The sequence below is a fragment of the Malania oleifera genome, chromosome 5 (assembly GCF_029873635.1).
Source record: "Malania oleifera isolate guangnan ecotype guangnan chromosome 5, ASM2987363v1, whole genome shotgun sequence".
NCBI lineage: Eukaryota > Viridiplantae > Streptophyta > Magnoliopsida > Santalales > Ximeniaceae > Malania > Malania oleifera.
Genome location: NC_080421.1, coordinates 84,222,976 through 84,295,064, shown reverse-complemented (window position 1 = coordinate 84,295,064; position 72,089 = coordinate 84,222,976). Strand labels below are relative to the sequence as shown.

At 35.3% G+C, this 72,089-nt stretch overlaps 4 protein-coding genes and 1 long non-coding RNA gene across 6 annotated transcripts in view; 3 read left to right on the top strand and 2 right to left on the bottom strand.

Moving 5' to 3' along the window:
• Window positions 1–9,876, top strand: part of LOC131155629 (small ribosomal subunit protein uS13z/uS13y/uS13x) — a 10,607-nt gene extending 731 nt beyond the window's left edge. The window contains exons 3-4 of one of the 2 annotated variants that reach the window (XM_058108885.1): window positions 9,237–9,425; window positions 9,518–9,876. In XM_058108885.1, coding sequence (XP_057964868.1) covers window positions 9,237–9,425; window positions 9,518–9,623 — 295 coding nt within the window. In that variant the 3' untranslated portion in view covers window positions 9,624–9,876. Of the gene's footprint in view, window positions 1–9,236 lie in introns of both variants that reach the window. The other variant, XM_058108884.1, reaches the window with a different exon arrangement.
• A 4,271-nt stretch (window positions 9,877–14,147) lies between these two features.
• LOC131155628 (transcription repressor OFP12-like) lies at window positions 14,148–15,393 on the bottom strand. The gene has a single exon (XM_058108883.1). The coding sequence runs from the start codon at window positions 15,091–15,093 to the stop codon at window positions 14,470–14,472; it is 624 nt and encodes a 207-aa protein (XP_057964866.1). The 5' UTR covers window positions 15,094–15,393; the 3' UTR covers window positions 14,148–14,469.
• Window positions 15,394–36,785: 21,392 nt separating this feature from the next.
• LOC131155784 (E3 ubiquitin-protein ligase CIP8-like) lies at window positions 36,786–38,042 on the top strand. The gene has a single exon (XM_058109187.1). The coding sequence runs from the start codon at window positions 36,964–36,966 to the stop codon at window positions 37,849–37,851; it is 888 nt and encodes a 295-aa protein (XP_057965170.1). The 5' UTR covers window positions 36,786–36,963; the 3' UTR covers window positions 37,852–38,042.
• Window positions 38,043–40,641: 2,599 nt separating this feature from the next.
• LOC131155785 (uncharacterized) lies at window positions 40,642–41,254 on the top strand. The gene is made up of 2 exons (XR_009136900.1): window positions 40,642–40,813; window positions 40,924–41,254. It is a non-coding gene; the product is annotated as an uncharacterized LOC131155785 (long non-coding RNA).
• A 30,167-nt stretch (window positions 41,255–71,421) lies between these two features.
• LOC131155055 (uncharacterized) overlaps window positions 71,422–72,089 on the bottom strand; it is a 1,020-nt gene continuing 352 nt past the window's right edge. Inside the window, exon 1 of the mRNA XM_058107963.1 lies at window positions 71,422–72,089. This exon is cut by the window's right edge and continues 352 nt beyond it. Within this exon, the coding sequence (XP_057963946.1) occupies window positions 71,533–72,045 (513 nt within the window). The 5' untranslated portion in view covers window positions 72,046–72,089 and the 3' untranslated portion in view covers window positions 71,422–71,532.

Here is a 72,089-nt window from a genome sequence, read left to right as displayed (position 1 = left end):
ATTAGTTATCATTTATCAAACAGAATGTTGGGTTTTTGCCTTTTGGTTTGATTTATTTTTGATTTTTTTCACTGCATTTTCATTATTTATCAAACAGAGTATTGGGGTTTTTCCTTTTGGTTTGTTAACGGCATCTTTGATATCGATGCATAAATTAAATTGGAAAGAGTTTTTCTGGGAAGCCTTATAGCACCAGCTGCATATGTAGCCTTCTGTCTTTATTTTTTATTTTTTATTTTGTGCTGTTATATTTGGGTAGGACCAGGTTGTTTGCATAGTAAACCTGTCACTTGATCCCCCATGTTTGGCTTATATGGAATTCCTTTTCTCTTCATGAGCACTTTTGAAATTGAAACCATTCTTTGTGTGCTGTTTGGGTTGGGTGGGTTAGGTTGGGGGATTCTATGAATGCCGGTAATGCAACTCAGGTCCATGTCATGTAATGGTATATAAAACACGAGATAGCATGTGATTATGAACGGAATAGTGATAATATTATTGTTTTTCTAGATATAGTACAATAAAGCATAAATTTTGTAGAGTTGTTTGTATTTAATTTAGAATAAATATTGAAGAGGATTATGAGAATTTTTTTATGGTTGGGCACTAGTGATGGTAAGAGGATCATCTTGTTAGTTGGGATTTAGTTTGGAGACTTGTCCAAAAACATCTCTCAAGTTGGGAATGATTATGGTGGTTCTTGATGGAAGTTCCTATGACACGATGTTGTTAAAATAAGTTGATAATTGTAGGGATGGTGTGGCATTAGAGATAGCAGCAATCCTTTTCATGTGAGTCCTTAAAAGTTTGTTTCTTTTTGAGTTTGGTAGCACTAACGATATTCAATTTTGGGAAGATGTGAGGCTCGTTGAGAATTCTCTGAAAGCTTTGATGCCTCGTCTTTTTAGGCTTTCTATCAATCATAATGCTCCAATAGCTCTTATCCTTTGTAGCAAGCTCTCTATTTTAAGATTTCCATTTTTTTTTTTTAGAATCTGAATAAAGGAAAGGTCATTGATCTAGCTGATTTCTGGAGAGTTTTGAATCCCCCCCTTCCCCTTGAGGTGTACTTTCACATATTTGGTTAGGGGATAATTCTAATTTCTTTTTAATTTTTTTTTCTGTGATTATGAAATCTTCAACTTCATATTCTTTTTCTCTAAATGATCTAATTTTGAATGCTGAGATTTCTTGTAAGATGAAGGCGTTTACTTATTGCAGAGTAGGAAATTAGCCTAGATATGTTTATGATGTGTTTAGAGTCTAACAAGACAGATGAACATCCTTTTCTATGTTGCTGAGTGGATAGACTGTTATGGGTAATCCAACAAGTAAAAGACTTAATGTTGGTGCAGTCGTGGGGGTTCTGGGAGAAGTAAGAATGTAGAATTTTTTAAGATGTGCTCTACATGCTGTTTCTTTTTACATTGTGGATTTGATGGGAATGCAAGGATCTTGAATGATAATGTCTTTGTATTTGTTATGGGTTATAGTTGTTTTCTTGGCTTTTTTTGGACATTTTTCTTTGGGGATGGTTTGGGGTATTTCTTTGTTTGATTTGCAAAGGCATTGCAGGCCTGTCCTTTCTAAATTGTCTTTAGTTTCTGATTAGAGGATGCCTTTTCTTTTTTATCTCTTTCTTATTAGCGAATTTCTTTTATTATAAAAATATACACATCTATACCATTCTTATTGATGTTTTGCATAAACTATTTTTTCAAAAAAGGATGAGGGGTGCTGTTTTGGTGTTTATTTATTGAATTTGTCTTTCATGACAGTTAGTGACAGATAGCAGTTTTTTTCATTGTTAGGCTTTATGATGTTTTTAATTTTTGTGTTTATTTTTTTAGTTAGTAAGCAAATATTTATATAAAAAATAGAAACAGTGTTCATGTTTATCTTGTGACAACTAAGTAGGACTTGTATATTTGATGCAGAATTTTAAATGGGAAACTAATTTGTTTAAGCCATTTGTTATTTTCTCACGACTCCATTAATTACAATAATGTAACCTTGTTTCTAAATTTTCCAAATTTATGAAGAAAAGTTGGAGAACTCTTTTTTATTGTTTTCTAGTTTCCCTATATAAATCTTGGAAATCTGGGAAACAAAAATTGACATTTTTGTTATTATATATAAATCTGAAAATGGAAAAGAAAACTGTTTTCTAACTAAGCATTCCCTTAATATCTTGCTTCAGAAATCAGAATCTTTGTTTTAAAAGGTGTTATTAGGAGGGTGCGCCTCCATGTTTTTTCTGCCCAAAACGCACCAAGGCACAATTTTAAAGCCGAAAATCCCCAATAGTGTGTCTTTTTGCACTGGGCATACACTTCAACCCAAAAAGCATGCCTTTTATGCCTTCACCAGAGATGCATACGTATTATAGATTGTGTACAGAATAAATATTAGGGTTCTTGCTCGTTCGTTCTTTGAGATTCTTCAAATCAAGAAGCCTCCATTAACAAACAATCCTCGCTCATGACTTTTGACCATGTTTTGGATGATCAATTGACACCAATTCTTCCTACTCTAGCAACTTTATCTTCTTATGTGATCTTTGTCCATGTCAAGGACCTGGCAAATCCTCAACACTTGAATTTCTTCGTACCTTCTCCAAATCTTAGTGTCTTCTCTCATCTTTGTGACTTCTATGTCATTCCGTGAGCAGTGACGACTGTTTGCAGACATCTCATCCACTGCATGACCTCTCTCCGGTTGCATTTAGAGATTGTTTGCGGGATTTGAGAAGCAAGCAGAGAGAGAGAGAGAGAGAGAAGTGAAGAGATGAGAAGAGTCAAGAGATGCTGAGAGACGAGAGAGTAGGGAGACAAAAGACTTGAGAGATGTGGGATTGGGATCTGCTGTGGAATTTACTTATTATTATATACATGTAAGTGACACATGGCTATTTTTAACCAAGAAAAGCACACATATTAGGATCTGAACATCAAATTTTGACTTTAGCCCCACTTTAAGTTATTTAGGGTTTAAAATACATAATAAAATTTATAAAGTTTAATGTTTATAATTTGTTTATGTATATTTTTAATAAAATATTAAATTCCTAAAATGCTTATGCCTCAACATCTTGAGGCTTGTGCCTTGCCTTACCAGGGATAAAAAACCTTGCCTTATGCCTTCGCCTTTTAAAACACTATTCATAATCAAGTAAGATCTTTCCCTTAGGAAGAAAGTGTATACTGTTCAATTTATCCTTTTAGTGTCTTGCGCATCTATATACATGTGTACACATTTATATTCTACCAGTGAATTAAAACATAGGTGTTTGGCATTTGTTGAACATTGCGTTACAAGTTGCGAAGCACTAAATTTCTGGAAGGGTAGTGTGTTTGTGCGTTGGACATTTGGTCTCGTTGAACACTTCTTTATGTGTATTTGACTCGTCAAAAACATGTCGATAATTTTAAAGTATATTTTTAATGTTAGAAATCTCTTTGACTTGTATTGAACACTCCTTTCACACTTTTAAACATGCTTTGGACACATGATAACATGTTGGAATATGACTTTCTTTCATTTATTCATAAAAAAAAATTATAATTATGAGATAACATCCAAAAGTATAAGTTTCCAATTAAAATTACAATTAACTTGTAAAGACTACAACGAAATAAGTGATGTGGTTAATTTTGGGAAAAAGGAGAAAATAAGATAATACATGTCTATTTAAATTTTTTTTTTGGTTATATAAATATTTATACTTAATATTTTTCATATGCAATGTATCTAAACATAATGTTATCGAAAGTTTAATTGTGTCTATGTAGTGTTGCATCAACATTTCTGTCCTTGCTTCTTAGCTTGTATGGTTAGTGATAGCCCCTTTTGAATCATGCACAAGGCTGGGTAATATTGATGGTTTGTTCGGTATCATTTCTATTTTCTCTTTTCTATTTTCTATTTTATTGTTTTTGTATAGTGAAGAAACAAATTGTGAAAATGCCCTTGTTTATATTGCTAGTTGTCTATTTTTGTAATTGGCTTTCAATTGTTTGCAAAAAAAAAAAAAAAAAGGGAAACTAGATTTTGAGGTTTTTGGCAACCTATTTCCCTATATTTTAATATCCAGAACTAGCTTTTTTTTTTTGGATTAAATCATTCATTTTATGCAAAAGTTTGTATTAAAATTGAAATAGAATGATCTTGAGATATAATAAAATAAATATTTATAAAAATTAATTCTATTTGAAAAATATTTTAAACATTTTTCAATGGTCACTACAAGAAGATTTTCCTTGTAAAGCAAGTTTTGAAATATAATAATAAAGTGAAATACAATAACAATAACAACAAAACCAAACCTTAAGTCCCACTAGCTGGGTCGGCTACATGAATCATTTTCCATCAATTTATGCGATCATGAACTTTTTTTTTTTGTGACAAATTCAGGGCTATTAAATCTTTGCTATCTCATTTCAAGTTATTTTAGGTCTACCCTTACCCCTTCTACTGCTCTCCACAGTAACTAACTCACTTTTCCTCATTGGTGCACTATGTGACCTACGTTGCAAGTGCTCCAACCATCTGAGTTGTCCATCCATTATCTTATCGTCTATAGGAGTTACACCTAACTTACCGAGAATATGTTCATTCCTTAATTTATCTTTCAGTGTTATACCACTCATCCATCTAAGCATTATCATCTTGACAACTTTTACTTTTTGGATATTTTGTTTTTTGGTTGCCCAACATTATGATCTATATAGCATAGCGAATCTTATAACCGTCCTATAAAAATTCCCTTTTAATTTTAAGGATATTCTACGATCGCAAAGCACACTTGAAGCACTTCTTCATTTTACCCAACCTACTTTAACTCTATACATTACACCATCTTCAATTTCTCCTTCAGCTTGCATAGTAGATCCTAGGTATCAAAATCTACAAGTACTATTTGTTTCTTCATCATCAAATTTAACCTTGTCTCTAGTATTCCTCCTACCATTTTTTTGAAATACATTTTATATATTCTATCTTATTTATGCTTATCTTAAAGCCTTTAGATTCAAATGTTTCTCTCCATAATTCTAACTTAGCTTCTACTTTGTCCTAGTTTCATCAATCAATACAATATCATATGCGAACAACATACACCATGGAAGCTCATTTTGAATACTCTTAGTTAGCTGGTCCATCACTAAAGTAAAAAGATAAGGGCTCAAAGCAGATCCCTGATGTATACCAATGGTGATTGGAAATTCTCTAGTTTCTCTTTCTATAATCCTTACACTAGTCATTACTCCATTGTACATATCCTTAATGACATCAGTACACCCTACTAAATACACTTTTTCCTCCCCTAAAACCCACCATAGAACTTCCCTAGTTTTCATATCACATGCTTTCTCTAAGTCAATAAATACCATATGCAAGTCTCTTTTCTTTTCACCTAAACTTTTCCATTAATCTGCTTAAAAGATATATAGCTTCTGTGGTAAATCTCTCAGGCATAAAACCAAATTGATTTTTTGAAACCTTCGTTTCTAGCCTTAATATTTGTTCAACTACCCCTTTTCCACAGTTTTTTCGTATGATTCCTAAGTTTAATTCCACGATAGTTATTACAATTTTGAATTTCTCCTTTATTTTTATATATAGATATTAAAGTGTTTTTCCTCCATTCATATGACATTTTTTTAGTTTTTATAATTGTAGTAAATATATTCGTTAACAATATAATTCTGTTATCACCTAAGCATTTCTAAACTTCAATTGGGATGTTATCCGTTCCTATAGTCTTTCCATTTTTCATCTTTTTTAGTGCAAACTTAACTTTAACTCTAATTTTGCGAATAAATTTCATATTTTTAGTTTTTTCCTCATTTGTCAATTCTAAGTTTAAGCCTTCTATTTGATTTTCATTAAACAACTTATTAAAGTAACTTCGCCTTCTATCTTTTATGTCTTTGTCCTTAATCAAGACAATATCATCCTTACTTTTTATACATTTTACATTTTCTAAGTCTTTACTCTTCCTTTCTCTAGCTTTAGCAAGTTTAAATATATTTCTTTTTCCTTTTTTTGTATCTTATCTATCAAACGAACTATTAAATAATCTGTGTTTAACTTCACTAACGGCTTTTTTTGCATCTTTTCTTGTCTCTTTATACTTTTCAAAGTGATCCATGTTTCTACATTTTTGTTATGTTTTATACCAATTTTTTTTTATCTTTACAGTTTTTTGGACATCTTTATTCCATTTCCAACTTTCTTTACTATTCGAGAATCTTCCCTTTGATTTATCTAAAATCTCTTTTGATATTTTTTAATTGACCTAGCTAATCTACTCCAAAGAGTATTTGTATCTATCCCATCCTCTATAGTCCAATCCGCATATTTGATCATTTTTTTTTTTAAATTTTATTATATTTTCTCCCTTTAGGTTTCACCACCTAGTTCTCTTACACTAGTTTATTTTATTCTTTTTTTTCCATTTTTTAATACATATACCTAAGACTAAGACTTTATGTTGTGTAGTTAGGCTTTCATGTGGAATAACTTTACAATCCTTGCATGATAAACGATCTGCCCTTCTAATTAAAAAAAAAAATCGATTTGTTTTCTATTTTGTCCACTTTTAAAAGTTATTATGTGTTCTTCTATCTTCTTAATGTAAGTATTTATTGTAATAAAATCATATGATGTAGCAAAGTCTAAGATCATCTCCCCACATTCATTTGTCTCCATATCTATATCTTATATGTATCTCTCATAACCTTTATTATTCCTTCTAACATGTCCATTCAGAAACAACCATTTATTTAATCAAACTTTTAATTTGTTTTAGTTTGAGAAATACTTATTGTTATTGTTTTTTAGTCTTTGTTTATAGTTTTTGTTTTCATAATTTTTGACAGTAATAGCAAACGGTCCCTGTGTTATTTTGTGATTGGTATTGTCGATCTATTTTGTTTCCCTTGGTCAAATTCCTCACTGATTAAACTGCATCGATTTGCATAGAGTAAATTCTTCCCAAAAATGGGAGATTTAGCCATGTTTGATTAGCCATTTGTATCAAATTTTGTTGCTTCACCACTATAATGGAGCAAGCAACCTGTGTTTGATGTGGGTATTATTCTTGGAAAATTGCCATCATCTATCAATGATTTCAAGATTGTTTTCTACACAATATGGTCTGAAAAACATATTTATGGAGAAGGAAGCAACTGTTCTATTGAATTTGAGCCAAATAAAGGAAGCTAGCTGAAGAACAATTTGTTTCTATTGAAGAATTAATCGTTAATAACGTATTCTCAAATCTACTATTCAATATGATGGTTTGCTTCCCTTTTTAGTACCTGGCGGACGTGTGTCTATGCACTCATTATGATGATCCCTTTCACTATGCTTGCTTGAGTTCGAATTTTTCATGGTTCTTTGTTGGTGTAATTGGATGCCCATTGCAAAGAATGCAAGAAGGTTCAACATTCTTCAACAAGATACAGTGGTGCAGCTGTACGTGGAGATTGATTGTGGAAAATTTGAACTTATTATCTACTTTACTCTCAAAATTCAGGGACCTTTTTTTTTCCTTTTTTTTTTTTTCAAAATATAAACGAAGTGGAGGAGAATGATGTGGCCTAGCCCGAAAGGGCAAAAGAAGTCAGTCGATCCATTTACCTTGATTCTTGAACAGAATTTATATTCTAGAAGTTTGTTGACTAGTGTAGTATAATTGTTGTCAAATTGAGGTTCGAATGATGAATTGAAATTCTAATTTCGAGAATCAAATCAAATCATAAGATTCATTAAATTTTCCAAAATCAATTTTAAATGACATGCTTATATTGATACACAAATAAAATGCAAAATAATAAAATACATTTAAATTTTGATAATTAAGAAAAATCTTATTTTATGTGCACACTTTCCCTAAACAAATGAAAAGTAATAGGAGTTAGGAAATGTCAATAACATAATGAACTTTCTGCTATTTAAGGAATCAAGAAAATATAATAAAAAATTGAACTATTGAAGTTCTATCAATTAAAAAAAATATTTCATGTCCATTCTTTCTCAGATTTAAAAATAATAAAAATTAACCTAAAAATATGTTAATAATTGATCAAACTGCTAAACGAACTAGCTTTTTATTGTGAGTATTCCTCCCCTTCTTCTCAATGGCTGAGCACTATACTCTTTCTAGAGTGAAGAATGGTTTTGTGAAGGCAACATAAGACCTAAAATTCTATTTTCTCTTTTTGAGCACAAAATTGATGTTGACAAGGAATGGAAGGTAATCATGTAAAAACAGAAGCAATAAAAAAAGAAAGAAATATTGTTTTGGAGTTTTTAAATTGGTTGGGTTTGTTATGATATGATAGGTCCAAAATCATGTGAATTGATAGATGCAGATCAATTCAATAGATTCATGATGTGAAACGATAGATTCGGCTAGGATTCAGTTGTTTTTAGATTTGCTACTAAGATTCGAATCGATTTGGTGTGGAATTGATATGAATCGTATGACTGGCATTGTGAATCATAGGACTCTAGTTATGTGTTGTATAATTATGGTATCTTTTAGAATATTTTAATAATGTTAGATCTTGTAATATTTTGCTCGAGGAACAAGCCAGCTCCTTTCTTAGGAAGCAACTAGTGTCATGCTGCAAGTATCCACTCACAGGGCGTGTGTATTAGGTAGGAGGAGCTTTCTGGAATTTTGATTTTAAATGAGTGATTCCTCTGTTCTAGTCTAGCACAAGGCTAAATTCTTTTGCCCCAGTCAAACACCTTGGGGCTGAACAAACATTAGTTCTCTTCATTTGCTTTAGGCTTCTTCGGTTCCATATCAGGTATTTCCATGTAGCTTAAAATGCCTTCTAAATGTATGCAGCATTCTCTAATTGGGAAACAAAAAGAATTTAAGGAACCTGAGTGAAACCAGGTATATATGCAACACCCCTACTGGTTTTGCATATTAATTTCCACTTTTGATCGAAATAGCTAAGTATGTGCCATTTTTTGGTAGTCTGCTCTGTGTGCAGAAAAGCTGCAAAAGTAGCCCCCACCCTTTCTTCCCTTAGGTTTTTTTTTAATATCTTCTGTTTTAAGTTGCCACCCACTTGTTTAGTTTTGAATTGCGTAATTCAATGTGCTTTTAGGGTGATTTGGTGAATATTGTTATGGTGCTAGACTTGTGGTTTAAATTGTTGCAAATCTGTGTTTCCTGGGATTTTGATGTTTTTGGTGTGATGTGTCACTTGTAGAGCTGGTGAGCTATCAGCTGCTGAGCTTGACAACCTCATGGTGATAGTTGCAAATCCCCGTCAGTTCAAAATCCCAGACTGGTTTCTGAACAGGAAGAAGGATTACAAAGATGGGAAGTATTCCCAAGTGGTTTCCAATGCGTTGGACATGAAACTGAGGGACGATCTTGAACGATTAAAGAAGATCAGGTTTGTCTTAATTTATGTTTTTGTCATGATCCATATTTGTATATTAATACAGGGAAGGGGATGTCTCATGTTACTTTTTGACAATGGTACAGGAACCACCGAGGTCTCCGTCACTACTGGGGTCTTCGGGTGCGTGGGCAGCACACCAAGACCACTGGTCGTAGAGGAAAGACTGTTGGTGTCTCCAAGAAGCGTTAATCTTGGAACTGTTGTCTTCTCTGCCTGTTGTTTCTGGCTTGCATTATTTTGAAGTCTGTATGCAGGAACTTAAAACATCAAGTGCAGTTGCTTTCTTGGAATGCCTATTTGGTTCAGATGCTTGGTTATTGTTCCTCAATACCATATATTTTTGCACTTAGCTATTGTTTAGGCCTTTAAAAAAATGACTTGAGAGTTAGTTGTTTTTCCTGAACGCAGTCTCTCTTTTTCCCCTGAAATGCACTTTTATTAACTGTTGAGGTTTTTGACCCATGATAATGTGGGAGGCACGCCATGAGGGTAAAAAATTTGCTTTCGGCTTGGGGTGGTTTCTGTTTTGTCTGTCTTCCTTGGGACTTGCATTTTCCAATTGCTCTGGGCTGGGGGATTGTTCTTCAGAATCTAAGGGGAGACGATTGAAGGGTGGAGGACATAACTGGCCCAGAGATGTACTTCCACGAGGAGTACATTTACGAACGTAACAAGAAGGGCAGGAGAATTTTTGATTTGCAACATAAAAATCGGGAGGGAGAGAATCTTTTATTAATATACTTGGTATGGTAAAGCTCAGCGGATGCAAAAAGCTTTGTGAATCGTCAAAATGCGTTTGTGGATGACATTACTGAGCCAAAACCCAAAAACAAAATGCAATTTTTCACCCATGGTTTTGATGCCCGCCCAAAGAAGAAAGGGAAAAAGAGAAACATCAGAGGAGCATCGGCTGGTCGCCACACCTTTATTTAGTAATCTAAGCGGTATGCATCACATCCATCGAGTCCTGCCTTCAAACCCAAAAAAAAAAAAAAGGGGGGGGGGGGGGGGGGGCGGCCAAAGGAAAAAATCTAGCTCTGGTGTAGACAAATCGTCGTGTGCAAATGCAATGGCATCTACTTGTAGGCATCAGCAATTCATAAAATAAGTTGCCGAATCTTGTTCGTGAGTTGTGACTTTCAATTCTGAAACTAAAGGTTAGAAAATGGAGGGAAAAAAATAGAAAAGAAGAAAGGTAAAGGGCAGAAAAAAGAAAACAGAAGACAAAATCAAGATTCCCTGATATTGTCTGCGTGTGCCACTGTTTATTTATTGGTCCAAATTTGGCCCTATTCAGAAAAATATATGCATATAATAGATATTTTGTCTCTGTGCCACTGCCAAGATTCTAAACTCTTTCTCTTCCTTCAATAACCGATAGAAAGTTGTATCTACACATGCATCACTCCATTCTATAATAATAATAATAATAAAAAAGACTCATTTAGTTTTGAAAAATAAAATTTGTTAAAAACATATTTTCCACAAGACGATCACTTTATTAAAATAAAATTTAAAAATAATTAAATAGTTTTGAAATCTGTCAGAATGAAGCTGTAGCCATCCATTAATTAAGAACGCCCAATAGATAATAATTAGTTCTATAATTAAACCAATGTGCTGTGTAGTGTTAATTAAGCATAGATCCAAAATAGAAGCCATTGGAACTGCAAAATGAGACGGAAGATATGAAAAGCCATTAGCAATGGAAGGAAGCTGTTACGAAAATGGAATCAGGATAATATTATTGTCAAGTGTAGTAGTTGCTGTAACATATATATTGTAAATCTGCTATCTGATAGCCTATTATCTTCTTGTTACGTTATTTAAATTTGAATTTATAACTGCAATACTCTGTACCGTCCTTAGGACATCTTCGAATCAATGAAAATAACTTCCGCAGTTTTCTATTGTGTAATGGAGAATTAATTTTTCTTATATTTTTTGCAGGGAAAACACAAGAAACATTGTTTTATAAAGATGTCTTTTGTTTTCATCTAACTTTAGCTTCAGAACATAGTAGTTGGTTGGAATCGTTTGATATCTCTACATGAATTATTCAATGTTTGGGAGTTCAAGAATTTCAAACTCAAATTTGAATTTGTGTAAATTTAGATAAAATATAATATAAAGTTATATAAAATTTAGAAATTTACATAAATCCAAATCTAACATGAGAAATAATATTGCAAATATAATCTTAGGTCTTATTTTCAGATGGCGTTTCTTGTGCTTCAATGAGTTTGAATATGTTTTTCATATTATAAATGTTCCAAATATGACTACATGTTAAAGAATTATTGGGTACATCTGCATATAATTGACGCATTCGGTTCGTGGAATAACATAAGTTGGGAATGCGTCGAATGCAATAAAAAGTTGATTGAAAAATTTGAAAAAAAAATGAAGTGATAAGTTTAATTTTGCTCTATTTAATTACTTTTCCTTGTGGCGAATTTCTAATCACTCACAATGCACAAACAAGATTCATTTTGTCTTTTTTTTTTTTTTTTTTTCTTTGAGTAAATCTAAATTGCAGGCAATTTGATTAGGGGATTTACAATTTGCATAAGTTACATTTGAAATTTAAAAAATATAATAAAAAAAAATTTAAAAAATGAAAAATTTTCATATTTGGGTTTCATCCCAAGGGTAGTAAAAAAATAGAAAAAATAAAACAAAATTGCAATAAACTAATTACCAAAAAATTCATTTTTACATGACAGTAACCTTTGATCTTTCTTATCTTAATTTTAATTATAAAATAAAATTTTGTTCATCATTGAAAATATAATCATAAAAAAAATTAAGTCTTCTATTTACATATATAATAACGGACAAGTGACTATAAACTTTACTACCTATTCAATCACTTTTAAAACCCTATAGGCCAAATATTTTAGAGTATCAACTAATTATTAGATGCCCAATATTGTATCAGGCGCGTGGTTTCAATACTGATGGGGCACATGCCTTCATAACTACAACATGTATATATATATATATCTCATTTTTGTCCTTACCTTTGTTATATATATATGTGTGGTTTACTCTGCAATGATGGTGAGATTTTTTTTTTTTTTTTTTTTTTGTGCCACATTAAACAACGACACCAAACTCATGGGATAAAAGCTACTCACCCATTGACGCATTTATGATAATTCACCGGCATAATGTCTCAAGGGGGAATCAAACCTGTGACCTTAAGATCTTCAAAGTCACAATTTCACCCTTATTACTTGAGCTGACTCTGGACTTAAAAATTGAGGTATGTTGGTCGATATTTCTTTTCTTTTTACTTTCTTTTTTTCCCCCCTCTCTTTTACCACTCAGCCAAAGCATCATGGCAATTTAAATATTTGTGATCAATCTATAGAACTATTTAATATGAAAAATAGTTTTTTTCAATAACACAACACTTTATATATGTGTACTAAAATATGAACACTCAAATATGATGTGTTTGTCTCATGATACACTTTTATTAAAGACGATAAAACAGAATATATTAAACTTGAATGATATCCTATATTAGCACAAATGTGTATTAGGTCTGCTTAATTTCATTCATCATTTTTTAGGTTAAGTGACAATAAATGTTAAGGCTCGTTTAGTTACGCAAAAAAATAGTTCTTGTTTTGCATTTTTAGTTTTCAAAAGAATTATACAAATTTAATCTAACTATTTTTTTTTTGTTTTCCAATATTTGTATTGAAAAGATAGAAAATAAGAGGTTTGTTTAATTAATTGTATAAAATAGTTTTTTTTAGATTTAAAAATAATTTAAAAAAAGATAACTTATTTTTTAATTTTCCAAAAAATCAATAAAATAGTATTTGGGATGATGAGGTTTAAAACTTGGATTTGGAAAAAAAAAAATGAATACAATTTTATACTATATTTTATCATAATCTAAAGATATTTAGGATCAGATTAAACTCTTGAAAACAGAATAAGAAATCAAAAGTCTAGAAAATAATAAAAATATGTTTTCCATTTTTTCTATACACATTTAAAAAATAAAAGAAAAGTTGACATATTTATAATTATTTAGAAAATTTAAAATAAAAATAAAACTATCTCATTCAAAATGATTTTCACATTACTAAACCTGCATTAATATCTTGTTATATTTACATGACATATATTAAGCATGCAAAACATCAATATGATTCACAAGTACACAACACAAGAGCTGCGAGTATCAGCTTGGGACACATATCAAAAAGAGGCAGCACATCTCTCTTTCCTAATCATCTTCACCTTATCTTAGGAAATGAACTATGAACTTTTAGTACAAAAATGTCTGTCGTCAGATTGTTTTAGTATTACTGGTTTTTTTTTTTTTTTTTCTCTTAAACATCAAGAGAATATCAAAATCGATGCTTTCTCCATACAAATATATTAAAAGATAGTGATAGTGCTATATATATTATGAGCAAGTGAGTCAACTCTCTTGCATGACCAAATATTAATAGGGTCTCTTAACTATATCCGACGGGTAGAGTTTAGCCAAAATAGTCAAAACTGATTTTTATTGAAAGAATTTAATTAACACAATGTTAAGTACATTCTCACTTGGACTACTTAGATTTCACTCGATATTAACTGAGACCAGATTCAATCAAACTCATAATCTAGTCATTTAGTCGGGACACTGCTGCAATGGATTATGGATCCCACACCCATGTGTTTAGCTGACAATATACCACCTTCAGTGCAACATTGCACTTCTCTTCTTTACTCATATTACATTGTTCTATAAATAGAATTAAATTTCACATAAAAGAGCAAATTGAAAACATAATTGGAATTGGAATAGCATCAAGGTGAGGTCCAAAACATGACAATGCGAACGGATAAGATCATATGGTAAAAGACAAATAAAGGGCAGCCAATTGCTTCCTAATTGGGTTCCCCCGCCAGTAAGTTATGTGTATGTATATATTGCTCAATAATTGGAACTCGAAAGAAGAAGACTACATACTCATTTCCCGACAGTCCCCACCTCACAGGTAACCACAATATCGCAACATCAGAACAGCTGCCGCGAGATCTTACACCCGCCGCCGGCGAAATCCCGTTCTTGGTCGGCGCCGCCTTCCGGCGCTGACATGAGGCTGACGAGAAGATCTGCAAACGCACCAATGATGAACTTGTGGGCGGTCTTAGGGTTGAGAGCGAGATAGCACAACAGAAGCTCATGAAGATAATCCCAATTAGCTTTAACGTCCATCAGCCCCCGTGCATCCACCATCTCCTGCATGGATCTGCGGAAGTCCATGTACGGATCCGGCGAGTACGTGGGGATGGCGACGCTTCCGCCGACGAGGGTGTCGGGCTCCGGCCGCGACGACTCGATTATGGAGTTGGACCGGCCGGGGGAGGAGAAGAAGAAGCGCTGTGAGGCGAAGATGGCGGCGAAGTCTGGGGTGGTGTCGGGGACGTCGTAGTCGGTCGAGGAGGCCGGGTCGTCGGCGCTGTTTTCGTAGAGAGAATTGAAGTTCTTGATTAGAATAGATGCGGTGGCGGAGGTGGAGGCGGCATCGGTGGTGGCGGCGGGTAATGGACGGCGGTAATCGTCTTCTGGGGTTTCAAGAGGGGTTCTGATCTTGGAGAAGCAGAGATGGAGGTTTTTTCCTAGACTAGTGCTCGGCATTTTTTGATTTTTCTCGATCTTGGCTCTTGTTATTTCACCTGCGACTAGGACAAATGTGAAGAAAAGTGGATGCAGGCTTTATATTGGAGTAGTGTCTGGAGAGAGAGGGAGAGACATGGGGAAAGTGCGTGGGGTTGGGTGTTGTTTGGAGTTTGTAGTTTGTATTTTGGATTCAACGGCGACTGCACAGCCATGAAAGGCTGTGGAAAGTGTGACCATTTGAGTAACAGAGAGAAAACTACTTAACTTCCATTGTTTTTGTTTTTATTTTATTTGCAGAATAATAATAAAAAAATAGTTTCACTCTCTGGTCTCTATCAGTGAACAAGCACCCTGGATCGATCCTGCGGATGAGATTCACTGGCGTAATATTGTTTATGATCTTCCCATCAAAACCCTAAAGAAGTATGTTTAGGATATAAGCAAATCTGCACATGGAAGCAGGTGGGAACATATATAGTTTTCGGGAAAATAAAAAATATATAAATACACAAGTCGCAATAGAAAAACGGGGATGGTGCATGGGTCTCCCTACCCAATATGATCATATATAAGAAAGTGATAAATTGAATATATATGATTATTTTATTATCTTATCATTTCATCAGATGACTTAATAATTAGGGCTTGTCCCCATCTGTTAATTTCCAGCTAGTGGTGCGCATGGGTTGGTACGTTCGTGGTAGGTTTCACAGCTAGAAACTCCATCCTTTGAACGTGTTAATCTGTGAAGATTATTTATATAATTGGTTATGAAAATTATTGGGAGCAATAACCTAAAATTGAATTATACTGAACTCGTGGGTTACAGGTTGATTTCAGCTTCTACCATAGAACCTGTATATGCACAAGCACACTACATATAGGTTCTACTTTGAATAAGCTTCATGTACCTTCTACCCCTTCATTAATTGAAGCGCATCAAAACTTAATTTGTGCATTATTTTGGTTTAATTGACCGAGTTTTGAGACCCATTAATTGAGCTACTTGTAGCCTTCTCTGAATTGACCACGTTGTAGGGCCCACTAACAGAGCTGCTCACAACCTTCTTTGAACTGACCTAGCAGTGGGGCTCACTTACTAAGCTGCTTGTGGACCCCACATACCAAGCTGCTCAAAACCTTCTTAAATCGAGTTGACCAAAGCCAACTTAGCCTAAAAGAAACTCTTTTGTAGATCTCATCCATTTAACACATCAATTATTTTAACTACCTAATAAGGGAATCATATGCTCACAGTGGGGACTCAACTGTCCACTCTCACGAAGAAGCTTAAGCTCTCAGAAAAGGAAAGTGAACCACATCCGAAAGGAAGGGGACCACGTCTCCAAGGCAGTTATGAGGGAATAGGATGAAAGATGAAAGGGGGAGGTAAGCTCACCAAGAGGGGATCCAAGTATACTCTTTTTATTCTCACACATCTCTCTCTCTCTCTCTCTCTCTCTCTCTCTCTCTCTCTCTCACACACACACACACACACACACACACACACACACACGCACACACACATTGATCCGAGAACAATTTGACTAATTTAGACATTAGAGAGGTCCCCCGGAGTTCACCAAGACCTCTCAAGAGCCCTTCTTTGATTTTGTAGATCAAGAGTGAGAAGGATTCCTAACCAACCTCTAATTTAATCTACCTCTAGAGTGGCAATATATTTAATTTCAAGCATTAACAGAATTGGCGACTCCACTTGAGACATATGTAGTCATCCTTGCAACCTTAGATATGTTGTCAGCGAAGTCGAAGAAAGTTGCTCTAGAGAAGCAAACTAACCCTCTAGTCGAATCATTCAAAGTTAGGGGGCAGATGGTCTTCTAAAACCTACACCATATGAACTAGTGACTCATGGCCAGTTAAGCTCATTATAAAGGTGGATCGAAGGGATCCTTGAGGAGATTTTATAGAAACAACAAGCACCACCATCAATAAATCACATAACCATTATAGCTCCTGGACAAGAAGAACTTTCAGCCTACTCAATTCATAAAGCAACTACTATTCCAATGGAAAAAGCCTCTTGATGAAATGAGCATGGCGATAGGTCACTATTCAACCATCAATGAAAAGTTCAAAGAGTTGAATGAATGTTTCAAGAAGATGGTCAAGGAGATGAGAGAAGGGAAAGAAAAATTAGAGTTATTAGGTGTGGAGAAAATAGATCCATCTTCCACTATGATTTTGGATGCCCCGCTACTTGCAAAGTTCAAGATGCTGCAAGTAGAGTCATATGATGGAACCAAAGACCCTGTTGAACAGCTCAAAATACCTTTAGGTTGCTTATGCTCCTTTAGGGTGTCCCAGATCCAATTATGTATAGAACCTTTGTAACAACCTTTAAGGGTTATACACAATCATGGTACTGGAGCCTTAAGTCTCATATAATCAGTAATTTCGTTGAGTTTAGTAAGAACTTTGTAGCACACTTTGTTAGTAGCTAGCAAGAAGATGACGATAACCTTCCCTAGTCTTATGAATCCTGTCCAAGGAGATGCAAAAACCTTGAAAGACTTTATAAAACGCTTCATTGCAGCAACATTGGAGGTAAGAAACTTGGATTTCAAAGTTACCATTGCAGCACTCATCAATGAATTAAGCTAGTTTGATTCCTACAATCATTGGGAAAACAAGCACTAGCAGACATAGGAGAACTCATCATGAAGGCTCAAAAATACATAAATGTAGAAGAGATGATGTGTAACACCCCGACCCCGAGGGGTCTAAGATATTAACTTTTTACTACTAATTTACAGTGGAAGTAAATAAACTCAATTTTTATTAAACCAGAGCGCTAATCATCCATATTACAATCATTTATTTCAAAAGAAGAAAAATTACACAAACATAAATATCTAAAACCATACTAATATTTCTAATCAATCTTTATTTTTCTAATCCCCACCCGCATGCTTGCTAAACTTGATTTCCGACATGTCCTTCAGAGTTATCTGAAATAAAATACGTTTGGGGTGAGACGACGCTCAGTAAGTAAATAAGATTATTATTAGTGTGTGGCCAAAATGAGATTTTAAAGACTTTCGTAAAACAATATTCAATACTATAACTTCAATACAGCTTTTAAAATAAATATAAATTTAAAAATTTCTGCATAAAACTTTTGTCATCAATTTCAACAGTAAATTTTTATAATCATATACTATAACTGTTAAATTAAACTTTTAATTTTAAAACTGTAAAAATATTTAATGATAAACATACATATACTTTTCCTCATACGTTTTCCTTAGATCGTCATTTAAGGACCAGAATGATCCTTTTCACTTAAACTTACACTTTTCCTTCAAATCATCAGTAACTTTGTACACGTAATTAAATATGTATAAACATATATTATATATATAAAAAAAATCACCCTTAGGCCTTTTTGCCGTAAGTCATGTTTACCCCCATGATTGGGTTGTGCGGTCCGAAAACTGGACTTAGCTGGCTGGCCGACCAAACTAAATCAACGTACGTAAACTTTAAGTGAGATTTTCCTTATTAAGTCCTGGTCCGGAACCAGGTGTGCACTCATGAGAAATCCACTAACATAAATAACCACTCTGTAAACAGTGTGGGTGCACTCTGATCCGTATAAACTTTAAGCTGCGGTACCGAGCATCTGTAACTTTGAACTTTCGTTGCCATAAGGGGTTTTAAAATCATCTTATTATAATTTATGCAATTTAAAATAATATCGTAAAAATCTCATCTTTACTCATATTTTCATAAAAAAATGCAACGTAGAAATAAACTCATGCCACACAATTTTTGTGTTAAAAATATATATAATTTTATTTTTGAATAGAAAGAAATGCTGAAAATTTACCCGAGAGGATTAGAACATTTCTTAACCCAAAAATAGATGCAAGTATGTTAAAGATAGAACTGGTATAATCAAATATGCGTAAAAATAAACTCATGGAATTTTGTGGAATTAATTAACATAATTGAAATTTACTTATAAAATAAACTCGGGTATGAATTTTAAATAAAAAAAAAACTAACATAATCAAAATTTACTTACCTTCTTCTTTTACCGTGTGCTACGAACACAAAAACTATCTTTAAGTAATGAGATCGGAAAGAGTGGGTGAGTGAGAACTTACTCAAAATTCTCTCTCCACCACAAATTCTTTCACTCACTAATCCTTCTCTTCCTTGGAAAATTGTTGTGAAAAATGAAGGTTAAGAGCTCCCTATTTATAGGAAAATTTTGGGGAAGAAATGAAATTTATAAAAGTGTGGGGAGATGGGTGAAATTATAATTTTTAAAAATTAAAGAATGGGCAAGGGATGGGTAAGGTATGGGTTGAGTATGGGATGGGGATGGAGGCCGTGTGGGAGTGCTTGCCACCATTCCCATTAAATAAATTTTTAATTAATCACTTAACTAATTAATTAATCAATTAGTTAATTAATTATTTTATTATTTTATTATTTTTCTTAATCATTATTATCATTGTTATTAATTTTGAACCATTTTTAGTATTTATTTATTTTATTATTTATTTTTGAATAAGAATTAAATTTAAATTTTGAAAACTCATGTGGGCCCCACACGGTCTTGTGGGCCCCACACAACTTCGAGACCCAAATGGATCCTATGTAACTCGAATAACTCTCATACGATTTTAAGCATCCTACATAACTTTGAAACTCGTGTAAACCTCCATACGGTTTCGGGACTCATGTGGACCCCACACAGTATTGTGGGCCCCGCATATGATACTTATATTATTATTATTATTTTATCATATATTTCTACAAATTATGTGAGTCAAAACATTATTTTATGTACTTATTTACGTATATAAACAGTGTCTACTTTGTTTTATCCTATGAAATTCCATTTTGACCAGGCTGACCTCCAGGGAGCGACTGAGCAGCAATGGTCTCTGAGCACTCGCTTAGACAAGGTCTTTCTTAGGCATCAAACATGGAATCAAGGATCTTGACAGAGAAACACTTTCTTTTTTAATACTAACTATTATTATTATTATTATTATTATTATTATTATTATTATTATTCATTTTTTTTTCTTGGGTTATTACATCCTCCTCTCCTTATAAAAATTTCGTCCTCGAAATTTGTAAAGATTTAAATGAGTACCTTGTATAATGTTGTGCTTTTACCCGATCCTGCTATCGTCGAAAAGATGTGGATATTTCTGGCGTATTTCTGCTTCTAGTTCCCATGATGCTTCCTCAATGTTGTGGTTGTGCCAGAGCAGTTTTACCAGTGAAATCTTCTTTGTGCGCAACTCCTGATCTTTCTTGTCTAAAATCTGGATTGGTACTTCTTCATATGATAGAGTGTCACTAACTTCTAACAACTCATAACTTATCACATGGGAAGGGTCTGGGACGTACTTCTTTAACATTGAGACATGGAATACATCATGAATTCTCGATAGTGCAGGAGGTAAGGCAATTCTGTAAGCGACTGGACCAATCTTCTCCAATACCTCGAATGGTCCAATATACCTGGGGCTTAGTTTGCCCTTCTTCCCAAACCTCATGATTCTTTTCATTGGAGCTACTTTTAAAAATATTTTATCCCCCACTTCAAACTCCAACTCACGCCGATGGGTATTCACATAGCTCCTTTGCCGACTTTGAGCGATTTTTATTTTGTCTTGGATGAGCTTAATTTTCTCAGAGGTTCTTTGTATAATCTCGGGACCTAAAATTCGTCGTTCGCCAACCTCATCCCAATATAATGGGGATCGACACTTTCGGCCATATAACGCTTCATACGGTGCCATCTCTATGCTGGACTAATAACTGTTGTTATAGGCGAACTCAACTAACGGTAGATACTGAATCCAACTTCCTTTGAAATCCAGTACACAAGCTCTCAACATATCCTCCAATATCTGAATGGTTCTCTCTAACTGTCCATCAGTTTGAGGATGAAATGCTGTGCTGAAGGTAAGTCGTGATCCCAAGGCTCTTTGCAAACTCTTCCAAAATTGTGATGTGAATCGTGGCTCTCGATTTGATACGATAGAAACGGGCACGCCATGTAGTCTAACCATCTCTTGAACATATAATTCTGCAAGCTTGGTCATAGAGTAGTTAACTTTGATTGGAATAAAGTGAGCGGTCTTTGTTAGACGATCAACAACCACCCAAATGGCGTTCTGTCCATGGAGTGCTGGAGGTAGCCTAGTTACAAAATCCATGGAGATGTGCTCCCATTTCCATTCAGGAATGTGGAGTGGTTGCAGTGGTCCTTCTGGTCTTTGGTGCTCAGCCTTTACTTGCTGACAAGTAAGACATTGTTCCACAAATTGTGCAATCTCCCTCTTCATGTTATTCCACCAAAAAGACTCTCTCAAGTCCCTATACATCTTTGTGCTTCCCGGATGCACTGTATAAAGAGATCGATGAGCTTCTTCCAAGACTGTTCTTTTGATATCTTTGTCATTGGGCACACACAATCTAGTTTGGAATCTCAAAACTCCATCGTCAGAGATGTTAAAGTCTCCCTTCCGTCCACTCTGTACCTTACCCATAATCTTCACTAGCTCTGCATCTTCCATCTGTGCAGCCTTAATCTTTTCTGGTAAGGTCTGTTGGATTACCAAATTAGTAATAAGAGCTTGATGATTTCCTGCCACTATTTCCACACCAAATCTTTCTAGGTCCATCATAATTTGATGTTGGGTCACCATTGCCGAGACTGACGCATTCATTGACTTTCGACTTAATGCATCTGCTACCACGTTGGCTTTTCCTGGGTGATAGTTGATGGCGCAATCATAATCTTTGATTAATTCTAACCATCTTCTCTGTCTCATGTTTAATTCCTTTTGTGTGAAAAAGTATTTGAGACTTTTATGGTCTGTGAAAATCTCACACCTTTCACCATAGAGATAGTGTCTCCAGATCTTTAATGCGAATACCACAGTTGCTAGCTCCAAATCGTGTGTGGGATAATTCTTCTCGTAGTCCTTAAGTTGTCGAGAAGCATATGCAATGACCTTCCCCTGTTGCATTAATACACACCCGAGCCCTTTCCGAGATGCATCACTGTAGATCACAAAACCATCTTCTCCTGATGGAATTGTCAGCACCGGGGCAGTGATGAGTCGTTGCTTTAATTCTTGAAAGCTTTGCTCACATTCATCAGTCCATTCATACTTCACATTCTTTCTTGTCAATCTCGTCAGAGGACCAGATATTTTAGAAAACCCTTCCACAAATCGACGATAATATCCTGCCAGACCTAAGAAACTCCTGATCTCATGAACATTCTTCGGTCTCACCCAATCCACTATTGCCTCTATTTTACTTGAGTCCACAGAAATGCCATGCTTAGATATCACGTGCCCTAAGAATGCAACTCTTTCTAGCCAGAACTCACATTTCGTAAGTTTGGCATAGAGTTTCTTTTCTCTTAGCATTTTGAGTACTAGCCTCAAATGGTTCTCATGTTCCTGGGGGCTTTTTGAATAAATCAAAATATCATCAATGAAGACCACCACAAATTGATCTAGGTATTCATGAAAAACCCTATTCATAAGGTCCATAAAGGCAGCAGGAGCATTGGTCAGTCCAAATGGCATGACCAAGAATTCATAGTGACCATATCTCGTTCGGAATGCGGTCTTTGGAACATCTTCTAATTTGATTTTCACTTGATGGTACCCTGATCGGAGGTCAATTTTAGAGAAGACTTGTGTTCCTTGGAGTTGATCAAACAAGTCATCTATGCGAGGTATTGGGTACTTGTTCTTAATGGTCACTTTATTTATTTCCCGATAATCAATACACATTCTCATCGATCCATCTTTCTTTTTAACAAACAGTACTGGTGCTCCCCATGGTGACACGCTGGGTCTGATGAATCCTTTGTCTAGCAACTCTTGTAATTGTTCCTTCAGTTCTTTCAATTCTACTGGTGCCATTCTGTATGGAGCTTTAGATATTGGTGTCGTCCCTGGTAGTAGATCGATAACAAACTCGATTTCGCGGTCAGGAGGTAGCCCAGGTAAATCCTCAGGGAATACATCCGAGAATTCCCTTACTATTGGGATATCCTCGAGCTTCAATTCTTCCTTTGGTGCCTCCACCACGCATGCTAGGTACCCTTGACATCCATTCAAGAGTAATCTCTTTGCCTGGATTGCCGACAATATTTGCGGTGAAGGGTATACACGAGTTCCATTGAACTTGTATTCTTGTTCTCCAGGAGGTCTAAACACCACCTCCTTATTATAGCAATTTATACTAGCATAACTAGAAGTTACCCAGTCTATCCCAAGAATTACGTCAAACCCGTGCATATTAAATACTACCAAGTTAACCAGTAGTATTCTTTCCTCAATACAAATTGGGTAGCCTTTAAGTATTTTTCTACATACTACCGACGTTCCCATTGGTGTACCCACAGATAACTCAGTCTCTAATGGCTGAGTCTCTACCCCGCATATTTTAACATAAGCTGTAGATATAAAGGAGTGTGTGGCTCCAGAATCAAATAATACTACTGCTTTCTTGGAGAATATAGGAATAATACCTGTCACCACATCACTAGTATTTTCGGCATCTCCTGGAGTGAGGGCATAGACACGTGCCTGAGTGGTGTTCTGTTGATTGTTGCTTCGATGTGCCTGGTTGCCTCCTCTTTGTTGATTTTGTGGGCATTCTCGTTGCATGTAACCAGGTTCACCGCACCGATAACATACCCCTAGTCCGGCTCGACACTCTCCCCCATGTAATTTTTTGCATTTTGGACAAGGGGTGCCTTGTGCATTGTTTGGGTTTCTCGCTGTTTGCCCTCGCCCCACATTGCTGCTGCTACTGTTGCTGTTGTTGTTGTTGCTCCTTTTCCAAGGTCCTTGATTTCTACCAGGGTGAGACCCTTGTGGCATGGGCCTCTTTCTCTGCTCGGATATCTCCGCACTCCTTTGTAGACTTTCTTCTGCCTTCGTTGCTTTGTTCACCAATTGGGAGAAGTCTTCGAGCTCGAATACTGTTACCATCTCATAAATCCTTGAGGTCAATCCTTCTTCAAATTTTAGAGCTTTCTTTGATTCGTCTGGAACCAAATAAGATGCAAAATGAGATAATTCAATGAACTTTACTGCATATTGTTGTACATTCATATTTCCTTGTTTCAACTCCAAAAATTCCCTGACCTTAGCATCTCTGGTGGTTTTGGGGAAAAATCGTTCAAAGAAGACTTCCTTAAAACGCTCCGATGTAAGGACGGTTGGATTTGGTCCTTCCTCCAAGAGTAACTTTTTCGAGTTCCACCAACGTTTGGCTTCACCAATCATTTTATAGGCTGCATATAGCACCTTCTGTTCATACGTACAATGAAGGACTCGTAGTATTTCTTCCATTGCTTGCATCCAATCTTTTGCAGCAATTTGCAGCAATTGGATCGACTTTTCCCTCAAAAGTCGGAGGGTGCATTCGATTGAACTGTTCAACCGTACAACCTTCATGGGTTGGTGGACCATTCCGATCCTTGGAGTTCCGCAGAAGTTCCTTTATGACTTGTGCCACGTCACGCAACACTGTAGTAGCATTGATGTCTTCTCCATTGCGAGTACTCGTATTATTCTCGTTTCCTTCAACACTTACGTTGTTGTTCCTTGGGTCCATTCTGAGGGAAAGGACTAGAGTTATCATAACTTCATTTTTAAAATTTTATCAAATTTATAGGCAAAAGAAAAACATCCTAATTTACCCGTTCTTACCCACATCATGGTTATGCCTATGCTCTGGTAAATTATTTCTTAAAGTCTACAGAACCTATAACCTATTGCTCTGATACCAAATGTAACACCCCGACCCCGAGGGGCCTGAGATATTAACTTTTTACTACTAATTTACAGCGGAAGCAAATAAACTCAATTTTTATTAAACCAGAGCGCTAATCATCCATATTACAATCATTTATTTCAAAAGAAGAAAAATTACACAAACATAAATATCTAAAACCATACTAATATTTTTAATCAATCTTTATTTTTCTAATCCCCATCCGCATGCTTGCTAAGTAGAAATAAACTCATGCCACATAATTTTTGTGTTAAAAATATATATAATTTTATTTTTGAATAGAAAGAAATGCTGAAAATTTACCCGAGAGGATTAGAACATTTCTTAACCCAAAAATAGATGCAAGTATGTTAAAGATAGAACTGGTATAATCAAATACGCGTAAAAATAAACTCATGGAATTTTGTGGAATTAATTAACATAATTGAAATTTACTTATAAAATAAACTCGGGTATGAATTTTAAATAAAAAAAAAACTAACATAATCAAAATTTACTTACCTTCTTCTTTTACCGTGTGCTACGAACACAAAAACTATCTTTAAGTAATGAGATTGGAAAGAGTGGGTGAGTGAGAACTTACTCAAAATTCTCTCTCCACCACAAATTCTTTCACTCACTAATCCTTCTCTTCCTTGGAAAATTGTTGTGAAAAATGAAGGTTGAGAGCTCCCTATTTATAGGAAAATTTTGGGGAAGAAATGAAATTTATAAAAGTGTGGGGAGATGGGTGAAATTATAATTTTTAAAAATTAAAGAATGGGCAAGGGATGGGCAAGGTATGGATTGAGTATGAGATGGGGATGGAGGCCGTGTGGGAGTGCTTGCCACCATTCCCATTAAATAAATTTTTAATTAATCACTTACCTAATTAATTAATCAATTAGTTAATTAATTATTTTATTATTTTTCTTAATCATTATTATCATTATTATTATCATTGTTATTAATTTTGAACCATTTTTAGTATTTATTTATTTTATTATTTATTTTTGAATAAGAATTAAATTTAAATTTTAAAAACTCATGTGGGCCCCACACGGTCTTGTGGGCCCCACACAACTTCGAGACCCAAATGGATCCTACGTAACTCGAATAACTCTCATATGATTTTAAGCATCCTACATAGCTTTGAGACTCGTGTAAACCTCCATACGGTTTCGGGACTCATGTGGACCCCACACAGTATTGTGGGCCCCGCATATGATACTTATATTATTATTATTTCATCATATATTTCTACAAATTATGTCAGTCAAAACATTATTTTATGTACTTATTTACGTATATAAACAGTGTCTACCCTGTTTTATCCTATGAAATTCCATTTTGACCAGACCGACTTCCAAGGAGCGACTGAGCCGCAATGGTCTTTGAGCACTCGCTTAGACAAGGTCTTTCTTAGGCATCAAACATGGAATCAAGGATCCTAACAGAGAAACACTTTCTTTTTTAATACTAACTATTATTATTATTATTCATTTTTTTTTCTTGGGTTATTACATGATGTCAATGAGAAAATGAAGGGGTGGTACAAAAAGGAGGAAGTTAGATAATTAAAATGTTGAGAAAAGTAGTTCAAAGAGGACAAAAGATGTTTGAAAGGAGAAATGCAAGAAGGACCAAACCTACCACAAATGTGAAGTCAAATTTCACTCTGAATATGCCCTAAACCTAAGTGTTGATGTAGAACAAAGATAAATATTTTATTCAATTGTTGGCTCCGATGAAAGCTCCTCTAGAATGATGAGATCAATCAAAACTCTATAGTTCCCACAGAGACCATGGGCACGATACTAAGGATTACATCCATTTTAAAAGATTTCTAGAAAACCTAGGGTAAAGAGGTTACCTAGAAAGCTATGTAAAGAAAGAAGGATAAGAAGCTCAGGATTGAGGATATAGAAAGGTAGTGCAAACGATAGAGAAAATCTTAGTGTTAACTTTTTGGTCAGATCCCTGTTTTGATTATAACAAACCACAGTATCTCATCTGTGTGCTTTGAGTATTTGAGCATGTTTACTTTTCTAAGCACGGATGACAGATGAGAAATAGTTGTCGAGAAGCACTCAAACAAGCACATCACTCAGTGCAAACCATGGAATTGTTGAGGAGGAGAGCATGAAGCCCTTGTCAGTTTCAAGTTGTATTTTTATATTTCATTTTATCTTTTGGGTCGTAAATAATGATGCAAGGTCTTAATTAATTAATAATATCTGCATGCATGGTAGGACTGGTAATCTCATTTCATTAATGCGGTAGACAGACTGTAGGTTATCAAATACCCTAGACAGAGTTTCGAGTCTACTGACCACTAGTGTTCACTAAATTAAAAAGCCTAGACCTTATAAAGTTCCTATGTCCTTGCCAAGCACTTTTATGGAAAATCCCCTTAAACTTTCACAAATCATATCTAATGAAAAACAGGGTAAAATTATAACTCTTAATCATAACTTAGGCTTAAGTGTGAATGGTTTCCGAGCGATCGAACTTGCGCGTTGAAACGCGCTCGATTGACTGAACGGGGACAAGTCAACAATATTAACCTGACTTCGGCGGGTCTGAAACCCGAACTGTTTGAGCTTCAGTGTCTTTAGTCGACCAAATATTTAAATCTAACTTTTCCAACACCCGGGCGCTCAAACTTCACATTCAAAACACTCTTGGGTGACCGGAACATGCAAGTTCAATACGACCAAACTTGAGTCCAAGGCGACTGAACCTCGAACATTTTGGCAATCACCTTAGCCCCAGCGGACCGAACTATTTTTCGGGTACCCTAACATGAAAACCTTGCTTTTTGTCCCATGTTCTGTTCGGGCGTCCGAACCTATGTTTGGTCGACTGAAACGCTCGTGTTGGCTTAATTTTACCGAGGTTATTGGGTTAAACAGGGTTAATTTTTTAAAACTCAATTAAAAAAATTCTAATATTCCCCTGGTATCCAACGTTTATATTTTTGGCCATGTCTTAAATATCACGTTCATTTGCTCAATTAGGGTCAATTAACATTTTGATTAGGCAAACTAAATTTCTATATTTTTTAGAGACTTTTTTTCCAAACACAAAGCCTATATATTCTATACTACTATTCCTTTACTAAATCAGCCTTGTGAGGAACTTTGAGTGGATTATCTTTATCCCATTTGCTATGAAAATTCTCATTGTCACTCATTGTATGGTGATTTTTGGATTGAGAGTTGAGCATGAGGTTTCCCCCCGATTTAATCTAATAACTTTATTGTGTGGGAAACCTTAAAGCTTGTGGGTCTTGTGGCATTCAAATTGCCAAGACCCTTTCTTGTGTTTTTTGTTTGAGCAAAAAAATCGTTTTCACAAGCATTATGTTTCAAATATCTCTTTGCGTGAATCTGAAGAAAATTTTTTAGAGTATTTTGATTAATTCCTTGTTGAAAATCTTTTGACACCTTAAACTATGATTGAGATATACATCTATACGTAGTTTCCAAGATTAGCTTGTTAAACACGCTACACTTGATTGATCATTGACTCATTCGATTATTTTTTGCACACATATCACACAAATTATAGATCTATCTTTGCATTAGTTATTTGCTTGTACCACGCGTATTGGTACATAATCCGCTTGATTAGAAGTAACTTTAATTTGTGCACCAAATTGACCAATTGATTGTAGTTCAGGTGGCTTGAGGGGGTTTGATCTACTTCGTAAAGGATCGTTTTAGGGGTTTCTTTCTTCCCCCCGCAAGGAGAGTAATGCAAACGATATTCCTTTATATTCTCCTTACGTGAAATTTATATCTATATATATATTATATTATATATATATAGATATATATGTTTTTTGGGAGAAAAAAAGAAAAACTAAACTCAACTTTTCTAGATTCTTTTGCCAGAACACAAAAAGGCCCCCCCTAAAAACAGGATTTGCTCATATAGTCATCAAAGATAGTAGAATCAAAGTTTAAAGTTTTGGAAGAGTTTTTACCCATTTTCCTTGTGCTTAGTTTCCATTAGAGACACCAAGTCTAGTCATGGATCCCTGCCACCAAGTCTTTTTTATGTCGAATTGTTGTGGGAGCACCTCACCTCAATGACAGTTTCCAACTTATGATTCTCATAGAATCCTTGAAGAGTTACTTAGGTCTGTCTCCACAACTCTTTGTCCTCTATCAACTACGCATTCATCAGCATATAGTAGCGTGCCATTTCTTAGCAAAGTGGGTATTGGTTTTTCCATCACTCTCAATCCACCACTAAAACCAATTTACGTGACTTTGTAAAATAATTTTCTATTTGAACTTAGCCTAGGAAAGATGAAATACATTTAAATGTTGAAAGAAGAATGAATCAAAATGAATTTTGGCACCAACTTGCTCAAAGGGTCAATCATTCCCAATGAACACAATATATAAGAATTGGTGCTTCGCACAGGATAAGTGCCAAGTGGAAATTAACTCTGAACATCCCAAAGTTTCAACCCAAATTCAACAAACCAAAAGAAGTAAAATAATCGACTAAATCAAAAGAAAGCCAGAGATCCAGCTTAAAAATAGAATTGAAAAAACAAAAAACCACCAAAAGAAGATGAATAATCTAATACTGAGTGATACTTGAGATCTCTTTGTAAATGGATCTTTTGTCTTAGCCCTAGAAGATTTTCTTTCTCTATTTGGAGAGCCCTTCTTTACGATAATACCCATTGAGTTTAGTGCTTCCAATCATATCACGGATAATATTTTTGACAAGTCATCAAAATATCCTGATTGCCATTTTTGGGATCCCCCCAATAACTTAACATATTATGTGATGAGCCACTTTTATATCACATAATTTCCAATCTTGACTCGTGCCTATAGTGCCTTGATTGTTTCCTCTATAGAATGTGCGACATGTGCTTCTCTCTCTCAATGCTTTCACTCTATTCCACAATCCTGATGACAGTTTGAATCATAACATAATTTCCAAGTTCTAGTACTATTGTCAAGAGCGTATAATTTGCACACAAGGTAAAGGTCATTCTAAAGCGTTAGTTGTAACACGCAATTTCAACTAATCAACTAATAGTAAACTGTGCATTCACAATGACCCGTCTATCCTGGAGTGAGGGCAATAGCACGTGCCTGATGGTGTTCTGTTTGATTGTTGCTTCGATGTGCCTGTTGCCTCCTCTTTTTTGATTTGTGGCATGTCTCGGTCATGTAACCAGGTTTCACCGCACCGATAACATACCCCTAGTCCGGCTCGCACTCTCCCCCATGTAATTTTTTGCATTTTGGACAAGGGGTGCCTTGTGCATTTTTTGGGTTTCTCGCTGTTTTGCCCTCGCCCCACATCTGCTGCTACTCGTTGCTGTTGTTGTATTGGTGCCCGGTCTTTCCCAAGTCCGTGATTTCTACGCAGGGTGAACCTTGTGGCATGGGCTCTTTCTCTGCTCGGATATCGCCGCACTCCTTTGTACACAACTTTCTTCTGCCTGCGTTGCTTTGTTCACCAATTGGGAGAGTCTTCGAGCTCGAATACTGTTACCATCACATAAATCATTGAGGTCAATCCTTCTTCAAATTTTAGAGCTTTCTTTGATTCGTCTGGAAACTCATAAGATCAAAATTAGATAATTTCAATGAACTTTACTGCCTATTGTTGTACATTACATAATGTCCTTGTTCAACTCCAAAAATCCTGACCTTAGCATCGCTGGATGGTTTTGGGGAAAAGGTTCAAAGAAGACTTACCTTAAAACGCTCCTGATGTACGGACTGTTGGATTTGGTCCTTCCTCCAAGAGTACTTTTTTCGAGTTCCACCAACCGTTTGGCTTCACCAATCATTTGTGTAGGCTGGGCATATAGCACCTTCTGTTCATACGTACAATGAAGGGACTCGTAGTATTCTTCCCATTGCTGCATCCAATCGTTGCAGCAATTGCAGCAATTGGATCGACTTTCCCTCAAAAGTCGAGTGTGAATCGATGAACTGTTCACCGTAACAACCTTCATGGGTTTGGTGGAACATTCGATCCTTGAGTTCCCAAAGTTCCTTTATGACTGGCCACGTCCACGCAACACTGTAGTAGCATTGATGTCTTCTCCATTGCGAGTACTCGTATATATCTCGTTTCCTTCAAACACTTACGTTGTGTTCCCTTGGGTCCATTCTGAGGGACAGTACTAGAGTTATCTAACTTCATTTTTAAAATTTTATCAAATTATAGGCAAAAGAAAACATCCTAATTTACCCGTTCTACCCACATCATGGTTATGCCTAGCTCTGGTAAATTTATTTTCTTAAAGTCTACAAAACCTATAACCCTATTGCTCTGATACCAAATGTAACACCTCCGACCCGAGGGGCTGAGTATTACTTTTTACTACTAATTTACAGCGAACAATAAACTCAACTTTTTATTAAACCAGAGCGCTAATCCATCATATTGAGCATCATTTATTTCAAAGAAGAAAATTACACAAACATAAATATCTAAAACCATACTAATATTTTTATCATCTTTATTTTTCCCTAATCCCCATCCGCATGCTTGCTAAGTAGAAATAAACTCATGCCACATAATTTTGTGTTAAAAATATATATAATTTTTATTTTTTGAATAGAAAGAAATGCTGAAAATTTACCCGAGAGGATTAGAACATTTCTTAACCCTAAATAGCATGCAATATGTTAAAGATAGAACTGGTATAATCAAATCCGTAAAAATAAACTCACTGAATTTGTGGAATTATTAACTAATTGAATTTACTTATCAAGAAACTCGGCGTATGGAATTGAATACAAAAAAACTAACATATGCAAATTCTACTTACCTGCTTCTTTTCCCGTGTGCTACGAACAAAAAACTATCTTTAAGTAAACGAGAATTGGAAAGAGTGGGTGAGTGAGACTTACTCCAAAATTCTCGCCTCCACCACAAATTCCTTTCACTCACTAATCCTTCTCTTCCTTGGAAAATGGTTGTGAAATGAAGGTTGAGAGCTCCCTATTTATAGGAAAATTTTGGGAAGAATGAAATTTATAAAGTGTGGGGAGATGGGTAGAAATTATAATTTTAAAAATTAAAGAATGGGCAGGGATGGGCCAAGGTATGGATTGAGTATGAATGGGGATGGAGGCCGTGTGGGATGCTTGCCACCATTCCCAGTAAATAAAATTGTAATTACGTCACGATAGCCTATTAATTAATCAATTAGTTATTAATTATTTTATTATTTTTCGATATTATTATCATTTTATTTCATTGTTATTACGCGTTTTGAACCATTTTAGTATTTATTTATTTTATCTTTATTTTGATAAGAATTAGAATTTAAATTTTAAAACTCATGTGGCCCCACACGTCGTCTTGTGGGCCCCACACAACTTCGAGACCAAATGGAGCACACGTAACTCGAATAACTCTCATTGATTTTTAAGCATCCACATAGCTTGAGACTCGTTGTAACCTCCATACGGTTTCGGGACTCATGTGGACCCACACTATTGTTGGCCCCAGCATATGATACTTAATTATTATTATTTCATCATATATTTCTACAAATTATGTCAGTCAAAATATTCTTTTATGTACTTATTTACGTATAATAAACAGTGTCTACCCTGTTTTAATCCTATGACATTCCCATTTTGACCAGACCGACCTTCCAAGGAGCGACTGAGCCGCATAACGGTCTTTGAGCACTCGCTTAGACAAGGTCTTTTCTTAGCATCAAACTGGAATCAAGGACTCCTAACGAGAACACTTGTCTTTTTTAATACTACTATTCTTATTATTTATTCATTTTTTTTTCTTGGGTCATATACTGATGCAATGAGAAATGAGGGGGGGTACAAAAAGGGGGAAGTGAGGATAATTAAAAAGGTTGAGAAAAGTATTCAAAGAGGACAAAAGATGTTTGAGAAGAGAAATGCAAGAAGGACGCAAACCTACTCACAATGTGAAGTCAATTTACTCTTAATATGCCCTAAACCTAAGTGTTATGTATAAAACAGAACAAGATAAATATTTGTATTCAGTATGTGGGCGTCCGATGAAAGCTCCTCTAGAATCGATGAGATCAATCCAAACTCATATAGTTCCCACAGAGACCTATGGGCAACGATACTAAGGATTCACTCCATTTTAAAAGATTTCTAGAAAACCTAGGGTAAAGAGGTTACCTAGAAAGCTATGTAAAGAAAGAAGGATAAGAAGCTCAGGATTGAGGATATAGAAAGGTAGTGCAAACGATAGAGAAAATCTTAGTGTTAACTTTTTGGTCAGATCCCTGTTTTGATTATAACAAACCACAGTATCTCATCTGTGTGCTTTGAGTATTTGAGCATGTTTACTTTTCTAAGCACGGATGACAGATGAGAAATAGTTGTCGAGAAGCACTCAAACAAGCACATCACTCAGTGCAAACCATGGAATTGTTGAGGAGGAGAGCATGAAGCCCTTGTCAGTTTCAAGTTGTATTTTTATATTTCATTTTATCTTTTGGGTCTGTAATAATGATGCAAGGTCTTAATAATTAATATATCTGCATGCATGGTAGGACTGTAAGCTCAGTAATGCTGTAGACAGACTGTAGGTTAATCAAAAGACCCTAGACAAGAGTTCGATCGACTGACACTAGGTTTTTAAGCTAAATTAAAAAGCCTAGACCTTAGAAAGTTCCTATGTCCTTGCACAAGCACTTTATGGAAAATCCCCTTAAACTTACAAATCATATCTATGAAAACAAGGGTAAAATTATACTCTTAATCATAACTTAGGCTTAAGTGTGTAAGGGTTTCGAGCGATCGAACTTGCGCGTTGAAAACGCCTCGATTGACTGAACGTGGAAAAGTCAACAATATTAACCTGACTTCGGGCGACCGAACTGATTTGAGCTCAGTGTCTTTAGTCGACCAAATATTTAAATCTAACTTTTCCAACAACCCGGGCGCTCAAACTTCACATGCAAAACACTCTTGGGTGACCGAACATGCAAGTTCATAAGACCAAACTTGAGTCCAGGCGACTGAACCTCGAACATTTTGGAAAATCACCTTAGCCAGCGGACCGAACTTATTTTCGGGTACCCTAACATGAAAACCTTGCTTTTTCTCATGTGTCTGTTCGGGCGGCCGAACCTATGGTTTGGTCGACTGAAACTCTCGGGTTGGCTTAATTTTTACCGAGGTTAATTGGGGTTAAACAGGGTTAATTTTTTAAAACTCAATTAAAAAAATTCTAATAATTCCCCTGGTATCCCCAACGGTTATAATTTTGGCCATGTCTATAAATATACGTTCATTTGCTCAATTAAGGGGCAATTAACATTTTGATTAGCAAACAAATTCTCTATATTTTTTAGAGAGCTTTTTCCAAACACAAAGCCTATATATTCTTATACTACTATTCCTTTACTAAATCAAGCCTTGTGAGAGAACTTTGAGTGATTATACTTTATTCCCATTTGCTGAAAATTCTCATTGCACTCATTGTATGTTTGATTTTTGGATTGAGAGTTGAGCATAGGTTTCCCCCCGATTTAATCTAATAACTTTATTGTGTGGGAAACCTTAAAGCTTGTGGGTCTTGGCATTCAAATTGCAAGACACCTTAGCTTGTGTTTTTGTTTGAGCAAAAAATCGTTTTCACAAGCTTATGTTTCAAATATCTCTTGTGCGTGAATCTTAAGAAAATTATTTTAGAGATATTTTGATTATTCTTGTTGAAAATCTTTGAAACCTTAAACTATGATTGAGATATACATCTATACGTAGTTTCAAAGATTAGCTTGTTAATACACTCATTACACTTGATTGATCATTGACATCATTCTGAGTATTTTTGCACACATATAACACTAAACTTATAGATCTATCATTTGCATTAGTTATTGCTTGTGCGTATTGGTACATAATCTGCTTGTATTAGAAGTAACTTTATTTGTGCACAAAAAATTGAGCCAATTGATTGTAGTTCAAGTGTGGCTTGAGGGGGTTTGATCTAACTCGTAAGGATCAGTTGTTAGGGTTTTCTTCGCCCCGCAAGGAGAGTAATGCAACGAATATTCCTTTATATTCCTTACGTGAAATTTATATATATATATATATATATATATATATATATATATATATATGTTTTTTTTAAACTAAACTCAACTTTTCTAGCATTATTGTGCCAGAACACAAAAAGGCCCCTAGATTTGCTCATATAGTCATCAAAGATAGTAGAATCAAATTTTAAAGTTTTGGGAAGAGATTTTTACCCATTTCCTTTGTGCTTAGTTTCCATTAGAGACACCAAGTCTAGATGAATCCCTGCCACCAAGTCTTTTTTATGTCGAATTGTTGTGGGAGACCTCAACTCATGACAGTTCCAACTTATGATTCTCATAGAATCCTTGAAGATTACTTAGGGCTAGTCTCCACAACTCTTTGTTCCTCTATCAACTACTCATTCATCAGCATATATGTAGCGTGCCATTTCTTAGCAAAGTGGGTATTGGATTTTTCCATCACTCTCAATCCACCACTAACCAATTTACGTGTACTTTGTAAAATAATTTTTCTATTTGACTTAGCCTAGGAAAGATGAAATAACATTTAAATGTTTGAAAGAAGAATGATCAAAATGAATTTGCACCAACTTGCTCAAAGGGTCAATCATTCCCAATGAACACAATAGATTAAGAATTGGATGCTTCGCAGGATCAAGGTGCCAATGAAATTAACTCTGAACATCCCAAAGTTTCAACCCAAATTCAACCAAACCCAAAAAGAAGTAAAATAATCGACTAAAATCAAAAGAAAGCCAGAGATCTAGCTTAAAATAGAATTGAAAAAAAAAAAAAAACCACCAACAAGAAAGATGAATAATCTAACTGAGTGATAACTTGAGATCTCTTTGTAAATGGATCTTTTGTCTTAGCCCTAGAAGATTTTCTTTCTCTATTTGGAGAAGCCCTTCTTTACATAATACCCATATGATGTTGTAGTGCTTCCATCATATCACGGAAATATTTTTGACAATTCATCAATAGATCCTGATTGCCAATTTTGGGATCCCCCCAATAAATTAACATATTATGTGAATTGAGCCACTTTTATTATCACATAATTTCCAATCTTGACTCGTGCCTATAGTGCCTTGATTTTCTCTATATTAATGTGCGACATGCTTCTCTCTCAATGCTTCACTCTATTCCACAATCCTGAAGACAGTTGAATCATAACATAATTTACCAAGTTCTAGTACTAATTGTCAAGCGTAGAATATTTCACACAAGGTAAAGGTCATCTAGCGTTAGTTGTAACACGCAATTTCAACTAATCAACTAATAGTAAAACTGTGCATTCACCACATGAACCAGTCTATAAGTATCAAACACGGAATTAAGCAAAAGCAATAACTGATCACGAAGGCAAACACGAGTCAAGCAGCAACTCATATTATCGTAGTGTGCTTTTTGTGAGGGAAGTTCATGAGTGAAATTGTTTTATAATAATTAATGAATTGTATAAAATTGATGAAAATTGACTGAAAAATATTCTTAATACTAAGAAACATTAACGTAATTAAAGAATTACGTTATTATCACTTTAATACTACTATGCATTCATGCGATGTGAGAATCATACTCGCCTAGGCATTATTCTACTCAATATGAATAAAACATATAAGTGAAATATGTTCTGCCATAACTAATGAATTTTATAAGATTGACGAGCATCGATTCAATTTAGAAAAAAAAAAAAAAATTATTCTCATATTAATGCAAAGAAACATTAATGTAATAAAAAAAAAAGTGTTATTCTCACCTTAATACAAAGAAACATTAATCTAATTGGAGAATCACAGTGCCCTAGACATTACTCAATATGAATAAATCCTATTGGCCATGTGCTTACAATAGAGAGGGTCCCTTTTTTATAACATTACCCGCCCGTTACTGAATGCATTAGCACGCGCCGGAAAGAAGACTTCTCTTCAGTTTCGTGAACAATCATATCTCCTTACTCTCTTTTGACAGAGGGCAATCAAACGGATTCGGAGACGGAGAGCGACGATTTGGTGGTTTCTGGTGCTTTTGGTGGAATGGATTCTTCAGGGGAGGAGGGACAAGGGTCTTGGTTGGGGGATTCGGAGGTGGGTGATGGTTCTGGTTTTGGGTTTGAAACTCCCGATGTGAGGATCCCGGCGTTACGCATTGAAGACCTACGGATCCCTAGATTTGTGTCCGATTCGGACTCGGAGGACGATGAAGATGGCTGTGATACGGTTGATTTGCCTCGTGGGAGTACTGTTAATGGTGGTTTATTTGATGATTTGGATTTTCTGCGTAGTTGGTATTGTCTTCATTCGGGGGATCGCAGGGCGATCAATGAAGATTTTGAGCGGGGGGGAGTGAATCGGAGGGCTGAAGACGAGAGAGAAGCTCTGAGCATGGTGTTTGACGGGGTGGAGGAATTGTTAATGGTTTCATCTGAAGAGAACTCGGGTGGGGGCAGCGTTCAATTGGATGGAAATATAGAAAGGGAACTTCTTTTGGCGGCGAATAATTTGGAGAGGATTCTGGTTACTGATCACCATGTGGAGGGCGATTCATCTGCAGCAGCTCGGGATGATCATTTTGGTGCCGATATATATGATACCATTGTTGGGTTATTGGCAGATGACAATCTTTCTTGGAGGGGTAGTCCGCCGGCTGCTAGATCAGTTGTGGATAATCTTCCCACGGTTGTGTTGGCAGAGGAAGATTTGGGGAACAATGAGAATGTGGTTTGTGTTGTTTGTACTGATGATATTCCACTGCAAGAGAAAGTCAAAAAGCTTCCTTGTTCGCACTGTTTCCATGGGGAGTGCATTCTGCAATGGTTGAGCATTCGGAACTCGTGCCCCCTTTGTCGGTTTGAATTGCCTACTGATGATTCTGAGTATGAGCAGCGGAGAAACCAGAGGGCCAGTCACAGTGACGAGGCGTGACATTGGTGTGGCAGGTCGGAATGGTGATACCATTTTGAACTTGTTTCTTGGTAATGTATTTTGCTCTGGCTGCGGCAGAACCTCGTTTCCTTTCTGTTTTTTTTTACCATGTTTATCACACGTCAATGCCATCATGATCAAGGGAATGCTTCAAAATTCTCTTGGAATTGCAATTTTATGCTTTTTTCTTCTACGTTGTCTTTTTTATATGCTATTTGTTTTTAGTTTTGTTCAGATTATGGTTCTTAGATTGAATTATGGACTACCGCAGTTCACGATTTGAATTCTTATGCAGCGATTTGCACTTTTGTTATGGTGGCTTCTCCAACATGTAAATGATTAATTTTATAATTTCTCAAAATAAAGATGTGAAGAAAGGAGAATGAGAGTGCTACTTATTAAATGACTTACAGTTGTAGCTTGAACCTATATTAAATGTATATTTTGCCAGCTGTTGGTGCATGGGTTCTTAAACCTCCAAGCAATCACATGTTTGGTGCATAAGAATGGAACGATATAGGGCCAAAATAAAATCAAACTTATTGCTGGCTTTCTTTGTGTTCTCCCTTCAAATATTCATTTCATTCCATTTCCATCCAATTTTATTCTGCAAATCAAGAGTGACTTGAGTGTTTTATATTTGAGGCAGATAGGAAACTGCTCTCCCTTCTTTTTTTTTTTGGATTACGCACTGGGTTTCCACGTATCCGTTTTACGGTCCACGTGACTAATCCCGCACCCCTTGAAGCCAACTCCACAAAGCCCTCCCTTCTTTTGCTTGACTTTAGCATTGCTCCTATATTGTGGATTTAAGAAGCATTTTGGTCCATTTTATTTTTATTTTTTAAGAAATTTAATTAATTAAGAGCATAAGGAAACAATACAAGAAAGTGGAAAAGACATCCTGTTGAAAACGAAAAGCTACAAAAATAAAAATAAAAATAAAAGTGAATTAGGGAAAAAAAAGAAAGGACGTCATATCTCTTTGCAAACTGGGCAGAGACACTCCTCATAGAGACCAAGAAAGCAGTGCACTAAGTGAAGCTAAATAAACTGTATTGCCCTATAAGAGATCAAGACACATTGTTTGTCCAATTGTCCATTGAAATTCATCTGTTCTTTCCTCAATAAAATACTGAAATAATGACAAAAAGCACAACTCTAGTGTATCTTTCTTTTTTACTCTCCAAAATCTTTGAATTTTTGAACATGAAAACTCTATTGAGTAAGGACACTCCTATTAATAATAATTTTGATGTTAAATAAATTATTCCAAATGCACAAAGAAACAAAACAGTGCAAATAGGTATCAACTCATTCCTACAATAACAAGGAGCATTGGCTTCTGGATATAATGTCTTATACGGTCTTCCTTTTGCAATGATTAGAGTTGATCTTAGTAAGAGCTGCTTTTCAACCAAAAACCTCAAACTTTAGATGGAAGCTTAACTTTCCAGCTAAGAGCATTCAATGGAGATGCTTTCTATTTTAGTCACCGAAATCTATTTTGTTGCACTTGGTGAAAGGAAAGATCTTCTGCAATCAAATGGGAAGGTGTTTCTGGGGCATAGATGATGATTGGGGTCTCGCTGCCTTCAGTCTTGAACTTTGTCTTCCCCTTTCGCTTTCCCTTCCCTTTCCCCTTCCCGTTCCCTTGCTTGTGTACCTAAAGAAAAGCTTTCAGATTCCACCTTCTGAACGGGTATTTTTATATAATACCCACATTCATTGGTTGTCAATTATAAAGTTACAATCTTTTGATCCTGATCTCAAATGATTGCACATTTAAAAAAAAAAAAAAAATGGCAATTCACTTGGTTGCATGTCTAATGAAGTTATCTTCAATAAACCCAAATGCATGTGCATCTGCTTTCAACTTTTCTCTTGATTTTTGAGTTGTAGTTGTCATTGCTGCTTATTTTTGCTAAGTCCGGTGTGTTCTTTTCTTGTTTCTTTCGCTTCAATGAAAATTTATCTAATTTCTACAACGCGATTATACTTCATATTATCCTGCAGTTTTAAATTAGATATATTATGATTCAATTCTTAAGAACCATCTATAAGAATTGGTCTAGAATGATGAGCTGATTGCTGGAAAAATTATGGATGTTGTAGTTTTGATAGCGTGATGCTATGGTTTTGTTGCCGGCGGTATGTTTGCATCATATTATCATTGTTTTTGATTTTGTTTTTGGTCAGCGTACTATTTCTTGAAGAATATGATGGAAACTTTGTACTTTGGTAATATTTTTTGGAATTGAAATTGTCGATCATTCTGGTCATCTGTAGGTTTCCTTTTTGGGTTAGGGAACTTTGAACCCAGTTTTGGGTGAAAAAAGGTCATAATGATCTAATAACAAACTTTTGGTGATTGAAGAAACAATATAAACTCTGTATTTTTCTTCCTTTTAGTGATTTATATACCTGGCTGGCTATTTGTTTATTTCAATTCTCATTATGCCCTAGTTTGATGCCGTTTTTCAATATTTTTTGTCATATTAATAGTATTAAGCCAGATTGTGAACTCCTCTTTATGGGCAATGATTTATCCATGCTTCATAAATTTGTTTGAGGTGAACACCCCGACCTGCATGTTCTGTCTTAAATCTCGAATTGCAGATCTCTCTCTCTCTCTCTCTCTCGCGTACACACACATGAAAGGTATATTGATGAAAACTGCATTATGTTAATGATTTCTGGCACTATGCATTTTGCACATGAAAAGAAACGGTTTATGCTTCTGCTATCTACCATATTTGCATGGAAAAATCGTAATTTATGGCTGTAAAGGTGGCTGCAGATGCAAGAAAATCAAGTTCTTTGAAGATGATAAAAATAGGGTTTCATCCCTATTCTCTGCACTCTCAGAGAGAGCTAGGGAACCATCATTTTGGCTTTAGGTCATTTCAAGAGGTCCTTCTGTCAAATGAAATCACTCCAAACGAGTCTCACCTGACTACATGTGAGTAGACCAACATAGAATTCACTAGTTAAAGTGATTTCATTCGATCATTTATTTGTCTATTTTGGCTAGCAATTTGATACATGATTGTGGTTGTTTTTTATCTTTAGCCGGTGAGCTGCCAAAATGGAAAACTAATCCTACACGTTTAAAGCCCAAATTGAGGAGAAACAATTACACATTGGGTGTATATACTCGATCTAATATGATTTTGTCGTGCTTGTATTTTAACTAAATTAGACAATTTTTTATGCATGAAAAATTATATTAGATTTGGTGTATAAATTTGATGTACCTAATATTTCTCAACTCGAGGCATGTTATCCCAAAGCAAAAGGGTCAAATGTCAATGAGCAACTTTGAAAATTGGAAACTTACATACTTTTTAAGCGCCATTTATTGACTCGGGGTAATACAAACCACATGGTACATTTTCTTGAATTTTGTTACGAACCTAAATTTCAGTTTGGTTACAATTTGAAGGTTATGTTCCGATAATCGAGAATCATGCTCTGCTAAGTTTGCAAACTTTCAGTTTGGTTACGATTTAAAAGGTATGTTCGGTTAACTGAATCATGTCCAGCCAAGGCTGCAAAGTCTTTGTTACTCGTGACTTTCATTCACTCGTGCCCCTGCCCTCTTGTGCTTACCAATCATTTTGTTTTCCGGAATGGTTCATCTATATGCACTCCTGGGAATATTAGAAAATTTCATGCACCTAACATTTTGCAACACATTAATTTCTTCAATCTGTGATTTATGAGAAAAGTAATGATAAACAAAAATAGAATAGACCATTTACGACTCTGAAACTACAAATAAAAATACCATGTGGAATGTTATAAATCAAAATTCAAAGTTGAATCAAGAAATAATCAAAATTTCCGCATCCATGTAAATGAAATAAATGCAGCACATACTTTATTAATCCATAAAAACACTTTTTTTTTTTATAAAAGAAAGCAGCATGTGACAAAAATTGAAAGCTGCTCTCATTTCATTCCAAGGCTTGTGGAAGTTGGCATTGTGAGGAGTGAGGACCAAGCATATTATGGTTGAGCACATGAATCATGTTAACCAGAATTTGATGGAGGAAGAAATTCCGATCCTTATTTGAACTCCAAAGCACTAGCTTTAAATGCACACTGCGCCCTCTGTTCAAACCGGGATGGATTGTTTTTGAGCTACAATTTTTTTTTTGTTCAATTAAATGCATGCTTTTTTTGTTCAATTAAATGCATGATATGAAAGAAAAAGTTTAATCAAAGCTTCAATTAAAACTCTTACTTTCTAATGAATTAATTTTTTTTTTTGGAAAAAAAATGGGTGAAGTTTTTGAGTGACAACCATCTAATGAGGGTCTTTTTCACTCTGTTTTCATTTTCCACAATTAGAAGGACCATAGGAATCAAACAAAGAGATAGCAAGAAACTGATATTCTATTCTATTTAAATTGCAACTTGAAATTATGAATATAAAAAAAACAGAAACAAAAAGAATTATAAAAACTAAAAGGCACTTGAACATGTTAAAATTTCAAAAAAAAAAAGAAAGAAGTATGCATATTGTTGATGACCATTTTGACAGAATGGCCAAAGCTGAGCATGAATTTTTTTTTTTTTTTTTATACCCTTTGTTTCCCTCTTTTCACTATGTTTTCGTCATTTTTTTATTGTCCTGGGTGATTCGGGACCGTCCAGAATTTTAAGGTTGAGTTTGATAGCGCTTTTGACCGTGTACACATAAATCGAGATAAAATCATTGTCATTCTAGATATTTTTGTCCACTTTTTGCCGCATCTGATTGTATCATGTGATTCAAAGTAGTCTGAAAATGGTAAGAAAAAGTATTACAACGATTTTGACTTCGGGCATACAAATCAAGGCAAAACCTTTGTCAGTACGAACTTTTCTGGTATTTTTCTGCCAAATCTAACTATATTGGGTGATTCAAAGTAGTTTAAAAAGGTAAGAATAGTTCTGACAGTGATTTGGACTTTAGGCCTACAAATTGAGGCAAAATCCTGTCATTTCTAATTTTTTTTTTTCTTTCAATTCTGATTGCACTAAGCAATCTAGAGCAGTCTGAAATAGTAAGACATTGTCCCCTAAGAATTTCATTGTTCGACACAAAAATTGAGGCAAAAATCCCACTATTTTGGGCTTTTGGCTCACTTTTTGTCAAATTTGATAGCATTTGATCTGGAATAGTACGAAATGATAAGGAGAGTTAATTTGTAATTTTGGGCTTTTGCACGAAAATTGAGACAAAATTTTAGTTTTTCTATAATTTTTTGACTTTTTGGACACACATGAAATTTTTAATCATTTTTTGTGGATCCCAAATTCCTTTTCCTTTAATTTAATAAATTTTAAAAAATAAATTAAGTACTATAATATTATAATAATAAAATATTAAAATGAAAATTTAAATGTTTTTTTTTCAAAAAAAAAGGAAAAAAAATAAAATTTCTAAAAAAAGAGAGAGGAGATTCTCGCAAGAAGGTTACAAGAAATAAAAGCTTTAATGAACTTAGATTTAAGGGTTTATTTTCCAACAAGAATGATGTACTAATTCTATAAACAAATGCGATTTATTTTGGGATTAGTTTGAAAAATGATAGCAAAAGGTTTAGGAAAAGATGAAGATGGTGTTATAATCCAAAAGAACAAAAAGTTGAAAAGTTGAAATATAATTACAATTCATGAAAATTTAAAGGAAATGAACAAAATTACATGAACAAACCTCTTTGCTATCGATAATTAAGAGATTCTAGGTTTATTTGGCCCATATGCCACTCCCGATATTATCAAATAATAATGCAGCGAGGGATTATCTTCAAAAATAAGATTGAAGATAATTCAATAACAATTAGATGGTCAAACTTTTTTTCTTAGTATTTTTATGAATTTGTTAGACTATTACTAAAAGCATGAAGGCTAAAATGGTAGGTCACAAAATTATGTTTTCCAAAATACTCCGAGTTAATATTTGCTTTGTTCTTTACAGCTTGATTTTTTTACTTGTATTTAAGTTCAAAGACGAATATTAAGAGACACCTCCATAAAAGATTGTGTAATTTTTTCTATTCTCGTCTTCTTTTAAAGTCATGCATATTGTACACTTATTTGAAAAATCTTATGGGGTGGTGCAACACCGCATTCATCATCTCTTAAATAGTTTTTAGAAAAGAGGTATGCGCCTCATTGTTTGTCAACAGTAGTATAGCCAATGCTATGGGACACTGAACTAGAATTTTCTTGTTGCTATAATATAAATTGAATAATTGTGTAGTTTGCATTTTTTGTTTTTGAACTAGAAGAATCTATCTATAGTTCAATTAGATCTTTGATCCTCTAGGACCATTAGGATTAAGGAATTGGGGGCGAAGGTAGCTAAATGTCACCAGCCAAAAGCCATTTAAGTGCAACAAACACTTGCTTCATTACTTAATAGTGGTTTTATCCATTACCTAACTATTTGCTTTCAAGCCGTTCTTTAACTAGCCCCATTTTAATTGACTTTGATGTGTTGTTCTAAACTACAAGGAGAGGCAACGCAAATTGGTTAATGAAATGGGTTTAACGTACAAAGTCATTCTCTTCCTTGGTGTTTAGAATGCCACATCTATGCGGCCAGTTGTGACTGTTGCATGGACAGTCCACTCTTATAGAGAAATTGCTACTGAAAATTTGCATTACTAGTGGAACACTGTCGGATTCTGGAAGTCTGGTTTTGGAAACATGAATCCTGGTGCCCAAGGCTTTGACTATCCTTCACACGTCTTTCTCCCTGCAAAGTGTTAGGGAAATATTATATATATATATATATATATATATATATATATATATATATATATACAAACAAATTCTCATAAGTAAATCAATGGAGTAATGAAAAATGAATAAATAAAATGAGGCACACAAAATTTAACGTGGTTCCCTCAAATGTTGAGGTACGTCCACGGGGCACGGCGGCCCAAATCCACTATCACCAAATATGTTTTACAAAGTGGATACAAAAGGCATAGGCTTTACAAATACACAAGAGTGTATAAATAAATGTAGTAAGATAGAAATGTCTCACCAAATATTTTGAACAAAGCTCCAAAGAACCAACCAAAATGAGCACAACCAAAATAACTCAATATGCTGTTAATAATATGCAACCGGAGACACACGAAGATAAAGGTAGCAGCAGGTTGCTGCACTGGAGAAGATGACCGGCGCAGGTATGGGCGTGCTGCAGGTGTTGGCTGTTACAGGTGTTGGGAGCTAGTATTGAAAAATAGAGAGTCCAAAATGGCAGTAAGCAGGAAAAATGGAAATAAAGAAAAATGAGATGAAGGGTCAGCCACTGCGCGTGAGACCTTGGTGCCTAAATTCAAAAAATGCGTTGCAACTGATTCTTCTCTCTAGGAAGCCAACAACATTAAAGAATGGTATAGCTTTCAAGTCAAGGGCCCCATAAGGAGGGACACCCAACAAATCTCCCCCTCCCGACTTATGGGGACGACTCCACCAATCCGGCCAAAACTCGACACTTCACATGCTTGTCTCTAGACAATGCTTTAGTCATCATATTCGAACCATTATCATTAGTGTGAATTTTGTCAAGCTGCAATAATTTCTTATCAAACACATCCCGAATCTAATGATATCTAACATCAATATGTTTTGACTTTGAATGGAAGATAGAATTCTTACTCAAATGAATTGCACTTGGTTATCACAATAAAGAACATACCCAACTCTTTTAAAAATCTCTTCAACCAAAGTAATTCTTTGCAAGCTTCCGTAATATCAATAAACTCGGCTTCCGTAGTAGATAGAGCAACACATTTCTGTAATTTAGATTGCCATGCCGTAGCTCCCCCCTGCAAAAGTCATCAAATAGCCCAAAGTGGATTTTTAAGAATCAACATCACTAGCCATGTCAGCATCCGTGAATCCATGGAGCGTAGATTTACCATTTCTAAAGAACAAACACATCTTTGAAGTGCCTCTAAGGTATCGGAGAATCCATTTTACAGCTAACCAATGCTCCTTTCCTGGATTAAAGAGAAATTGACTAACAACTCCAACAGCATAAGCTAAATCCGGTCTTGTGCAAACCATTGCATACATTAAGGAACCAACGGCCGAAGCATAAGGAACTTTCTTCATTTTTTTCCTTGTCTTTTTCACTTGTAGGACTTTGTTTTGAACTAAGCTTGAAGTGACTAGCAAGTGGGCAACCAATGGGTTTTGCTTTATCCATATTGAACTTCTTAAGGACCTTTTCAATGTAACTTTCTTGAGACAACCAAATTTGCCCTTTTTCACGATCACGAACAATTCTCATGCTAAGAATTTGTTTTGCTGTCCCAAGTCTTTCATGGCAAAAGACTTGCTCAACTCCAACTTCAATTTGTCATTCTTGGAGAAGTCTTGTCCTACAATGAGCATATCGTCAACATAGAGTAAGAGAATAATATAAGTGCCATTCGAAATTTTTTCACAAACACACAATCATCCGAAGAGGTTTTTGAGTAACCATGATCAATCATGAAAGAATCAAATTTCTTGTACCATCTCCATGGTGCTTGCTTCAACCCATACAAATTTTTCTTTAATTTGCACACTAAATTCTCTTTCCCTTTTTGTTTGAAGCCTTCCGGTTGTTCCATGTAAATTTCATTTTCCAAGTCACCATGTAAGAAAGCGGTTTTCACATCTAGTTGCTCAACTTCTAAATTCAAGTATGCTGCCATGCTAAGAACAACTCGAATAGATGACATTTTTACACCGGTGACAATATTTCATCAAAGTCAATTCCCTTTTTTTGACCAAAGCATTTTACCACAAGCCTAGTCTTGTACCGAAGATTCTTTCCATCATTTTTCAGCCTAAACACCCATTTATTTTTCAAATCTTTCTTTCCAGGAGGAAATTTAACCAAATCATAAGTGTGATTGTCAACTATGGAATTCATTTCCTCTTGCATAGCCTCCATCCATTCAACTTTATTTTCATGTTTCATGGCTTCTTGATAGCTTTCGGGTTCCCCTTGATCCGTTAGAGTAACATAGTCACTTGATGTATATTTAGATGAAGGTCTTGGCTCTCTTGAAGACCTTCTCAATTGAGATTGCTCTTGAACTTGTTGCTCCTCCTCATTTTCATCTTTAACATCATTAGGAATTTCATTATTTCCAACATCTTCAAGAGGTGGAAGAACATCTTCCATATTTTCATCATGTGCCAAAAGTGGAGAAGGTAAGTTTAAGTCAACAAAATCATTCCCATTAGATTGTGGTTGCTCAACCGTGCCAAAATCTTCAATTGTTTGATCTTCAAAAAATACAACATCTCGGCTTCTAACAATTTTCTTGTCAACCGGATCCCACAATCTGTATCCAAATTCATCATGCCCATAGCCAAGAAAAATACATTGCATTGTCTTGTCATCAAGTTTGGATCTTTCATCTTTTGGAATGTGAACAAATGCACGACAACCTAACACTTTCAAGTGATCATAAGTGACATCCTTACCTTTCCAAATTTTTTCAGGAACTTCACCAAGTAAAGGAGTTGAAGGAGACAAATTAATCAAGTCCACCGCCGTTCTCATTGCTTCACCCTAAAATGATTTTGGCAACTTCGCATAAGAGAGCATACATCTCATTCTCTCCAGTATAGTGCGGTTCATCCTTTCAGCAATACCATTTCGTTGAGGGATTTTCTTGATGGTCTTTTGATGTATAATTCCTTGGCTGTAACAATATGCATCAAATGGGTCAATGTACTCTTCACCATTATCTGAGCGGACACAATTCACCTTCTTTCCAGTCTCCTTTTCAACTTTAACCTGAAAATGCTTAAACACATCTAAGACTTAATCTTTAGTCTTCAAAGTGTAAGCCCAAACTTTTCTTGAACAATCATCAATAAAGGTAACAAAATAAAGTGCACTACCATGAGATTTAATTTTCAAAGGACCACATACATCTGAATGTATCAAATCTAAAATATTAGATTTTTTAGTAACGAACTTTGCACGAAAAGGAGCTCTATGTTGCTTACCGGCCAAACAATGAACACAAGCTTTAAGAGAGGTACCTTTCATCCCAGGTAGGAGCTTCTTTTTGAACAAAAACTGCATTCCTTTTTCACTCATGTGCCCAAGCCGCTTATGCCACAAATCGATGGAAGAGTGACTTTCAATTGCATTCACAACACTATTACCAATTTTACCTTGCATCATATAAAGTGTACCGGTTTTCTTGCCTTTAGCCACCACCAAATTACTCTTTGTGAGCTTCCATTTTCCATCACCAAAATAGTTGTCAAACCCTTCATCATCAAGCTTTCCGGTAGATATCAAATTTAGTCGAATATCGGGTACATGTCTCACATCTTTGAGCACCAACTTGCATCCCAAATTTGTTTCCAAACAAATATTTCCCTTGCCAACAATTTTTGACAAACCTTCATTTCCCATCTGAACAACTCCATAATTTCCTTTGGAATAAGAAGTGAAGAAATCTCCCCGAGAAGTGACATGGAATGACGCACCGGAATCAATAACCCAATCAGTCCCTTGACTTGTCAAATTAATGCAGCTTTCATCACAAACAACCATGAGATCACCATCAGATGCAATTGAAGTTGTGTCTTTATGCTTTTTCTCAAAATTTTTCTCTTTGTTTTGCTCCTTAAATTTCAATTTTCTACACTCTCGCTTCATATACCCCTTTTTATGACAATAGTGGCATTCAATATCTTTTTCGAAACTGAACTGGACCGACCTCTTGATTTATCATTATGGTGAGAATATCTGCTTTTACTTTTGCCTCTCCCCCAGTTTTCTGTCACAAGAGCATCTGAATGAGAAGAGCCAATTGATTTTCTTCTAATTTCTTCATTCAACAAGTTGCTAGTTACTTGGTTCATAGTAACAATTCCATCGGGAGTCGAATTACTAACAGTCATAACCAAAGTCTCCCAAGTTTCTGGCAAAGAGCTAAGAAGCATTAAGGCCTGCAATTCATCATCAAAAACTATTTTCATAGTAGCAAGCTGATTGATAATATTTTTCATTTCATTCAAATGTTCGGTAATAAGACCACCATCTTTATATTTCAAATTCACCAATTTTTTGGAAAAGAAAGGCTTTATTTGTAGCTAATTTTCTATCATAAAGACCCTCTAATTATTTTCACAATTCATGTGCCGAAGTTTCTGTAGAAACATTATGAAAAACAATATCATCAATTCATTGCCGGATAACACCAACGGTTTTCCTATTAAGCTTATTCCACTCATTATCACTCGTGTCTTTAGGCTTTTGGCTATCACCCTCAATAGGCCCATCCAAATCTTTGCAAAATAAAAGATTTTGCATTTTTGTTTTCCAAGTTACCCAATTGCTTCTATTGAAGCTAATCATACGACCAACATTACCATCCATGATTTACATAAATTTAATGCATACAAATAACACGGCTCTAATACCACTTATTAGGGAAATATTTTATATATATATATATAAACAAATTTCCACAAGTAAATCAATGGAGTAATGCAAAAATGAATAAATAAAATGAGACACACAAAATTTAACGTGGTTCCCTCAAATGTTGAGGTACGTCCACGGGGCATGGCGGTCCAAATCCACTATCACCAAATATGTTATACAAAATGGATACAAAAGACATAAGCCTTACAAATACACAAGAGTGTATAAATAAATGTAGTAAGATGAAAATGCCTCACTAAATATTTTGAACAAAGCTCCAAAGAACCAACCAAAGCGAGCACAACCAGAATAACTCAATATGCTGTTAATAATATGCAGCCGGAGACACACGAAGATAAAGGTAGCAGTAGGTTGCTGCAGCGGAGAAGATGACCGGCGCAGATATGGGCGTGCTGCAGGTGTTGGCTGCTGCAGGCGTTGGAAGCTAGTATTGAAAAACGGAGAGTCCAAAATGGCAGCAAGCAGGAAAAATGGAAATAAAGAAAAAGGAGATGAAGGGTCAGCCACTCTGCGTGAGACCTGGGTGCCTAAATTCAAAAAACATGCTGCAACTGATTCTTCTCTTTAGGAAGCCAACAACATTAAAGAATGGTGCAACTTTCAAGTCAAGGCCCCACACGGAGGGACACCCAACACAAAGGAAGGGGGCAGTTTTTTATCATTCCAGGGGCTAAAAAGTATTGATGGAGTGGTTCTTGAAGAGTTTTTTTTTTTCATTTTATTATTATTTTATAATAAAATATTTAAAAATACTTTGTTTAGGAAAAATTTTTCCGTTTTAATGCTTGCGTAATCTCGCAGATAGTTTTGCGAGATTTAAATGGGTAAGGACATTGGTGTGGTGGCACGTGGCGGCCAAATCTCGCAGTGCGAGATTTAGGACACTTGTGTGCTGATGGCAAGCAAATCTCACATGAGCATTAGATTTGCATGGGCGTGTTTTGATAGAGAGCGGTGACGAGGGTGGTGCCGTTGTTGATAGCGTGGATTTTGGGGCGTCGAAGTAATCGAGGAGGACATGGAGGCTGAGCACGATTTTTATGACCGCGAGGAAACATTGCTGGCCGGTAATGTTGGGCATGGGGGGCATTGTTGAGGGCGAGGATGGTGATGGCCTGGCGGCTATTGATCTCGTCGTCAAGCTTCGTCTGGGATTAATTTCAGGAATTAAAAAAATTTCAGGAGCTTTGATTGTCGATCTGTCTCTGAGAATGCAGAGGAACAATGGCAAGTGGAAACATTTCTCTGCAATGGCTCCCTCTTCTTCCTCTGACGGCGTCTTCGGGCTCCCTCCGGCTCCCATAATACAGTATTTTACAAATTGTTTTTTGTCCCCTTCAATCTTGTACATACACAGTCTCCCTTTCTCTCTGTGTTTTCTGCTGAGTGGTGGTTGCAGCAGTGACGATGATGGTAGCGGTAGGTGCTTTCCCGGTGACCTGCAAAGGAAAAATCCAGGCCAGTTTGGTGAAACGCAGCATGCTCACCTTTTAATCTCCCCATTGTCAAATTCAACATAGCATTTTTTTTTCTTTTTCCCCCAGTTTCCCATACCTTATTGCAACCTAGTACTAGATCTTGCAGAAGTTTCATTCTTTCACTAATCTTTTCTCTACGAGCCTGCGGTAATTAATGACGAGATGAAAATGGTAAGGCTAATAATGCAAGTTGGAGTTGCAGCAATATGATAATTCAGAATGCAGGTTCATAGTTCTTACTCTTTCTGCAAGACTGTGGCTATCAGTAGCTTGACCCCTTCTTGCTCTAACATGAATGTAGTCTTTTGGGGGCTCTGGAGGCTTGGGAACAGTCTTGACTTGCTTCTGATCCCATTCCTCTGCAGCAGCAATGCATCCCTTCTTCGTTTCTTCCCCTGTTTTAACCGTTCCACTTTCATTTCCCTCGGTATTTTCAGCCCTCCTGCATCGTTTTGCATTGCATCCTCGCTGGGTGGCTCCACCCAAGTCACTGCTCTTGATCAAAACACGCCATTTAAGCAAATCTCGCAGAATGGTTCTGCGAGATTTGGCCACCACATGCCACCACACGAATGCCTTATGTGTTTAAATCTCGTAGAATCATCCACGAGATTACGTAAGCATTAAAATGGGAAAATTTTTCCCAAACAAAGTATTTTTAAATATTTTATTATAAAATAAAAATAAAATGGGAAAAAACTCGGTTCTTGAATAGGTCTTGGATTGGGTAAACTATTTTAGCTATGTTTCTAATCAAAATGAGACTTAGTTCTTGTATTCTAGCTATAGACCTTTCAATGTCACTGGGAGTCTGGGATGGGCATAATGCTTGATAACAAGCCAAACATTGGATTTGGAATTGGTCCAAACCAAGGTAGCCTTGTGAGGTAATTGCAGGGCTTTCAGAGATTGCTATCAGACTACAATTTGATTTTGAGATTGTATGATGAATTTGCCCCCCATAGTACCCAAAAATTGGGAGCTTGGCAATATGTCCAGTGATTGTGTGAGAGCTCCTTTTGGGCTGCCAAAGAGGAACTATCAATGCTACTAATAAGAGAGATGGGTTTGTTCTAATTTCCTAAGCAATCCTCTACATCTGTAAGTTAGAAGGCAGTAAACTGTGAATTACCATGCTTGAACAATTGCTCTTGCTTTGGTTGTGCTTACGATGATATGATCTTTGTGATAGATGCTTAATTTGGGTTGGGACCTATTTAATTTGCAAAGGCTCTCAATGGACGACGTCAGTTCCTTTGAAAAAGGAATTCATCTCAAACTGGCTGCGTTTGAAAGTGATCTAAAGGTACAAACCATAATATTTTCAGCATTTTATTATTTTTTACAGAGCATATTCTAGCCATATTCTAAGTTCATTTTACAGCTTCTGGTAAAAGGCTGCTGATATGGAAAATTATAAACCCAATTATATTTGTAATTATGCTTTGCTGCTTAAAAAAAAATATTCATTTCCTTATCACGTGGAGGAGAGAGTTCTGAAGAAAAGGTAAGAATATGTTTGGTCATTCACAGGTTTTGAAATAAGTTAATAAAATTTTTACTTCTCTGCAGAATCATAGAATCAAAATTGGGCCATATTTACATTTTTGTTTGGTCGTGATTCTTCATGCCATGGATGCCTTTGTAGATGACCGAGCAGCCATTGACCCCACCAGCCTATGGTTGACTAGACGAGAACTAGCTAGATCAAGTGGGCTAGGGAGAGGTGGGAGGAAGCAAGCAGCTACTCGGCGTCCTATTTCTTTATTGCAAACAAACTTGGAGAGGGTGCAGTATGTGGGAAGTTTCTTTTGGCTGTCTTTAATTTGTTATATTAAAAACTTGGTTTTCTTTGTAAAGACATCCATTACTTGGGCCATATATAAACATGAGAAACATTATTTAATTTTTTCTCCCTCTCATACTGTTATTGTTTTATCTGTTAGATTTTTATTTGTTGACTTCTAAATTGAATTTTTCTTGTGAATTATTTGTTATGGAGTTATATGTCATATTTGAAACGTAAGCTTAGTACAACACATGCGAGGAGGAGTGAGTTAGTTATTATTTTTAGTATGAATTAAAAGGGGTAGGGATAGGGGTAAGGGTAGGCCTAAAATAACTTGTAATGAGGTAATGAGGAAGGATTTAACACTCTTTAATCTAATAGAAAAAAAATGTTCTTAATTAGGTAAATTGATGAAAAAGTATCTATGTAGTTGATCCCACCTAGTGGGACTTAAAGCTTGTTGTTATTGTTTTCTTTATTATTGTATAATAAATTTATATTTCGCGATGTAAAATGTTATATAGGATTAGTATGGAGTGAAATTATGGTCTAGTATGCAAATAAATTGCACAAAATTACATTCGAAGTGCAATTTTTAAGAGAAAAACATGCGGACAGTCAATCGACTTCTAGTGGTGGTTGATTGGCCCTAGAATTTCAAAAACAGTCATTGGCTATAGTAGATAGTCAACCAACCTGTCTAGACACTATAGTTTTTTGTCATTTTCTCTGGATTTTTTTTCTGATTTTTCAAGAAGTTAATGTTTCTAAATATTCGTCTAAGTGTATAGTCAAATCTATATGTAGAATTTATGGTATGGTTTCATGGTTTTTTCATTAAAAAAATCAAAAGTTTCTTTTCTAAATTGCTCCGAAGGATTTCAAGTGTTTCAAGTTTTTGAACAAAATTTTGAAATTAACGTCCATAATGTGGCTTTTGAGCATTTTCCAAAAATTTCAAGTTTTTTTAAACATAAGTTTTCAAGGCGGGTTTGTGGTTATTCCACCAAAAAACCAAGAATTTTTAGCGGGCGTTTGTCTCATGACATCTTTCAAGATTCCCGGGAATGTGATGCATATGACATTTCATTTTCATGTTTGTTTGAGTATGTAAATTTGATATGATGAACATATTCACATTCCAGAGAATGTAAGAATGTAAGCATTAGTTTCATAGGAATTCTATTATTATGGGAATCCTACTTTTTGAACCAAATTGCCCTCATTATTTTGTCTTTTACACATTAATGCTCCTACAATATAATATAATCAAATTATATCGTTAGATTTAAAATAATAAATTACTAATTAATTAGGAAATAATTAAATTAAAATAACAATTGAAATTATTAACCTAAATTTTAGTTATTTTTTGATTAAAAATATTTAAAATATTAATTACAAATATTAGTCAAAAATTTTTAATTAAAAAATATTTAAAATATATTAAAAATGCTAATATTTACGTTTTTAATTGGAATTTGTAATTATTAAATATAAGTAATATTATTATTGTTGTATAAGTAATATAATAATTAATATTTAGATACTATATTACCCTCAATTACTCCGAATAATTGATTATTAAGTGTCAAATGATTTATATTTATAATTTTTGAAAATTTTAGATTTAATTAAGTACATATTGTTAGTAGGTTTATGTGTTAAAAAATTCAATTGTTCTTCATATATTCATTACACACATTAAGAGTATAATGGTCATCTTGTTAAAATAACTATTAAAATTCTCATGTTAAACTGAACATGACAAACCTATGTACATTCTTGGAAATCTTACTATATGAACTAAATAAAAATATTCTTACGAGGCAGATATCATTTTTCTAGGAATGAGATTTTTAGGATCAGAATATCATTCCATATGAATATTTTTTATTAGAGAAATATACACTTTTTATTTAGAGAAATATACATTTTCATTTTTTCAATTCTCTCATCTATATATGTACCATTATAATCTTTGTAATAAACAAGTATCAACAAAAAATTGCCTTTCTCCAAATTTAACATGGAGCTCTAGGTTTTCTAAACCAATTTTTTTTTTCTTTCTTTCGCCTTCTCTTCCGCCGCCGCCGCCATCCTCTCAAGCCACCCATCTATCCAGTCTCCACGCAAACCATCTCCAAACAGCCATAGCAGCAGCAGTAACAGCCACACCAGTCTCCACGCAAACCGTCTTCTCCCTCATAGTCTCACGGCCATCACTCATCCACGGCAAGAAGGCTCTCTCTCTCTCTCTCTCTAAACCGCAGCACTGCAACAACAGACCGCAGACAACGACGACGTAAACAGAGACTTGCCTTCCGTCTCTCTACAGCAAACAGCAGCGGGCAACGTACTTCTCTTGCAATCCATCTCTCTCTTCCACTGATCCAACCCTGCTTCCCGACGGCTGTCACACCCCCGACGACGTCTTCTCCGGCGAAGAGCAGCGGCAGCTCCCGACGACCTCTCAGTCTCTCGGCTCTTCGTTGTCGGCGTCTCTCCTTCCCTCTCCGGCGGCTCTCGAGTTCTCGGCTCTCAGTTTTTCGCTCCGGCTCGTTCGTCTCCTCTCATCCTTGGCTGATTAACCTCTCCGGCAGTCTCTCATCAATTCTCAACCTTCACTCGTCATCTTCGTCGCCGATGAGTCTCTATTTTTTCCTGCAATCTTGTAAACTTCTGGAGTGCCCTTGATTTTGTATTGATGAATCATCTTGTATACTTCTCGTGCCCGATCAACCTATAACAATCCATTGACCAGCGTTCGAGCAAGCCTTTATCAAAGCACCAACAGTTATATGATTAGGTTCTACATGATGTGTCTCGGCCTTCATTTCTGCCACCACATCAAAAGCGCGATCAATTGCTCCTGATTGACCACATGCAGTGATAAGTGCATTGAAGGCAACCCGGTCTGGCTTCCTTTCCGGCTGTCTTGCAATTTCTCAACATCTCTCTTCCGTTCTCCCGTCTTCTCCGGCAGTAGTCTTCGGCTGGTGCATCTCCCGCGATCACGTTCGGTTCGGTTCGGCGTCAGTTCTCCATCCTGGCTGGTGCATCTCCGGCGCTCTCTGGTTCTCATTTTTTCCGTCGTCTTGGCTAGTATTCTCCAGTATTGCCGACGCTTGCAGCCGCTTCTCCGGAGCTCTGTTTCAACTCGCATGCACGTGGTCCTCTCTTGGCTGCATCTTTGTTTTTTTTTTTTCCGAGCATCTTTCCACAGTTCTCTCTCGGCTCTCTCGTGCAGCAGTCACCAGCGTCATCGTTCCGATCATCTCCTCCAGGCGTCTCAATTCATCTTAGTCTCTAGTGACTTTTGGGTAGTCTCCGGCCTCCGGAGTCGTATCTATTCTCCGGCATTCTTAGATTACGCAATCGCTGAACTTGCCTTTCAGTTTTTACGGCAAGGTTATCAAATCGACGGTTTATATTTTTTTGGCCATCGCAGAGATCAAATTTGACCCAATTCGATGGTTTGATTCATCTGAACTGATATGACATTATGTCCAACATCACATCGGGTTCTTAAATGAATGCAAATACTATCACAGGTTCTTCAACTTGTTTTGAAATTGCTGTCCCTGATCTCACCAGCGAATAATACCGTCAACTCTTGGATCTTCTATTGCCTTTAAACACAAACTCTGCCAATTTTTCTAGTGACCTTGCCTTTTGTCATTCTGCTTATTTTTTCTAGTACTGAATGGATTATTGATTTAGGCGCCTCCGATCATATGACTTCCAATTTGTCTTCTCTTGATAATATTAAATTTCTTAACCAGTCATGTCCCATTAAACTTCCAAATGGTGACATTGTTCCTATAACTCATACCAGCACTATGCAATTTTCTCCTAATTTCTCTCTTTCTAATGTTCTTTATGTGCCTTCATTTAAATTTAATTTATTTTTCATCAACAAACTTACCACTAATCTCAATTGTGTTGCTATATTTTTCCTACCTTTTGTATTTTTCAGGACCTATCAACGATGAAACTGATTGGAACGTGTGAAGTACGAGATGAGTTTTACCACTATAAACCTCCCTCTGCCTCAATTTTCCACTCTCAGTGTGTTCCTGACACTTCTCTTTAGCATCAATGTCTTGGTCACTCTTCTATCTCATGCATTCTGAAAACCTTAAATATTTTTTCTTCTCATTTGCCTTATGATGTTTATGCTAGAGCAAAACACACTCGTTTACCTTTTTCTTTGAATACAAATAAGAAATCATTTTGTTTTAATCGGATTTATTATGATATATTGGGTGGTTATCCTATAGCTTCACTTTTTGGTGCACATTATTTTTTAACAATTGTGGATGACTACTCGAGTGCTACATGTGTCTATCTTATGCGCATGAAATCTGATACTTTCTCTTGCCTTAGGAATTTTTGCGCCGTGGTTAAAAATCAATTCAATTGCACCATTAAACATGTGCGCACTGATAATGGTAGAGAATTTCTATCACTCTACTTCAAACTTTTTTTCATAATCAAGGAATTTTTCACGAGCGCATATATGTGGATACACCTCAATAGAATGGTGTTGCTGAGCATAAACATCGTCATCTTCTTAATGTGGCTTGGTGTTTACGTTTTCAAGCTAATCTTCCCATTTCTTTTTGGGATGAATGCATTCTTACAACCACTTATTTAATGAACCGCACTCCTTCACCCAACCTTAATCATAAGTCCCCTTATGAACTTCTTTTTCAGAAACCACCCTTATATACACACTTGCGAGTGTTTGGGTGCTTGTGTTATGCCCAAACCGCTCACCAACATCACGATAAATTCTCTCTTTGTGCTCTTCGATGTATTTTCTTAGGTTATCCTGCTTATCATAAGGCTTATCGTGTATACGATCTTGAAACCAAAAAAAATTTTCATCTCCTATGATGTCACGTTTTGAAGAAAATGTTTTTCCTTATCATCTTATACCTTCAACTCCTACATCCTCTCCAGTCCTTCCCCTTCCTATTCCTGATATACACCCTTCCTACCCTTTACCTACCCAACCGTCCACACCTACCCCTAGACCCTTATCTCTCGCTCCTTCTCCCTTGGTATCCTCACCGACACCCTCACCCTCATCCCCTTCCCCACCACCCCCTCCACCCACTTCTTCACGGCCTTAACGAGCTGTCACACATCCCTCTTACTTGGCTAATTATATCTACCCTACTTTACCACAGTCCTTCACAGTTTCACAGGTTTCAAGATGTCCCTCAAGTACGGTTCATTGTCTCTCCTCTTTTTTTTATCTTATCATCATTTCTATAATCAACATTTGGTTTTTCTTTCTATTATGTCCCAACATTTCGAACTCACCTTATATTCTCAGACTGTGCTACACTTCTATTGGCGTGATGTCATGGCTTCTGAAATCCAAGCCTTAGAAACCAATAATACATGTGTTCTTCAACACCTTCCATCTAGAAAAGAACAAATTGGTTGAAAATGGGTGTTCAAAACAAAACTTCGGGCCGATGGATCCATAGAGCGACATAAAGCTCACTTGGTGGCTAAGGGCTACACTCAGGTAGAAGGTTTGGATTATCATGACACTTTTTCTCCTATTGCTAAACTTGTTACTGTTAAATGTGTTCTTGTAATGGCTGCAGCTCGGAATTGACATCTCCTTTAATTGGACGTCAACAACACTTTTCTTCATGGTGACCTCGATGAGGAGATTTATATGATCCCTCCACTAGGTTAATGCAAACAGGGGGAGACTCATGTTTGTCGTCTTTAGAAACCCATTTATGGCCTTAAGCAAGCCTTTCGCATTTGGTTCTCTAAATTATCTTCTATTTTACTTGTTGAGGGCTTCACCCAATCTCAGGCCAATCACTCTCTTTTCACCCGCTCTCAAGGTCAGTCTTTTACTCTCATATTTGTTTATGTTGATGACATTCTCATGGCACGCAATGATCTATTCGATATTAGTACTTTCAAAGTTATGTTTGCTCAAAAATTCAAACTAAAGGATCTTGGCAAATTGAAATATTGCCTTGACCTCGAAGTTGCTCGCTCTCCCATTAGCATATTTCTTAATCAACGAAAATATGCTCTTGACATCATTGATAGTGGTCATCTTGGTGCTCGTCCTGTCCACTTTCCCACGGAACAAAATCTGAAGCTCAATAATACTGATGGTGATCTTCTCTCGGATCCAAGCTTGTTTCAGCAAATCATTGGATGTTTGATATATCTCACCATCACTCGTCTTGACATTGTATTTCCTGTCAATATTCTCAGTCAATTTATGCACAAGTCCAGACAACCACATTATGATGCTGCTGTACGTGTTTTTCGATACATTAAGGCATCTCCAGGACAAGACTTATTTTTTCTTACTGCCAATACTCTTAAAGTCTCAACCTATTTTTATTCGGATTGGGCTAGTTGTCCCCTCACTTGTTGCTCCACCACTGGTTTTTTCATTCAACTAAACACTAGTCCAATTTCCCAGTACACTAAGAAACAAACGACAGTCTCTCGCTCCTTCGTCAAAGCTGAGTACCAGGCACTTGCTTCAACTACCTATGAACTTACATGGCTCAAAAATATTTTAAATGATCTTGGCGTACCGCATTCCCAGCCTATGCTCTTATATTGTGACAACCCAAAATCCTGTTTTCTACGAATGTACCAAACATATAGAAATCGATTGTCATATTGTTCGTGAAAAGTTATGATCTAACATCTTCTTCACTAAGCATATTCCTACCCACAATTAGCTTGCCGATATCTTCACCAAAGCTTTGGGTCATGAACATTTCCAAGACTTATCCCCCAAGTTCGGCATTACGGATCTCCATGGTCCAACTTGAGGGGGAGTATTAGAGAAATATATACTTTCCATTTAGAGAAATATACATTTTCCATTTTTTCAATTCTCTCATGTATATATATACCCTTGTAATCCTTGTATAAACAAGTATCAACAGAGAAAATTGCCTTTCTCCAAATTTAACATTTTTAATGTTGCAGATTAAACGACTCCTTATAATTTAAGGAAGAAAATTACATTTTTCAAAGTAATCACCTATGAAGTGACTTGAGGGTGAAAAAGTTGTTCATTTTTAATTTAAACTTGGTTTCAAAACTCTATTTTTTTGCAAAGAGTTAAGTGGAAAATCAAAGTTTTTAAGTAAAATAAATAATTTTTTTAAACAAATGTTTCAAGTTTCCTTAGGATTTCAAAAATCATCAAAATGTTTTATAAACTTAGATTTGAAAATATTCTGATGAATTATAGACGACTTGATTATTTTTTGAATAATATCTAAATAATCTACAAGTGTAGATTCAGTCATATCTGTAACGACTCGAATTTTTAAATGAAATTTAAATAATAAAGAAAGGAAAATTTGAAAACGGGAAAAGAAGGGAAGCTTCCAAGCTTCGTCGACGAATACAGGGTTTCATCGATGAGAAAATACCGAGAAGGGTTCTGAGGCAGCCTGAATTTCGTCGACGAATACAGGGTCTCGTCGACGAAATTTATGAAGAACTCGTTGATGAAGATCAGGCTCGTCGACGAATTCCGCCGCCTATAAATATGAAAAATCTAATTTTTATTCATTTTTCACGCTCCTCTCTCTCTCTCTTCTCTTCGGCCCTCTCACTCTCTCTCTTCGATTTTGGGATGGTTTTACTTCGGATCGAAGATTTAAGGCTACCATGATACTCCTGGCAAAGTTTCCTACAAGTTTGTTGGAGTGGGTCGTTAGGGAAACGAAGTTGGAAATCATCCCAAAGTTGAGGTAAGACTTTTTAAATCAAATTAGACTTCATGGTAGTTATAGAAATTGACGTACACATGAAAATACTGATGTTTAATACTGAGAGTTTTGAGTTTCAGGGTGTTGATCAGGAAGTCATACGGGGGTTAGCCTAGGATATTTTGGGGGCTTTCTTAGTAGTCAGGTAAGGGAATAAACTAAAGCAATAATTTTTCACGCAATTTATTATTAAATATAAGTAAGCTTATTTTTAGAAAAGCAAATGTTATAGTTGTATATGATAGATGAAATGTATGTTTGGAAAATACTGCTACAATGATTAAAATGTATATGTATGTATGAGATGCCCAAAAATCATGATTTTAGTATGGCTTTTAACAAAGCATGTGTGGCATGAATATGATTTTACGTAAAATGAGATATGATATGAATGCTTTTACGAGTAAAACACATTTTCAAGCATTTTGGAAAGATGGATTATGTTATACCGAGTTGACGAATTTACGATAAATGAGTTATTTTCAAAATGTAAATACCTAAAACGTATCTAGCGCGAGGCCATATTTATGTTATCGGAACGAGACCGTTTTTATATGATTTTGGCACGAGGCCATATATTTATGCTATCGGCATGAGGCCGTATTTATGTTATTGGCGCGAGGCCATATTTATTATGATTTTGGCACGAGACTATACGTATGATTTCGACACGAGGCCTTGATGATATTATGTATGTTCATGTATTATATGTTATTACAGCCAGGATGTTAATTTAGTTCAGTTTAGGACTCGGTACCGTAGCTATATGTGTAGATCAGATATCTACTTCAGATTAGTGCTAACCGTCCCACGAGGGGATGAAAGATGGATAGTCGATGTGGCTTTCAGTAGAATGTGGATGTCCACCTGGCAGTCCGGACCAGGGTGTGGCGGGCCCATCGTACTTACAGACATATTTGATTCGGCAGTGGTTGGCCAGCCATTGTTGGGTCCCACCTTCGGGCTGCACAACCCGTCATGGGGGGTAATACATGACATTAGCTAGCTATTCATCCTGGGTTTATTTTTAGTACTACAGTTACAACAGATGGTTTTTATGTATGTTATTACAGTGATAACAGATGCTTATGAATGTTATGATTTATTAACAAATATAAAAGTATATGATCATCTAGTATGATATTATGATTATTTCTAGAATTATGAAATGTATTGTATATGTATAAGTACTTTAAATGTTCATGTTGTCACACAGTTGTATTTAGTTTATTTTCCCTTACTGAGAAGTGTCTCACCCCCAACATTAACATATTTTTCAGGAAACCCAGAGAGACCGGCGGGTCAGGGCCACCATTGAGTGACTGGTACTTCCCTACTAGAAATGTAAGCATCGAACTAGGACTAGGAGATTTTTGTTGTATGGTCCTAGTGATGTTTTTTGACTTTTTGGAGATTGTACATATAAACAGTATATTGATGTTAATAGAAAGCTCTGGTATTATGTTTTATGATTGGATGTTGAGATTTATGTTTACTGCTGTTAGGTTTTTCGCTGTGTTTGACAGGTGTCTCGTTACCCACGGGTTCGGGTTGACCATTTATTTATTATGTTGTATTTTATTGAGGGACGTTACAATATCAATTAAAAAGTTTTCCATTTTCTTCATGCTTTCTTCTTTATTTTCTTCTTTTGTACATGAATGTATCTTAGTTTTAGTTTTAGAAGAGCACCAAGCAGTGGAATCTTCATGAGGCTAAGTCCTCTGCAAGAACCCTATGAAAGACTTTTTAAAAAGGTATTTTGGGCATAAAGACATTTCTGAAAAAAATAAAAAAAAAAATTATAAAAGGGGGTAGAAGGCTACAATAGGACCGACCATTGCTATAACATATCTTGCATGTTTAAAATGTCTTTTTTTTTTTTTCGAAAAGGGAGAACATACAGAGAGAAGGTAGGGTATGGTAACTATTCATAAAATGGGTGCTATATGGTGCAAGTTCTTTAAATTTCTCAAAAGAAAAAAAAATTGAAAGAATTACCTTTCTTATTCACAATGGTACTCTTAAACCTAAATCTCTTAAAAAAAAGATTTTCCTTTATTTTTCCTTTTAAAAAGTATAATAAAGTAGTGACTCCCTTTTGACTCCCTTTTCTAAAAGGGTAAATTAGATAGCTAATGTTTTGATTATCTATATTTGCTTGATTTTCAATGGTTACCAAACTTGTTGGCAATCAAAAATGGCCACTGACACTTATTGACCGTGACAAAAATTTAAAATTACTTTATGCATTTTCTTTTTGTTTTTTTTTTTTTACGATAGTGCTCTTTACATCAAATTATCTTTTAAATTTTTTTTTTGAGTTATCAAAGTCCCCTTGTTGCATTAGTGCTCATTAATGTATAATTGTTTCAACTGGATGCACACATTTTTAAATTATTAGTTATAACAAGTGGGATTAATATTCAAGGTAGAAATAAATGTTATTATATTAGCACATTGTTTAATTGATTTTAAGCTCCTTATACATTCACATTTTATTTTGGATGCTAATTAATATGGCTTCTATGCAAAATCTAAGGCAATGAGCACTTGGGAACAATTTTGTAAAGGATTAGAGACTTGGTAAGTTATTTTCAATTTATCATGGTGCATGTTAAGATAATATGCAACTTTATTATTAATAGCATATTAATAACATTTATTTCTACCATGTTTCTAATCCTTTACAAAATCTATTTAAAAATAAAAAATTGCTCCCATAGTGAACGATAAAGTTGTTCTAAAATGAAGAAGGGAGGAGGAAGGGAAAAAAAGAAGAAGGAAAAGCTTACTTGAAAACTCCAACATTTTATCAAAGAATGATACCCAAATTAGCTACCTTAGCTTGGTATAGACTATGTTACGATCCAAGGCAATATCTAACCAAGTTGAGGAGTTTGCTGATTCCTTATTTTATGGCAATAGCTAAATAAGCTATGCTAGTGGAAGAAACAATTATGGTATCATATTTTTGTAACCCTGGAATCCATAGAGGTTTATTTGATCCTCTCAGTGGAGCATAGAAAAATCATATCCTCAAGAAAAGAAACTTGATTTAAGAAGGTTATAGATTTAAAAGAAACTACAAATATACATACACGAGCTCATACACATACATAGTTACTTGCCCTAGAGGCATATTTACACAGTTATCTTTTAAGAAGAGGTAGAGAAGAATAAATCGTCCTCTTATCATCTATTGATCTCATAAACCTTCTAAAAATTTACAAGTATTTAAAAAAGAGTCTTTCTTAAATAATATTTATGGAAAAAAAAAATGTTTGGTTTCATCAATGTTTCTATTCCTGACAATTTCCTTAAATGCCATCAAAGTTAAAATGACCCCAATTAAACTAAAGGTATACGTTTATTAATAAAGCAATTTCCAATTATTCTGTGTTTTGATTGAATCAATTGTTTCATAATTAGATGTTACAAAGAAAATTTTCATGGCATCAAAATTTTGATATATATAGACACACACACAGAGCAACAACAACAAGAAGAACAACCTTAAGAGCAAGTCCCACAAGGTGGTGTTGACTACATGAATTCTTTTTTGCCAATTTAGTCATCAAAACGTTTTCCTCTATTAGATTAAATATTGTTAAATCCTTCCTCATTACCTCGTTTCAAGTTATTTTAGGTCTATTCCTACCTCTTTTCAATATTCCAGAAACAATAACTAGCTCACTCCTCCTCACAATTGCTTTACTAGGCCATCATTTCAAATGCTCAAACCATTTAGGTTGTCCTTCCCTTATCTTGTTTTCAATCAGTGTTATGTCTAAATTGTTATGTATATGTTCATTTCTTACTTTATCTTTTAATGTTAAACTACTCATTCACCATAATATTCTCATCTTAACAACTTTTATCTTTTATACATGTTTTTTAGTTGCCCAACATTTTGAACCATAAAGTATAGCTAACCTTATAGTTGTCTTATAAAACTTTCCTTTTTAATTTTAAAGGTATTTTATGATCGCACAACACACATGACGTAATCCTCCATTTTACTCAACCTATTTTAATTTTATATACTACATCTTCTTCAGTTCCCCCTTTAACTTGCATAATAGATTTAAGATATCTAAATCTATCAGTGCCATTAATCTCTTGATTATCAAGTTTAATCTTCTCTCTATTTCTATTCCTTACATCACTAAAATTACATTTCATATATTTTGTCTTATTCCTACTTATCTTAAACCCTTTAGACTCTAATGTGGCTCTCCAAAGCTCTAACTTAGATTCAACTTCACTCCTACTATCATTAATCAACACAACATCATCTCCAAACAACATACACCAAAGAATCTCATTTTAGATATTTTTATTTAGTTCGTTAATTACTAAAATAAAAAGATAAGAACTCGAAGTAAAACCTTGATGTACACTTATTGTCATTGGAAAATCTCTAAATTCTCCTCCTACAGTCCTAACACTAGTCACTACTTTATCATACATTTCTCTTATGACCTAAGACCCACAAAAAAACTTCCTAGGTATTCATAAACTTTTTATATGTCAATAAAAACCATATGCAAACCCCTCTTCTTTTCCCTAAAATTTTCCATTAAACTTCTTAAAATATAAATAACTTCTGTTTTTTTTTTTTATCTTTCAGGCATAAAACCAAATGGTTTTTCCAAAATCTTCGTTTCTAATATTATTCTATGTTCAATTACCCTTTCCCATAATTTCATCATATGACTTATAAACTTAATTCTATGATAGTTATTAAAATTTTAAATATCGCCTTTGTTTTTATACAAAATTACTTAAACTTAATTCCATGATAGTAATTAAAATTTTAAATATCGCCTTTGTTTTCATGCAAAACTACTAACATACTCTTCCTCCATTCTGCTAACATTTTCTTGGTTTTTATAATAGTGTAGAATAGATTTGCTAACCAAATAATTCCTTTATCCCCTAAACTTTTCCAAACTTCAATTGATATTTTATCTAGTCCTATAGATTTCCCACTTTTTCATCTTTCTTAATTCCATCTTAACTTCAAGGAGTCTAATTTTGCAAATAAATCTCTTATTTTTAGTCTTCTCCTCATTTGTCACTTCCAATTTCAATCTTTCATTTTAGTTTTCATTAAACAACTTATTAAAGTATCTCCGCCACCTCTCTTTTATGTTTTCTTCTGTAATTAAGACATTTTCATTCTCGTTTTTTTATACATTTTACATTACCTAAATCTTTACATTTTCTTTCTCTAACTCTAACAAGTTTATAAATGTCTTTTTTTCTTCTTTTGTATCTAATTTAGTATATAAAGTATCATAAGCTCTATGTTTCGCTTGACTAATAGTCATTTTTGTTTTTTTCTTTCTTGCTTCTTTATATTGTTCAAGATTTTTTATATTTCTACAATTTTACCATATTTTATATTATTTTTTTTTTGTCTTAAAGATTTTTCGGACTTCATGATCCCACCACCAACGTTCTTTATTACTTTTTGACTTACCTAAAACCTATTTTACTATCGTTATGATAGAATTAGTCATTGTATTCCAAACAATATTTGTATCAACTTTATCCCCTGCTATCCAACCACACTCTTTGTTCATTTTATCTTTGAATTTTACTATATTGTCTCCCTTCAAGTCCCACCATCTAGTTTTCTTGCATTAATATATGCTACTCCTTCTTTTCCAATTTTTAATATGTATAAGATTCTATGTCGAGTAGTCAAACTTTGACTAGAATAACTTTACAATCCTTACAAGATAGACGATGTCCATTTTTAGTTAATAATAAATCTATTTGACTTTTATTATATCTACTCTTGAAGGTTACTAAGTGTTCTTCTCTATTTATAAAGCAAGTATTCAATACAGTCAAATCGTAAGACATGACAAAATCTAATATTGTATTATCGGCCTAATTTTTATCTCCAGATCCATGACCTTCATGTATCCTCTCACACCCTATATTATCCTTTCCAATATGATCATTCAAATTAGCTCCGATGAATGTCTTTTCAGACATTGGTATATCTTGTACAATACTATCCATATTTTTCCAAAATTATCTTTTAAGATTTTCTGCTAAGCCTATTTGAGGAGCATACACACAAACGATGTTCACCATTTCTAGGCCTAAAGTTATCCTAATTTTAATGATCCTATTCCCTATTCTTTTAACATCTATTACATTATCTTTCAAGTCTTCGTCTACAATGATACCTACCCTATTTCAATGTTTCTCTTTATCACTATACCACAATTTAAATCCTGATTTTTTCAATTTCTCTAACTTTCTTTCCTACCCATTTCGTTATTAAGTTCATTTTCCTTCTACACATTACTTCCACTATTTCTATACTTTTTTTCCCACAAGAGTTCCTATTTTCTAAGTTGCTAATCTAATATTATTTTCTTGTGCTAATTTATTAACCCTTTCCCTTTTATACTAACCCGATATATTCCCTTGACTTAAGTGAATTTGGTAATAATTCATGATTATAAAATTTGACAAAGTTTTACGCTAATTATTAGTTATCTAACACAACCATGCTCCTTTATTCAGGTTTGGAACCGGTTGTGTGTACAAAAAAATTGTGTTACAGAGGCGAAGTATACAATTGTGTATTTTTTTTTTCCACATAAACAATTTTCTAAATCACACCCTACAACTAGTAGAAACCACACACACAATACAATATTAAAACATTTTTTGTTAAAAATAATTAGAACATACAATTTTGGGTATGGATCTAGCTGTACTACAATTAAAAAGAACCATGCAATACTACTTTTTTTGGAAAAAATTGTATACTCCAATACCTGCAAATGAAACACAACACCAAATTGCATATACCAGGCCTACAAATAAAAAGCACAAAATCTCTACTAATGATCAACTATTGGAAAAGAAATAACAAGAGAGCAGAAGATCTCACCGGTGACTAAAAACTAAAAGGAAATGACAATCACTTGAAAAATACTATTGTAAGTATCTTTTGTCATAGTAAATTTGATGCAAATGAAATCAATTGAGGAATATTTTAAGCCATGAGGGATTGCAAGAATTTTTTGATCTAAATTCAAGATTCACATTCAAGAATATTGAAGAAACAAAATTCCTCAACCCATAAAATCTTTATTACTTCTTTATTCATCTCTCAATCCATTGCAGATCACAATTGTGTATGAATCCTCTAAAAGTCGCTAAAGTCAAATGAATTCAAATCCAAACAATGGAAGGTGAATAAAAGAATATTGTTTTCGCAATAGCATAACCTGAAGAATCTAGAAAAGATCCATGTCTTAGAATCCAAGAGAATCTTAGTAGAAGGTTGATCTTTCCTGTTGCTCCCATTAGCCCTAGACCCCCCTACAACGGAGACAAAGAAACAGATCAAGAAGACGCGAAAATTCAGATCAAATTTCAGGATTCGAAACTCCTCACAGGACAACATAACCGAAATGGGAAAGAAATTCAACAAAAGCGAAAAAAAAACACCACAACATGTAAATCGAAAAGCTCCAAAAGATGGCCAATCGCAAAACGGCGGCAACAAACCAAAACCCAGTTGAGAAAACAGAAAGATTCTTAAAGAATCAAGAAGGAAAAACCCAATTGTTTCTATAAATTTCAAAATATTTAAGTTGTGCTTCAATCTAACTACTGGCAGAGTTATTCATCCTGCAAAAAGACTGAATTTTTTTTTCTTCCAAGATCTTGAAGAACAGGCCAAAATATCACCAAGAAAATTAAAACACCTTGATAATATCCCAATTTCTCATATCTGAAACTTTCTTGCATTTCTTATAGTATCAGAAGAATGCTTAAAAAAATCCTTCAGAGGTTCTTTGTTCACGTATGAGGGCATTGGCTACTAGAAAGTTGACATGTCCTGTAATGAGGCATATGACCGTGCGCTCCATCTGCATAGAAGCACTGTCAGTAATTGACCGAACTAGCCACCGGAAAACCAGACACCGACACTGTCCCCTGAACGCGCAGAGAGAGACAGAGATAGAGAGAGAGAGAGAGAAGGTGATAAAAAAGTAGAGAAGAAAGAAAAATACTTAACAAAACAGAATAGAACAGAACATAACAAAACAAAGAGAGAAGAACAAAGTAGAATAGAGAACCGTCCAGAGAGAGGAGATGAGAACGTAGTAGGGTTAAACATGAAAGATTATATATATAAAATATATATATATATATATATATATTTTATAGACACACACCTTTCAAATAAATAAATAAATAAATACTTAGGTGTCGCACAAAAAAAACTTAGGTGTCATGGAGATACTATGTTTTCTTCATGAAATCATGCCACATGTCTATGGATGGTCAAAATGCTTACAAATTAGAGTTTTAGAAATATGGTACTCCTCCATGACATGAAAGGCTTTGGTAAACCTTGTCCAGGAGCGCGCACACACGAAAAGACCTTTCAATTGAGGAGTATCAAAGGGCGTGGGGGTGGGGATGATAGGTAAAGTAGGCATCTTGGCCTTTCACAAAAGGGTTTTCCTTTTCTTTTATCTTTTTTAAAAAATTATACAAGGAAGCACAAGCTATAGATAAAAGGTAAACCAAACAAGCGACCTTGAAGGAATAACAAAACCTAAGTGAGAGTACCCACTGCCGCACTTACCAAATCAATCTAATTAGGAAGGCAGAAGATTAGTCCACTTCCCATTATTCGAAACAACAAATTGAAAAAAGAGAAAGATAAACACAACCAAAAAACAAAAAGGTTGGGTATGATGGATACATATCTAACGTGAATACAACCCTTTCAGCAAGTGGAAATTAGGGTGATAGCGTCCCCACGCCCACAAAAAGCAGAATCTGTGCAAAAAGAAGCACACCACACCATTCCTCTCTCGCCATATTAGTCGCTTTAGTTTTTACTTCCGAGTACCCGTCTCTTTCCAAGTGGTAGCACGTACTCACAGATGAGAGAAGTTCAAATAAGATCACGAAAGAAAAAATATCCATCCCGTTCGTTACGTCTCCAAGGATAAAAAGCAGAGACGGCTGGATAGCCACAAACGGTTAAATCATCTAGGCATCTTATCCATCAATATCCACCCAAAAGAATAATAGATAAAAGTCCCAATACCATCATGTTACCATTACCAAAAGGCTGCTTCTTTATTTTCCATAGGAAGGAATAAATGCAGGGAAAATGATCCCACTCTCAGTCTTCTTTACAGTCAAATGATTCAAATCTTACCGCAAAATAAGATTATTCAAGGGTTAATATCCCTGCAAGAAAATACAGTCTGGGCATCCGTGTGGAGTCATGTACCCACACAGGTTTAATTTCAGAACACAAAATTAGCTTTTCACGGTTGCATTCTAAGATTTCACAACATGTAGACTGAGGAATGAGCAAAAGAGGCTCATATTCTACCCGTTGAGCTATTTTGCAAAGCGTAATTAGCTTACTAGCATCACTTATGTGTTCTTTCCACTCTTCCAACATTCTCAATAGACTCTTGATGAGATCAATACTACCGCTTCCACCTCAAATGAGTGCAGACGAAGCGCATGAAGACATCTAATGAATCATATTCTCATGAACGATGAGTCAATAATACCAGTCCCTAGCCACACATTTTCAATTCAATCCAAACTATTTTGCTTCCATAACCTACTCATGTAACATAGCAGGAGAGAGAGAATAGCAATTATATAACATTAAAATGCACTCGAGGATCATCTTCACATAGATCTGCCACTAATGTCCATCATCGCATGAAAAAAATGCTGATGCTCACTAAAGAAGACGTGAAAATGGTAGTTGCTTGCACAATCAGGGCAAACAATGAAGGTAAAATGGTTTGAAGTGGTAATGTTTTATCAATGTACTAGGCAATGTAGAATAGAAAGTTATAGCAAATAAGGCCTGCAGCGCATAGTGACATGTCCAGGCGAGGAGAGGCCTGAAAATAAAATGAAAAATCATGCAGCAGCGGTGGAGCTGATAAATCAACATCCAGTTACTAAATAATCAACCACTGCGCTAAAAACACTATGGGAAATACACCACAGCTACTGAGAGAGGCTTCAGAAAGGGTTCAACGAAATGCAATAACCAAAGAAAAAAGCATTGAGGAAGACATTTTAGGATAAAAGATTCAATCAAACACCACCCCTCCCACTAAAAAGGAGTTCAATAAATAAATATAAAGAAACCTCAGAAAGGCAAATTGAAGAAGTAACACAACCCCCAAAAGGCTAAAGCACATTTTTCATTTCATACTTGCAAGAGACAGATAGTAATTCATAATCAGTAAGTCTAGACATAGGAAAGTGGCAATCTTAACACTTGCAAACAAGACAACACTGTATAATGAAGCAGCAAATTGTTAAAAATTATTCTAGGCAGTGCAATGACTAGAACACAAAAATCCACATAATATTGGACCCAAAAACATATTGAGAAACACCTAAACTAAAGAATCTCAAACAAAGCTCAAAGAAGCCAAATTGACATCCATAAATACTCAATTACAGCTGAATCTATCATCTGTTTTCATGAGATTTTAGAGCCAATAAAATAAATTAATTTTAAGACTCAACGCATGTTAAAATAATCTTTAAAGTTACCAACAATAGAACACTCACTTTCAAGGAAGTCAATCAATTTTAGTATGCCATTGCCCAGTATAATTGGGGAGGTTTATTCTCTTCCTAATTTTTAAGATTCCAAAAGAAAAAGTAATGGAATTTCACTTCTTCCGATAGTTTCTCAGTAACAAACAGAGCATTTTCCCTAGCACATAACAAGAAAAATTTTCACCTCATTACATGGAATTCGATGCACGACGAAAAACACATTTAGCTGGGCAACCATACCAACTTAGAAAAGTTTTATTAAGCAATAGTTAATGTTATCTAACATCTTCCTTCTCCAAGAGTTTTTCAGCAACCGAACGAAGGTTTTCCAAATTATGCAATCAAAAACAATTCTCCGCCCCATAATTAACTCCCAAGTATCTTCCTAAAAAAATTAAATTACGCAATTTCAACATCTAATCAAAGACAATTCTGAATTCAATCGTCAAGCGTACATCTGTTTGATGAACTAGCCCAGATGACAAATACATATGAAAGCAACAGAAACTGATGCTAGAGGGACAGTTATTACTGTACAAGAACAAGATGCCCTGTTCCTTCAGCCCAAACCTCTTCTTGATCATCACCATCATCACCATCGGAATCAGTCAAGAGTTCACCTTTAGGAACCGTCACAACAAGCTCTCCCTCCCTATACACGGCGTTCGCGAGCTCGGGCCTCGTCGACGCCGGAAGACGGAACCTCCACGTATCGAGCTCGAGCTCATCCAATGACAAGTCCAGCAAGTTCGCTCCCCTGATCACGATCTTCGTAACGCCGGGGTAGATCTCAACCATGTCCGCACGGACATCTTCGCCCACAGCGTCGGTGGCGGCGACGAAGCGGAACGAATCGGAGGTTTCTTGGACAGAAACGTCCGCGTCCGCGTGGAAGGGAAGTTCGAGAACCCTAGCGAAGATGTGGGGGAGTCGCCGGAGTTTCTTCTGGCGGCAAACGAGTCTGTTTGCGTCGGAGAGGCCTGAACCGACGTCATATCGGAGCGCGATGTTCCGCTTCTTCGGCACAGGATGAACCTTCATGGCTGCTGAGCTTCAAGAATTCACCCAGAATGGTTTTTGAATCT

Bases quoted from the DNA above. Each gene is read 5' to 3' on its own strand.
- LOC131155628 (XM_058108883.1), bottom strand. From the start codon at position 15,093: ATGCCGAGCACTAGTCTAGGAAAAAACCTCCATCTCTGCTTCTCCAAG.
- LOC131155784 (XM_058109187.1), top strand. From the start codon at position 36,964: ATGGATTCTTCAGGGGAGGAGGGACAAGGGTCTTGGTTGGGGGATTCG.